A 72089-nucleotide genomic window follows, 5' to 3' on the forward strand; every position below is an offset into this window, starting at 1 on the left:
TATCCGGTATTCCTGACCTCACCCACTCACAAGACATGACTTCGTTCGCCTTTGAGCATCTCATCTCTTCCACTTCGACTCGAACAAGCCGAGGAAAACTCGCAAGCCATTTTGAGGATTTATATTTTCCTGACCCAGCGGAGAGACGACAACATAAGTGGTTTGCAGGAGGGCAGTATGTCCACGCCTCTTGCGAGGACCAGCATTCAATGCTGAGGCAGAACCTCTCTTTGGCAATGATTCTATTAATTTGAAAGCTGAAAATAGTGCGTGGTGCCATTCTATATCATTCGACGTCTCGGAATCTCAAACTTTCATGCCAAGTCTACAGACTTCTTAGTTGCTTTATTCTTAAGGAGAAGATCCCTTGTTAGTAAGTGAACGTTTGTATCAAGGCATGGCTATGGCCCAGTACAGTCCGCTTATGCATCTCCCAAGGAGATTTTGAATTCTGGAGCCAAGCTGCTCTATGTACATATTGCAACTTTTATAAAAATACAGAAATGTTTTTTTGAGAAAAATTTTCACTTGTATAAGTGATTGGTCCGACCCATTGATTATTAGGGTCGAGATGACCAGACAGATGCTTGATGACATGGAGCAGCAGATGTAGGCAATTCGTAAAGATATAAAAGGTGCCCAGGATAGACAGAAGTAGTAGGCAAATAAGAAGTGGACAAACAGAGAATTCGAAGAAGCAGATATGGTCTTCATTTGAGTATGCCCAAAAAGAAGTTCTCTATCTCTTGGGAAGTACAAGAAGTTATCCCCCAGATATTGTGGGCCATATCTGATTACAAAGAAAGTAGGTGACTTAGCCTACGAGCTTGTTCTGCCTCCTCATCTTAAAGTACATAATGTATTTCATGTCAGCCTTCTTGAAAAGTATATACCAAGCCCAAATCATGTGCTTGATGATGAAATCTTAACTTCTTCAACCCAAGGGCAGATGGAACTCCAACTTGAAGAAATCCTTGATGTTCATGAAAAGGTTCTCAGGAATAAAATTCTGAGAGAATTATTGGTTAAATGGAAGTTCTATCCTTTTGAAGATGCCACCTGGGAGAAGGAAGCCGAACAGTTGTGAGATTACCCCCAGTTTGCGAGATGAGGACATCTCGCATTTTTCAAGTGGGAGAGAATGTAAGATTCCTCCCCAACCTCTCAAGATGTCCAACATCTTCCCCCTGTAATCAAATCCCTCTTCAAAAATATAAAAGATCTTGTTTCTACCTATTTTGACCTAGAGAGAGAAAATATTATAGAGAGAGAATATTCAAATTTTGAATATTTTTGGATGGAAAAATATCTCTTCTTATTAAAATAAGTTCCCCTGAAACAGAAGTTCAAAAAGATTTTTAGAAGGTGTATTAGAAATCAAGTATAATCTGTTCAAAGTCCTTATCCTAGGAGGAGTCCAGATTTTACTCTCTAAACAGAAGGTCTTCTTTGGTGGCTCCATGCATACATAACAATTCTGAAAATCAAATAAAACAAGGATGTAAAGACCACGAATAGTGAGTGTTTAATTAAAAATAAAAAAACCTTATGAAAATAAATAATAGCGTTTATGCACTGTTACTCTACTCCTCCCAAGAGCCAAGAACTGTGAATTTCTTAATAATTCACTAGTTTTTGACCTTTCCCTCTTCCAAAGATTTTGGTGGCCACTCTTGTTTCAAACGAACCCTCAAACCATCAAGCCAAAGGAAAGCTTCCAGAATTTATGTAAGTTAGAAATTTTATATTTTTTTAATTCTTTTTATGCTTTTCTAATTTTCATGTTGTTTGAAATGATAAATGGACGCTATGCCTTGGTCGAAAGGCTTTTCTCGTCTCTCATTCTTAAAATCAGCCCTTCTTTATCCTAGTTAAGTGATAATAGTTGGAATTAAACTTTTTATATTATTTTCTCTTTTATAAGTGAATTTTGATTAGTCTAGATTACTTTAAACCAGTTAGAGTTAAACCAGCTAGAGTTAATTTTTAAGAAAAATTAAGTAGAAAAATTTTAAAAATGGTCAGCCATACAAAAGAGGTTATGGCGAAATTTTTCAAAAATTTGGAAAAAAGTATTATCTCTTATTGTTCTAAAAGAGTAATCCCTATCGTTTCTATATTCTAAAAGTGTCATTTTCATGCATAGAAGATGCATATTGATTATTATTTTTATGCATAAAAGAATAAATTTTTTATTATGAAAGTGTTACTTTCATCAAAATGGATTTTTATGCATAAAAGAATAATTTTTATTATTATGAAAGTGTTACTTTTATCAAAATGGATTTTTATGCAGAAAAGAATAAATTTTTTAAATTATGAAAGTGTTACTTTCATCAAAATGGATTTTTATGCATAAAAGAATAATTTTCTTATTATGAAAGTGTTCCTTTCATCAAAATGGATTTTTATGCATAAAAGAATAATTTTTTATTATTATGAAAGTGTTACTTTTATCAAAATGGAATTTTATGCATAAAAGAATAATTTTTTTATTTATGAAAGTGTTTTTTTTCCGAGAAAAGATCCTTTCATTAGTTATATAAAAAAGCCCGTAGGGCTACAAAAGATCCTCTCCTGCTCACAAGAAAAAAAACAGAACAGTGAACAAAGCAAGGCAGCCCGGGAGACTCTCCCTAGGTGCTGCAAAATACAAGCATCAGTACAAAGAACTAAGGGGCTAAATCATACAATAGGAGGGGGGAAAAGCCAAACAGGTGGCCTGTAATGCCAACGGGGGGATCTCGCATGTAGGGTGGTATAGAAGGGGCCGCTACGCCAGGTGGTGTGAAAGGCCTGGCACCGCAAGATCACCTCATCCGAGTCGGTCATACTGTCCTCACAGGGTGTGGATCAACTCCTGCCAAATCCCCCGTACAATCTCTGTTGGTGGCTCCAGTCTCCTCTCAAAGGCCCTGAAACACCGGGCCCTCCAGGTGAACCAAATGGTGAGGCTGCTGAGGAGCTCCCATCGTAAATCCCTCTCCTGTGTCCGGCTGGCGGACGAGAAATCCGCTGAACGGAACAAGGCAAGGCTGGCCCCTAATGAATCTGATGGCCTGACTATCCTGCTCCATCTCATAGCCCATATAGCAGGCCCTGACGAAGTCGACCAAGTAGCGGCACCCCACGTAAACATACCCTCTGGAGAGAGGGGGGCCAGAATACGCAGCGTCCGCAGCCAAATCTGCTGCGCCTGAGGGCAATCCCATAGGCAATGTCTCTGCGTCTCCATAGGGTGGCCGCATTGGACGCAGGCCGCTGGAAGACCGCTGAAAACAAGCCAGGTGCCAACTATTGAGCCCCTGTGGTGGGCGACCAGCCACCCACTGGAAAGTCGAGATCCTATGGGCCTGTCGACTAGCCCAGAGCCGCGGGCCAAAAAATCCTCCACGAACTCCTGTGAGAGTCCCTGTAGGAGGCCGCCAGTGCCCTGCTGTCTGCAGAGAGACCATCCTCCTCGCCGTCAAAATATGCCGCCCCAGTCGAACAGTATACTGGAAAAAGGTGATCTGTGTGTCCTCAAGGGATGCATAAGGATCATGCCACTCGTACTCCCCAGGGTCCCCCACTGTAGCCGGGCCAAGGGGCGCACTGCATATGCCCATATGCACCAATCTGGGAGCACATCTGCAGGGTCCAGGTCAATATGCCACTTCCGAGAAGCGGCAAACACTACCCGTATCCTCTGAAAGGTGCACTCTACAACTAAAGGCGACTCCACCTCCACTCTCTGAAGTCTGCCCTCATCCTGAATCTCATAGTAGAGGCATCTGCCATCCTCAGTGCAAGCTATGACAGCAATCAGGATCTCCAACTGTGTAAAGGCTCCCATCCACCGTGGGGCCACTAGCTCGATAGGCGTGAGTGCGTCCTGAATATCATCCCTCATAATCAACCCCCCTCTGAAGTGACTCGGCCTCTCCACCTGGATCTCCTCTCGGAGACTGCAGAAGGCCTGCCAGTCTCCAAAACTACGTGTTGGGCCTGTGGCCAAAGGTCCCCAGGCTAGACGAGGCCGAGAACCCAGCATATGACCCTGCTCCTGTGTGCGAACCGTTGGGCTCCAGATGAGCGGCGGTCTGGCCCGCTCCTCAACACAAGAAGGAGGTCGCTGAGAGAGCCCCGGTCTCAGCAGCTCCCAAGCTCTCAGGATGCTCAAAGCAAATCTGTCCTCCCATCCTCTACTGAGGCCTGTCCTCCTCATCTCTATGAAGATCCATCGAATCTCTGGTGCCCAAGTTCCCCCTGCTGGGGGAGCCCGAGCCTGCAGCAGCCGCTGTAAGAGAAGCTCTTTCCAAGGCTCAGCACCTGGAAGCAGCCCCCGAACAATAAGCTTCCCCAATAAGGCTCTACTCTGATTGACTGGATCTATAATGCCCAAGCCTCCTTGAGCCAGCGGAAGTGTAATGACTGCCCATGCAACCTTTTCCCGGGCTGGCTGACCGTCAGGCCCAGACTAAAGAAAGTTCCTGATCAGCCTCTGTACCTAGCGAATACAAGAGCTCGAGAAGATCCAGTAAGACGTAATGTACCACATGGTCGCTAACACCACCTGATTTGCCACCACCACCCTCCCAGCCAAGGATAGTCGAACTATACTCCGATACAAAAGCTTCTTCCGAATGCTCAGAAGAAGCGGGGCAATCTGCTGCTCAGGTGACAAATCTAGTCCAATCTGGCATCCCAAATACCGCACTGCTGTGCCAGGAGGAATCCATCTAAAATCGGGGTCCGAGCTCCATGCGGGAGTGGGAGCGCTGCTGATCCAAAAGGCCACTGTCTTGCACCAATTGATCAATGCTCCCGAAGCTGCACTAAAAACCTGGAACGACTGCTCTGCTGCCCGAAGAAGATTGGCCTCTTGGCCATGCAAAAATAAGCCTGTGTCTCAGCATCGAGCAGGTCCTCCCCCCTGACTGGGAGCTAGAGTCCTCTCAAACCAACCTCCTCTGCCATCAAATACATGCTCATAGCCTCCGCAAAGAAGAGAAAAAGAAAAGGGGCGAGGGGACACCCCCGAGCTATGGAGTACAGAGCCGCCACCCCTCTAATCCAACCTGACTCAAAGCCCAGGCGAAGCATAGTGCCCTCTAAGAAACCCCAATCAACTCTACCGTATGCCTTCTCAAAATCGAGAAGCATCACGACCAAGTCCTCACCAAGAAATCTAGCTCGGGCCGTCGCCTCCCAGAAGGTGAAAATGTTGTCAAGGATACTGCGCTCCTTGACGAATCCTATCTGGGTAGCATGAATCAACTCCCCCAGGAAGGGCTGGATCCTCAAACTCAAGGCCTTTGCTAAGACCTTGTAGACAGTATATTGAGGATCGTAATACGTCTCCAATGTCGAATATCATCTGATACTCCCTCCCCCTTGGGGATAAGAAAGATCAAGCCCTCTGAAAAGCTCTGTGGCATCACCCCAGTGTCCAAAACATACTGAAAGCCCCTGCGGAGGCCTGGCCCCAAAAGGTCCCAATAGCGCATAAAAAAGGTAGGCGTCAGTCCGTCCTCCCCCCTGGGCAACTATGTCGCACAGCAGGACCCTCAAGGCCTCTCAGCAAGCTCAACCTCTAAAAGAGGCGCACCAAGAACTGTACGCATACGATCTGTGACCCTCCTCTACACATTGGCCCACACAGTCTGGCTGTCTGCAAGCATCCCGATCCTCAGTGGCTGGCTCTGTTGAAAGCAGGTCTCTATAGAATCCAGTGGCAATGGCTCTGATCTCCCAAGGCTCAGTAGCTACCGATCCATCCGGCCTCCCAAGCTGACGGACTCCTGCTCGAGCATGGCGAGGTCGAGTAATCTCAAAAAACTCCCCAGTTACTCTATCACCAAGCTGCGTCCACTGAGACGCCTGGCGACGATAGTAAAACTCATGTCTCTACTCCTCTACCTCTCTAACCTCCTGGCATGCCTGGCTCAGCTGGGACGCCACCCACTCACATGCAGGCTGCTGCTCCTGAAGGCGCTAAAGCGAAGCAAGGCTGCGTCTCAGCCGATGCTCCCGCTCGCGAGTCTCCCCCAGCCGTGTCAAAGCTGCAGCGTGCAGAAAAGAGCTAAGCTTGAAGAGTCCCTGGGCACACTGGCCTGCTGCATCCTGGTCAGAGCACTGACTATCATGCCAGATCCTCTCAATGCCCTCAGCGAGACTAGGATCTTTAAGTACCCTCTCTGGGATCCTCAACTGCAAGAAGCTGGGCTCCCGTGTCCTCTCCTCAAATGTCAAAATAACTGGTGCATGATCTGAAAATGAGGTGCCAACGAGAATGCCGACGGAGCCCCCTCGCTCCCCTAACCAGTCGCCCACATAAAAGCAATCAATCCGTGATAGATTAGTCCCTCCCTGCCGGCGATCTGACTGAGAGAAACTAAGACTGTCCTGAGAGCGGGAGAAGGCCCCATGCTGCCATGCATGGGTGATCCTCAGTGACATGCAAAATCACTCCCAAGCTGCAAGCTCCGTGCCGTGCACTGTAACATGAATGCCTCCCACCCTATCGGCCGGGTCCTCAAGCATGTTGAAGTCTCCCCCGACACACCAATGTGCGGCCTCTAGCAATGCATCCGTAACCTGGGTCTAGAACTCCACTCTGGCACTAGCATGGTTGGGCGCATAGACGTTGAGCACGCCCAATAGCTCATCATGCATCCTCAGAATGGCATACTGTGCTCTACTAGGCACAATGATCCCTGGCCTGCCGCCATACATCTGCAATGACCATGCATACTCCTCCCTGTCCACCCAAAGGACCAAACCCTGCAGATCAAAAGGTGTCCCATCTACCAGGCATCACCGAACCATACCTCCGGATCCTGCTCTCACCCAAGTGGTGCTCCTGCATCATCAAAATATGAATGCTGCCACCAACTAGGCATCTCTGAAGCTCCTGCCTCAAGCAACCACGATAGCGTATAAAATGTGCTCCGCCGCCAAGGCCCTGTACATTCCATGAGATGATCCTCATGGATGACGTGCTGAGGTGGACGATGTCTCAGCCATACGGCGGGCCTTCGCAGGCGGCTTGGATGGAGAGTAGTCCCCATCCGAGCGGCTGCGAATCTGCCCACCCGGTGTACTGCAAGAATCACGGATCAGGCGCCAGTGGGGCTGTGACCCATGGCGACTGCCTCCCGCTCAGATAGAGCAACCTCGTGTATACATACATATCCTGGGTTGCGTGCTAAGTCTGCCACTATGCGAACGACCAAATGACGAATCCCTGAGGCATCCACACTCCCGAGATCCAAGAAAAAATGAGCCAACTCCCATAGTCAGCCTATCACATCTGTCACCTCCAGATCGCTCACATGGTGAGAAAACTCAATTGCCTAAGTCTTCAAGGTGCTAAGAGCAAGCTCCAGAGTCCACTCCCGGTCACATGGGCCACAAAGAGGGAACGAGAAGGCCACCGCTGAATCAAGTGCCTCCTCCCCGCGGGCCGGAGGTATCACTACACGAACTCGGATGGGTGCTGGCTCATGGGGGCCCTCTGCTCCAAAAAGCCATGTGAAGGAGTAATCAAAAGCCTCCGAGCGCTGTCTAGTGCCGAGGCGACTCAGTCGACTACGGATAGATGATATCCGTGAAGCCAGAATCGGCATGGTAAGTCGCCTCTGCACGGTGCTCAGAGCCCTCCTGACTGTATGTGAACGCCAGGGGATTGCCAGGGCCTCCCGAGAAGCTGAGGCGGGTGGGGGGGGAGGAGGAGTGGGCGAGGGAGGTGGAGAAGGAGCCGCTGCCAAAACCGGAGCGGCGAGGACGGGAGGCGACGAAGGTGGAAGCGAGGCGGTAGGGGGGGATGGGGGTGGGGGGTGAAGGAGGGGGTGCTGGCATCTCTTGGTCCTCAGTCGTTCACAGGGGTCTCCTCCTGGAGGGGAGCAAAGTTGTTCCTCACGGGAACCCAATGATGCTGAGACTGTGGTTGCTGCTCTGCAACAACGGTCTCTGGGTGTGCTGCTGTGGCTATATCCCTCGACGGCGCCCCTGTCTAAGCTGCCACTCCGAGGTCTCTGTGGCCTGAGCACGTGTCCCAGAGGCTGCCTGTCGAGCCGCATCTGTGGGCGGGCCACCAGGGGCCTGCTCTGCGGTGGGTAGGCCTTGGCCAGATGACCGACCTGCCTACAAATAAAGCACTGGTTCGGGAGCTCAGAGAACTCCACTCTCTGATCAATCCATTCCCCCCTATCCTAGGTAGCTGAATGACCTTCGGAAGGGAGGAGATGTGAGACACCAAAACTCTGGCCGAAGGTAGCCCAGCTGCTCTGGCCAGCTGCTCTGGCCAGCTGCTCTGGCCACCACTGAAGCTGCTGTGGGGCCAGTCTCTAGCACCCGAACCCACCAATGCTCCTAGCCTAGGAAGGAGCAGAAGGTACTCTCGGTGGAGTCCAGCGAAACAAACTGTAACATGGAAAAGGCGCTCTCCCTGCTCGGCCCGCTGCTGGGTCAAAGCCATGCTGCCAAGGTCTGAAGAAAGCCCGAGCACCCCTGACGTCAAGGGGACTCATGGCTAGGACCTTGACCATGCTCTGGGCTGTCTCGAACTCGATCTGGTAATGTCCACGGCCCAGTAGAAGCTGAACATCTAGGATCTTGCCCACATCTGCAAGAAGGCGGGCCTGGAGAAGATCCCGGATCTCCCCTCTGCTGGGGCGAGTGCCGACTATATGACAGATGGTGGAATGTGCCTGAAGGCGTTCCACCTCTGCGGCGAGGCTCGCTCCCTCTTTCGGTGAAAGAGAAAGCCTGATGGGTGTCCTCAGGGGGGGGCAGGCGAGGGGGCTGCGGATGAGTCCCTCTGAGGTGGGGCGGGAGGAAGCTGTGTCGAAGAAAGGTGGAGCGGATACGGAGAACCTGCAAGAACCGAGCTGCACACGAAGGAGGGGGAAGGCAAAAGGTAAAAATAATAATAACCCGTGGGGGCGGAGAAAACCAAAAAGAAGGGGAGGGGGGAGAGGCGGCGAAGACAGAACCTTGGGGGGGTCGAGGCAGCATGAAAAAAGGGGGGTGAGGGGGAAGCAAGATCTGGCAAAAAAGGGGGGGCGAGGCGCTGAAGAGGAGGGGGTGGGCACGAAGGCGAAGAGCTATAGGAGGGGGGGCGCGACGGCGAAGTGCAGGGGAGGGGGGCGCTTCAGCGCAGGAAAACCAGGCGGAGGGGGGGCGGCGCAAACCCGAGGGCATGCGGAGGGGGGAAGGCGCGAGGGCGGGCAGGGTGAGGGGTGTGCAGACAGAAGCGCGAGAGCAGGGGGGGAGAGCGGGAGCTTCAGCGCGACGAGCAATCAAACATACTCTTAATTATGAAAGTGTTACTTTCATCAAAATGGATTTTTATGCATAAAAGAATACTTTTTTTATTTTATGAAAGTGTTACTTTCATCAAAATAGATTTTTATGCGTAAAAGAATAATTTTTTTAATTATGAAAGTGTTACTTTCATTAAAATGGATTTTTATGCATAAAAGAATAATTTTTTTAATGAAAGTGTTACTTTCATCAAAATGGATTTTTATGCATAAAAGAATATTTTTTTTAAATTATGAAAGTGTTACTTTCATCAAAATAGATTTTTATGCGTAAAAGAATAATTTTTTTAATTATGAAAGTGTTACTTTCATTAAAATGGATTTTTATGCATAAAAGAATAATTTTTTTAATGAAAGTGTTACTTTCATCAAAATGGATTTTTATGCATAAAAGAATATTTTTTTTAAATTATGAAAGTGTTACTTTCATCAAAATAGATTTTTATGCATAAAAGAATTAATCTTTTTATTATGAAAGTGTTACTTTCATCAAAATGGATTTTTATGCATAAAAGAATAATTTTTTTATTATGAAAGTGTTACTTTCATCAAAATGGATTTTTATGCATAAAAGGATAATTTTTTTAATTATAAATGTGTTACTTTCATCATTATTGATTTTTATGCATAAAAGTATTCATGAAAAGAATATTTTTTTATTATAAAAGTGTTACTTCTATCATTATTGATTTTTATGCATAAAATAATGGATAAAAGAATTTTTTTTAATTATAAAAGTGTTACTTTCATCATTATTAATTTTTATGCATAAAATAATGCATAAAAGATTTTTTTTTAATTGTAAAAGGGTTACTTTCACTAATATCGATTTTTATGCATAAAAGGATGCATAAAAGAATGTTATTTTTATATCAAAATAACAGTTCTCTTTAATCCTATATCTAATTCCCATGAATATTGGTAAATGATTAAGTAAATACTCTGTGAAAGAAAATCCTACTGTTTCATATTCTATGAGACAATGATAAAATTCAGTGAAGCTATCGAAATCGGAATTTTAGATAAATGATTCCTCATAGGAATTCGCGGTTAGTTTAGTAAAGTAGTAATTAAAATATTTCCCTTTGATAAAAATAGTTCAAGAAGAACCTTTCTAGACTCAAAACCTAAATCAGACTATAACCACAACATAACTCCTTCGTCAGTTTCAAGAAATGACGATGTGACCAGTTCCATAATCTACACTCAAATCACCCAACCGAAAATTAAACTAAATTGAGACCTTTGATTTTGATCTGAGGATTAAGAATTCAGAATTCGAGGAATTTTGCTTGGAAATCCAGAGTGTGATCTAGAAGTCTTGGGATACGAAATTAAGATATACTCATTGTATTCAAAAGAAAATCAAAACTGAAAACTTGCATAGAAACCTTGTTTTCTTAAAAGACTGTCTTACGCTAGAATGCTGGAGGGAGCATTTGGTATATGTGCTTTCTAAGGGAAGTTCGGTTGCAACAGCAGTGGAGAGCTCACACGGCAAAGCCTGCCAGCCTCGGTATGGTTAAAATGGTGCGCTTCCGGTACGATGGACGAGGGCTGACGAAGCGGTCCATGAGTGAAGTGCCATGACACCTAAGGAGGATCCTGGAGGGTACTGACCAGGCGATGCACGAGCTCGCGGTGCCGAGGACACCCATGCGTATGCCGAGGAAGATATTGTATGATGGACCAATGTTTATTGTAAACTATTACTGAATCTCGTTGTTGACTCGCTGGTCTCAACGGAGAGTCCAAAGTGATGCTGTTTTGTGAGAAACAAAGACAATGGAAATTTTGAGTTATGACATGTGTAACCAGTAATTGTTTGTCAATGGATTGTTTTATAAGTTAAAGTTTAAAGAGGAGTGTGTGCGTATCTATATTCAAAAGCAAAAGTTAAGAAAGGCATTCAATTATGGATGGGTGAGTACTTGTCTAGTTCTACTATTCCAGTGGTTGGGCGGTGGCTAACCCATGGGCGGTTAGGCTGGAATCAGTAGAGTTTTAAAACAATAAAATTGATTAATAGGAATATGCTTAGAAATCAAGATTAGAATCCTAAAGACTTCTCTCAAGAATAAATCAACTGTTGTGCCTGATTCAATCAGGAAAAAAGCGTTGATTCCTTCAAGTTAAGTCTGTAATAGTTTCCCTTCTATTTGGTTTATTCAGATGAAGGTTAGTTCAGTATCTTGACCTCGTTAGAAAAATCCATTAAGAAAATAAAAATGGTGGAATCGTCCTCGCTTTCCGGGCATGGGAAATTTTCCCGGTTTCAGTTTTTGGAAGGACCACCAGCTTAGTCTCGTGCCCGGACATTCGAGGGCGAGGCCCCGAGTGAGAAACCCTTCCCCGCGCAAGAGGAAGGTACTTCTGCTACTACCATCTGGGATTTCGGTGTGCAGAGTGGGCAGTGGGATCTCACAATCTCCTTTTTTACTTGCTGTCCAGAAATTACAACAAGCGTCTCATCCACTTCCCGGGGGGTTCACCTAAAAGTATGTAAGTGTAGCACGTCAGTTCATCTAAGAGGGGTATTTAAATTCCAAAAAGTTACAGGTTTACATATACAGGAGGGGCTTTTTTATCCAATTTTGAAAAAAAGTTGTAAGTTTCTTAAGAAAGAGGGGTCATTTTATTAGCCTGTGACATGTAAGTAGAGGGGGTTTTTTATTACCTCTTGAACGCACGTGATATGCAACATTTTTTAAAGGTGAACCCCCCGAGATCCACTTTAACATGCACAATGTGTGCATAAAGACCCACATATTCATACTCTATGCAATGGCAAAATGTGATTGTGAATGGAAGTCCTTGTTTATCCTAGTAAAGCCAACCTCTTTCAAAATAGAGTGTATAATAGCTCTTCCATCCCCTATCAAAGTAAGAGATGAACCAAGAAATGGTACCAAGAATTCACATACTTTGATTGACCTTTTCTTGCCTTCACTAGTAGTTGCTCTACCATAGAATTTAACACATTGCTTTCCTCCATGCATGGCTTGTGAAGAAGAAGGCATTTGACCATTATTATGCTCAAACTCATCATCAAGGTCTTCCTCAACATGAGGTCTTGAAGCACCACCTCGATGAGTATTCCCCTTCAATGGGATATGAACATCACTCCTTGGGAATCTTGAGCCTTCATTTGGAAATGCATGACCCTTTCCTTTAGCTTCATTTGATATGTATGGAAGGGTGGTTGCAAGATGAGGTTATCTAGTTTCATGTAGTAGGCACCCTTGGCTTTAGCCTGAAAACAAGCATTTTTTCAAGAAGAATAGCCAATCTCTCCTAGTTAGCCAAGGAGTTTCACTTCAAGGTCTTCTAATGAAACATCATATGAAAAGTTGGGCACCCAAAACTATAATCTGATCGAATATCCAATAATTGCATATCCCCTTTTCTTTGGGAACCAAAATTGTATACAGGCCCTGTCGGAGATTTAGATAGGTACACTAAATGTGAGTAAATTGCTTATAAATTTTACATTATTACTCATGTAATGTTCCCACTTTTCATATCACAAATACAAATAACATAGAGCTTAACTTGATTTATCGGCGAGTAATTTTTTATATCACAAATACAAATAACATAGAGCTTAACATAGAGCTTAACATAGAGCTTAACTTGATTTATCGGCGAGTAATTTTTTATGTGTTCTACTATTTTCTATATTATTTAAAAGGCATTAGAATTGTTAAAAAACATACTATTTTGTCCTCCCACCACATCTACCATTTAAAGTGCTCAAATTGTATGGATCTAGTGATTATTAGATTGGGAAAGATTAGTAGAATGTGGGTATAAGGTAAAATTACAAATCTAACAGTTGGATTTTTGTAGATTTACTTTGAAAAATTTGTTATGATTGTCAAAGGCCCATTAAATCAATTGTAATTTAATTCTAGAAAATCAAATATTGAATCTTTTAATATAAAATCTCGAGGGGTCAATATGCTTGTTTCCATGAGTTTATTAATTTTTTTTTGCTTAATTTGAGTATGGGAAGGTCCATGTTCAATTCTCCCAAGTGAAAATTCCCATATTGTGTCCACTCTCCCCTTTTCAAGTCTAAAACCAATCCTAGTTAGGTTTGAAAATCTAGGCTTGGTAAACTTTAAAGCCTCGATATCATTCCATGTGTGAGGCTTGGGTAGGCACAAATCTTATATATGCATGCCACTTTATGTCCACATTAGCTTTGAGAGGATCCACATAAGCAGCTTGACACCTCACCTTATCATCTCCACCCTCCATGTCAACATGGTATACCTAGTTGACTCCCCACCCTCATCATCCTAGTCATCATTAATGCCACATCTTCTTGCCACCTTTATATGCCACCTCGCACTTGGTCACATGGCATGCCACATCATGGAATTGCCACCAGGGATTTAATATTCACATGATCACAAGATTTTTTGTGATAATAACACATGTGAACAAGTTATTCACATGTTCTCATGTTACCGTTCACAAAATAACAGGTCACTTGCCATTTGGGAACCCCTTAAAAGCTTGGCTACACATGGGAATAAGCTATTCATATGTTCTCATGTTACCATCTTCACATAATAGCAGGTCCGTGGCCACCTAAGAAGATTTTTTATGCACGACAAAGATAATTTTTTTAGACCCTTGTGAAAGCTTTGTGAATGTAACATGTGATCACAAGATTTTTTGTGTTATTAACATATGTTATTAACATGTTCACATGTTTTCGTTTACGTCAGTGAAATCCCTGATTGCCACATTAGCAATAATAGTGCCACATGTCAACAAGAGAGTGCGATGTGTCATGCGCGCATGAGACACGTGGCACCTCCTTCCCACCTCCCCATTTTTTTTTCAAAAATATATTTTTGAAAAAGTTAATTTAATAATTTAGAGAAAAATATATAATTTTAAATAATAAAATATATATACCTTATTATAAAATAATTTAAAATCATTAATTTTAAAGGATTATATTTTGAAATTAGATCAATAATATTATTTTTAAAGTCATGTTATTCAATTTTAAAAAATAAATTTTTAAATTTAATATTTCTTGAAAACATTTTGTGTAGGATAAACCTTTGAATAGAATTTGAAAAAAATATATTATAAAAGAAAATGTAGTTATATAATTATAAAATAAAAGATAAATTTAAAGATATATTTATATATCTAGAATTGATAAATATTTAGACTTGTTAATATATATTATTAATAATATTAATTTTTAAGTGGATAATAGTTTATCTTTAATTATCTTTATGTTTATCTTAATTATCCAATCAATCTTAGATAGGAAATCCAATGAGATTTGAAGTGGATAACCTATTTTTCATATATAATCAAACATCTCTAGTCTCTGAGCCACTAGACTCTCCATCAACATGAGAATGCCTTGCAGAAATGTCAGGCATACTAAGGGACTCAACCACTTTCTCTTTGCCTTTATGTGATGTACTAATCACATTTGCAAGACTGGTATATGACACAGCCTGCCATTTCATGGTCTATCACAACTGAACCACTAGATGAGGAATCTCTTGGTCCACTCAAAGACTATGATTGCTGACTTGCATTCTGTGCAACCACATTTCCACTCACATCAGCCCCAACAACAGCTTCTTTTTTAGCAGCATACCAGCAACTAATCATCTCATAAAAAACATCTTGCTTACCCTCAACTCACGTGTAGCAGGGTTATAACACCTGTATCCCTTTTGCTCAAGGGAATACCCAATAAACACACAGTTTTCAGCTTTTGGATCCAGCTTCGTTCTCAGCTCATCTGGCACATGCACATATGCAATGCATCTAAAGAATTTCGGATGAGACAAATCAGGTTTTCTACTAGTAAACCTCTTCTCTAGAGTTACATCATGTATGGCTGCAGAGTTGGAGTTCTGTTCATGATGTAAACTGCTGTAGAAACAGCCTCAGCCCAATAGCTATGCAAAATATTCTTCTCTCCCATCAATGCTCGCATAATCTCAGCAATGTGCCTGTTTTTCTACTCAGCAAGTCCATTTTGCTGCGGAGTGTATCTGCATGTAAACTGTCTTTGAATACTATTCTTCAAAAATTCAGAGAACTCATTGGAGAAGTACTCTCTCCCTCCATCTGACCTTAGGCACTTTACATGTTTTCCTGTTTTCTTTTCAACCATAACTCTGAAATTCTCAAAATGAGTGAACACCTCACTCTTCTCCTTCATGAAGTATACCCACCCTTTCCTTGTATGGTCGCATCAATAAATGTCACATAATACCTACAGCCTCCCATAGACATGGTCTTTGTTGTAGGACCCCATACATCTGAATGCATAACTGGACATGTGGGCAGATTGTTATAAGAAGCAAGCTGACATGCAAAATGGAAAATTGCAGCAAAACAACTATGCATCCTTGATGAGCAGCAACAATGAGGATAATGAAAGGTTGTTTGTTATGCAGCATGTCGTTAATGCCATGTCTGAAAATGTTGAAGTAGCACATAAAGATGATGTATGGTACGTTGATTCAGGTGCCTCGAACCACATGACAAGTCGTAGTGGGGAGTGGTTCAAGGAGATGAAAAACCTTGAAAGACCAGGTTTTGTGGAAACAGGGGATGACACTGCTCATCCAATTGCCCCTGTTGGAGATGTGCCATTGTCTATGCAGGATGGCAAAGTGAAGTACCTTGTAGATGTACTTCATGTTGCGAACATAACAAAGAATCTGGTTTCAGTTCGCCAGATGATTGAGCAGGGTTTGCAGGTTCGGTTTAACCCTGATGGTTGTTATGTTGTTGAAGACTTTAAAGACAAGTGCAGGTTAGTTACAAAAGGCAACAGAGTGGGCAGAATGTTTACATTGAATGTAAACATGCCTGTGATATTTGCAAATGGTTCAGGAATTGTTGCAGACACAGACATTTGGCATAAAAGAATTGGACATGTAAGATTCCTCCCCAGCCTCTCAAAATGTCCAGCATCTTCCCCTGTAATCAATCCCTCTTCAGAAATATAAAAGACTTGTTTCTAACTGTTTTAACCTAGAGAGAGAAAATATTCTAGAAAGAGAATATTCAGATTTTGAATATTTTTGGATAGAAAAATATCTCATCCTATTAAAATAAGTTTCCCTGAAACAGAAATTCAAAAAGAATTTTCCAATGTGCAATTGGAATTAATCGGAAATGTGTATAAAGGACCTTAGCCTAAGGGTCTAGATTTTCAGAAATTTTTGGATTATGGTCCAATTAAGGTTCCTATGGGCCAATAGCATCAATCCATGTGTAGAGAGGAGATAAATCCAATTTTGTAAAAGAAGATACCCAAAAATGAGTAAATGCTCACATAAGATGAAGAGTTGAAAATGTACAAGGTTTATTAGTAAAAAATTATGAGCAATATTAAAAGTATGACATATGTAAGGAAGGGGAGTTCTTTAAAGGAGGTGCATATTTCACATAAGATGAAGAGTTGAAAATGTACAAGGTTTATTAGTAAAAAATTATGAGCAATATTAAAAGTATGACATATGTAAGGAAGGGGAGTTCTTTAAAGGAGGTGCATATTTCACATAAGATGAAGAGTTGAAAATGTACAAGATTTATTAGTAAAAAAAACTATGAGCAATATTAAAAATATGAGATATTTTGGGTATAATGATTCCATTTTGACACATATGTAAGGAAGGGGAGTTCTTTAAAGGAGGTGCATATTTCACATGCTTGAATGAGTTTTAAACTCATAAAAATTGAGATATTTCATCTCTCCTCTCTCCTCATTTAAGTCTAGTTCCAAAAAGTTACCTTAACTGACCTAAAAATGGTCAAATATTGACCAAACTGATTTAGAAAATTCTAGAATCAGTTTGTTTGGTTAGGAGCTCAATTTTTCCTATAAATAGAAGCCTCCCCCTTGTTGAAAAATATATAGTGTTTATGCATCGTTACTCTACTCCACCTAAGCCAAGAACTGTGAATTCATTTAATAATTCACTAGTTTTTGGAGCTTCCCTCTTTCTTCAATCCCCATTAGTGGCTCCATCAACATACTTAACCAATTGATTGGTTGGGGGCCTCTACCGTGAACAAAGAATCAAGCAAGTTATAAGGTAATTAGTGAATATTGATCTTTCTATAATTTCTCAATGTTTCTCTCTTCTCAACCCCTCTCAAGCTTGAGAAGTTTAATTGGTATGGTTTTTTTTAAATGCTATTGAAGTTTGAATAGTAGTGAAGAGTTACATAATGCTATTGAAGTTAATTTTCATTTATGTTTAAATTCTAATGATTTTTATGTAAATTCTCTCTCTCACTCAAGAAATGGTCATACTCATGACCCATTCTCAATCCAAATCAAGCTTTTCATAAAGCTTTTCCTAAACCAAGATTAAGCTATGCTTGAGGCCAAATTAATGGCTTTTTTCTATGCTTTTAGTTTATGTATATTAATGATTCAATCCATTATGGATTAATAATCCAATTAGAGATTATTTTAATTATTTCTTTAATGATAAGCATTATCCCTTAGAAAAATTGAGATTTATCAGTCATAGCAGCGAAGCTATGGCAAAATTTTTATAAAAATTATGCATAAAATAATTTCATTCAAAGCATAAAAAGAGGACTTCCTACCATATTCTAGGAATTATCATCCTAGATTAATTGAAAGAATTTCATTATAATCATGGAGACATTGAATTTTAATATCATGCATAAAGGATAAATTTTTATATCAAAAGTGTTATTTTTATCAATTTTTATTTTCATGCATAGAAGTATGCATAAAGGATAATTTTTTATATCAAAAGTGTTATTTTTACCATTTTTATTTCATGCATAGAAGTATGCATAATGGTTAAATTTTTATATCAAAAGTGTTATTTTTATCATTTTTATTTTCATGCATAGAAGTATGCATAAAGGAAAATTTTTTTATATCAAAAGTGTTACTTTTATCATTTTTAATTTTCATGCATAGAAGTATGCATAAAGGAAAAAAAAAATTATATCAAAAGTGTTACTTCTATCATTTTTAATTTTCATGCATAGAAGTATGCATAAAGGAAATTTTTTTTATATCAAAAGTGTTACTTTTATCATTTTTAAATTTCATGCATAGAAGTATGCATAAAGGAAAATTTTTATATCAAAAGTGTTACTTTTATCATTTTTAATTTTCATGCATAAAAGTATGCATAAAAGAAAATTTTTATATCAAAAGTGTTACTTTTATCATTTTTAATTTTCATGCATAGAAGTATGCATAAAGGAAAATTTTTATATCAAAAGTGTTACTTTTATCATTTTTAATTTTCATGCATAGAAGTATGCATAAAGGAAAAATTTTTATATCAAAAGTGTTACTTTTATCATATTGGATTTCATGCATATAGGTATGCATAAAAGATATTCTTTTTATACTAAAAGTGTGATTTTCCTCATAAATGGATTTTATGCTTAACTTAGATGCATAAGAGAAATTCTTTTATTCTAAAAGTATAATTCCCTACCAAATTGAAATTATGCATAAGAAGATGCATAAAAGATTGATTTTAATTTCGAAAGTGTTAGTCTCCTTAAATGGAATTTATGTATAAATAAATGTGTAGAGAAATCTTATATCAAATATAAGAATTCTCTTTTTAAAAAAAAAAAGATATGAAATGTGATAAGATGTGATAAGAGGTGTATGAGATGTGATAAGAATTGATAAGATGCGTATGGAAAGTGATAGGATGTGATAAGAGGTGTATGAGATGTGATAAGAATTGATAAGATGCATATGGAAAGTGATAGGATGTGATAAGAGGTGTATGAGATGTGATAAGAATTGATAAGATGCGTATGGAAAGTGATAGGATGTGATAAGAGGTGTATGAGATGTAAAAAGATGTGATAAGATGTGTATGAGATGTGATAAGAATTGATAAGATGCGTATGGAAAGTGATAGGATGTGATAAGAGGTGTATGAGATGTAAAAAGATGTGATAAGATGTGTATGAGATGTGATAAGATTTGATAAGATGCGTATGGAAAGTGATAGGATGTGATAAGAGGTGTATGAGATGTAAAAAGATGTGATAAGATGTGTATGAGATGTGATAGAATGTGTTAAGATGAGTTAGGATGTGTTAAGATGTATATGGGATGTGTTAGGACGAGATTGGATGTAATATGGTTGTATGAATGTGATGTGGATGTATACATGTAGATGTATATGTATGAATGTGAATGTTGATGTGGATGTGGATGTATGGATGTAGATACGGATGTGTATGTATGTATGTAGATGTATATGTATGAATGTGAATGTTGATGTGGATGTGAATGTATGGATGTAGATACGGATGTGGATGTATGTATGTGAATGTGGATGTATGAATGAGGATGCGAAAATGGATGTATACATGTGAATGTGGATGTATGAATATGAATGTGGATGTGTGGATGTGGAAATGGAGGTATGGATGTATGAATGTAGATGTGGATGTATGCATGTAGATGCGTATGTATGAATGTGAAATTGGATGTATGATGTGGACGTACGAACATGGATATGTATGTAGAATAATGAATATGAAGATGTATGTGAGATAATGTAGTCTATATGAGTGAATGGATGAGAACGAGTACACACTGAATGGAATGTGGAATAAGTAATGTGGTCCGAGAGTGGATAATATGGAAAGACAAGAGTTCGATTTAGAAACTGTATTTTGTGACTGTTTGTAAATGACTGTTTTATGTCATGAATGCTGGGGAAGCATTTTGACCGTCTTGTGGAATTAAGGTCATGAAGACCTAACTGTTAAAGTTGCAACTGCTGACGGAGAGTCAATGGAGGACGTCTCGCGTAGCAAGGTCGATCGAGGTCTTGACCAGCCTCGACTCGATTTAAATGGTGAGCTTCCGGTACGGTGGATGAGGGACCAAGGAAGCGGCCTATGAGTGAAGCGCTAGGTCACCTGCGAAGGATCCTAGAGGGTGCTGACCATACGGTGCTCGGGCTCTGGGTCGCCGAAGATACCCACACGTGCGTCGTGGAAGATATTGGAATAAGGAGTAAGAGTTGTTTTCTGAAACCGGGCATGGATCTGGTTGATTGACCTTGCTGGTCCTCAACAGATGAGTCCATGGCTCTTTTATATGGATCTGTGGGTTGATCTTGCTGATCTTCCACGGAGACTCCATTCTATTATATGAATATATTGCCGGTTACTATGAGCTAGGAACCATGGAAAAGGCCCCTGAGAGAACAGGTGGTGAGTGTTTTGGTTGCCAATGATGCCATAAGTATACCGATGAAAGAATGACTGGAAATAAGGATTCAACCAGAGACTTTGAGGATTGTCATCAGTGACATAATGGTTTTATTAAAGGATTGTTTTAAAGCTAGTTGATGCTAAGAAAAAGGCAATTTCATATTGGGTGTGTAAGTGGTATGACTAGTTTTATGTTTGCATGAACTTCCGGCTAGGGGGCCTTGGAACTCTTTTCCTTGGTACCCGGGACAAAACCTAACCAAATTCCAAATTGGATCCCATCACTACAGTGGTTGGGCGGTTGGCTAACCCATGGGATCGGATGGGGTTAGGCTGGACTGATGGATCCGTAAATCGAGATTTAATTTCTATTATTACGATAGATAAAGTAAATCCCAGATAGAAATTGTTCTATGGATAGGAATCAACGGCTGTGCCTCTTGATGGGGAAAAAAGCGTTGATCCCAATGATCCAAGTGCAAGTTTTTCCTTGATTTGACCAAGTACCGTTAAAGGTGCAGTCAGATCAGTTTGATCAGTAATGATCTTGACTACGTTAGAGTAAAGAGTTATCCTGGTGGAATCGCCCGTGCTTTCCGGGTAAAGGAAGTTTTTCCGGTTTCGGTTTTGGACAAACCGACGGATTAGTCTCTTGTCCGGATATCCGTGGGCGAGGCCCCGAGTGTGGGACCCCTGTCCCGCGCGAGAAGTGCTACTTCCGCTGCTAGTACCCCGAATCCGTTGCTCGGTGGGAACAGGGATCTTACAGTTGGTATCAGAGCGAAATTGAAAGCTAATAAGGATAATTAAATTTTTATCTGAAATTGGTAATAAGAATTCAGAAACAACATTTTCATAATGTATTTTCATTCCGTAAGCTTCTTTAATGGAGAAATTTTAATCAAAGAAATTGTTTTTATAGATGGAAGTTCCACATTTATCTGGTATTTCCGACCTCACCCAGTCTCAAGATATGATTGCATTTGCCTTCGAGCATCTCATCTCTTCCGCTTCAACTCAAACAAGCCGAGCAAGACTCGCACGCCATTTCGCGGATTTATATTTTCCTACCCCAGCGGAGAGAATACAACATAAGTGGTTTGCAGGGCAATATGTCCACGCCCATTGCAACCGCCGTACAATGCTGTGGCAGAATCTCTCATTGACTATGATCCTGTTAAAGCTGAAAATGGTGCGTGGTGTCATTCTATATCATTCGACACCTCGAAATTTTAGACTTTCATGTCGAATTTATAGACTCCTTAGTCGATTTATCCCTAAGGAGAAAATAATAACTCCCTTCGCAGTTAGAGAACTTATGTAACTGGGCATGACTATGGCCCAGTACCGTCGTCTTATGCGTCTCTCGAAGAGATTTTGAATTTTGGAGCCGAGCCACTCTATGTAATTATTGCAACTTGTATATAAATATACAAATGTTTTTTTTACGGACGATCGGATAAAGAAAAATCTATTTATCAGACTTAAGTCATAAATCTCCAATAAGATCAACTGAGGAGCAAATTATGTCAAAAGTTTATCAAGACGCACAAAAAGGTTATAATTGTTTGATATAATTCATACAAATTGTTAATTCAAATTGAAATTCGTAAATTAGTAATTGGGTCTTCAATTGGAAGTACCGCAATTGTATGGAACCCTGACTTGCTTGAGACCTAGACATGATGGTATTTACCTTATAGTTTCGAGTATCATGACTATCCGTATATACCGAGGGTATAACTGCAGCTCTTTACCGACAGTATATACGAGTAAATCTAAGACTTGAAATTATAAGCGTTAATGCTATCCAGAGGATGATTTTGAATGTGGTTGATATGATTTTTAATTCTGTTTGAGAATTGATGAATTGATTTGGATTCTGATTGAAAAATGATGATCCCTGAAATTTGGTTGAAATGTAATAAGCTTCAATGAGGATGAATGGGATGAGTCCTTGTGATGATATTCATAACTGGAATGATGATAATGATTTCAGCAAATCACTATGAGATTAGTGGATTGTGCTGTCAGATTGCTACTATTAATACTTGACTTGGTGGATCAAGTTAAGGGATGACAAATTGAGAACTTGCTTGACTAAAATTCCTGTGGAGGAATGTTCAGAAGAAAATTTTTCGGTCTAATGGACCATTATCGTGTTAAAGATATGAATGATATGATTTGAATGAATTGTTATTGATGAATTCTATATAAGGGATATTTATCCCCATATTCTGTTGGGTTGACCGGAATATAAGGAACCCCAGAATAAATTGGATCTTAAGTAAAAAAAGTTGTCCTCTACTTGCGAGATGAGGACATCTTGCACCTTTTAAGTGGGGTAGAATGTAAGATTCCTCCCCCAACCTTAGAGGTATACAGGAGTAAGAATCTCCCTTTATGATCTTATAATTATTCTCTCTCTAAAATAATAGGAAGATTCTGTTTAAAAAAGGAAGAACCTTTTTCCTGAATACTTCTCAAGAGTCCCACCTTTTTTAAGGATTCAGAACAACGAGTTCAGAAGTGAGAATCGATGTTTTGGATATCAAGGTTTTGGTCTCGAGTACGGCCCAAAAGAAGTTCTTTATCTCTTGGGAAGTATAAGAAGTTATCTCCCAGATATTGTGGACCAAAGGAAGTAGGTGATTTAGCTTACGAACTTCTTTTATCTCCTCATCTCAAAGTTCTGAATGCCTTCTATAGAAAAATGTGCCAAACCCAAATCATGGAAAGACGGTAAAACTTCAGTGGCAAGTTACCGTTGGCTTCTAAGTTACGCTAACTCCTTCCTTTATATAAGTCGTAACTTTTACTTGTCGTTCACAGTAATCTTACTCCCATCGATCTCCTCTCTTTCTTAATCTCCTTCATGGCTTGGCAACAAGAACTAGTTTTATCCATAATGATTCCTCACCTTCAAGACGCAAGTGAGTCTGTGAAGAAGGATTTTATAGAACAGTATGAGCGCTCACTTTTTCCTCACCTAGGAACTTCTGTAGCGCAGACCAAATGGCGGACCTATCAAGACATAACTAGGGTAACACCCTGGGGTCAGCAACATTTTCGTAACAATGTCCGCTTAGCCATGGTTATTGAAGCTTTGGGTTTGGGTCCCCGATACTACTGCGTCATGAGATCAAGGCATCCTGGGTTTTCTGAGCGGGTCTTCTTACTGGCGTGTTTTCTTCCTCATGAGAAGATATGCCTTTACCCCGTTTTTGGCTTGCCTCTCAGAGGTCCTTTTGTTAGAACACCTCATACCACTGAGATAGGCGCAGCAATAACCCACAGAATCATTCCAATAGATGAGTTACCTTATACTTGTGCAGCTTGTGAGGACTGCTTTTGTGACCATATGATGGACGGGCTTATGGAGGTGTAAAGAGTTCCTCTATCTTTACTGTATAAGTTCCGAGAATGAATAAAGTTTAAATCTTGTTCGTATTTTGAATCTTGCTCTCTTTAAGACTTATCTTGGTGGTTAATCTTGATTAAAATTTTTCTCTAAGTCTCATATTCGTGAATCTTGCGAAATTATCACAAGTTGCGAGATGAGGACATCTCGCGTTTTTTAAGTGGGGTAGAATGTAAGATTCCTCCCCAGCCTCTCAAAATGTCCAGCATCTTCCCCTGTAATCAATCCCTCTTCAGAAATATAAAAGACTTGTTTCTAACTGTTTTAACCTAGAGAGAGAAAATATTCTAGAAAGAGAATATTCAGATTTTGAATATTTTTGGATAGAAAAATATCTCATCCTATTAAAATAAGTTCCCCTGAAACAGAAATTCAAAAAGAATTTTCCAATGTGCAATTGGAATTAATCGGAAATGTGTATAAAGGACCTTAGCCTAAGGGTCTAGATTTTCAGAAATTTTTGGATTATGGTCCAATTAAGGTTCCTATGGGCCAATAGCATCAATCCATGTGTAGAGAGGAGATAAATCCAATTTTGTAAAAGAAGATACCCAAAAATGAGTAAATGCTCACATAAGATGAAGAGTTGAAAATGTACAAGGTTTATTAGTAAAAAATTATGAGCAATATTAAAAGTATGACATATGTAAGGAAGGGGAGTTCTTTAAAGGAGGTGCATATTTCACATAAGATGAAGAGTTGAAAATGTACAAGGTTTATTAGTAAAAAATTATGAGCAATATTAAAAGTATGACATATGTAAGGAAGGGGAGTTCTTTAAAGGAGGTGCATATTTCACATAAGATGAAGAGTTGAAAATGTACAAGGTTTATTAGTAAAAAAACTATGAGCAATATTAAAAATATGAGATATTTTGGGTATAATGATTCCATTTTGACACATATGTAAGGAAGGGGAGTTCTTTAAAGGAGGTGCATATTTCACATGCTTGAATGAGTTTTAAACTCATAAAAATATTTCATCTCTCCTCTCTCCTCATTTAAGTCTAGTTCCAAAAAGTTACCTTAACTGACCTAAAAATGGTCAAATATTGACCAAACTGATTTAGAAAATTCTAGAATCAGTTTGTTTGGTTAGGAGCTCAATTTTTCCTATAAATAGAAGCCTCCCCCTTGTTGAAAAATATATAGTGTTTATGCATCGTTACTCTACTCCACCTAAGCCAAGAACTGTGAATTCATTTAATAATTCACTAGTTTTTGGAGCTTCCCTCTTTCTTCAATCCCCATTAGTGGCTCCATCAACATACTTAACCAATTGATTGGTTGGGGGCCTCTACCATGAACAAAGAATCAAGCAAGTTATAAGGTAATTAGTGAATATTGATCTTTCTATAATTTCTCAATGTTTCTCTCTTCTCAACCCCTCTCAAGCTTGAGAAGTTTAATTGGTATGGTTTTTTTTAAATGCTATTGAAGTTTGAATAGTAGTGAAGAGTTACATAATGCTATTGAAGTTAATTTTCATTTATGTTTAAATTCTAATGATTTTTATGTAAATTCTCTCTCTCACTCAAGAAATGGTCATACTCATGACCCATTCTCAATCCAAATCAAGCTTTTCATAAAGCTTTTCCTAAACCAAGATTAAGCTATGCTTGAGGCCAAATTAATGGCTTTTTTCTATGCTTTTAGTTTATGTATATTAATGATTCAATCCATTATGGATTAATAATCCAATTAGAGATTATTTTAATTATTTCTTTAATGATAAGCATTATCCCTTAGAAAAATTGAGATTTATCAGTCATAGCAGCGAAGCTATGGCAAAATTTTTATAAAAATTATGCATAAAATAATTTCATTCAAAGCATAAAAAGAGGACTTCCTACCATATTCTAGGAATTATCATCCTAGATTAATTGAAAGAATTTCATTATAATCATGGAGACATTGAATTTTAATATCATGCATAAAGGATAAATTTTTATATCAAAAGTGTTATTTTTATCAATTTTTATTTTCATGCATAGAAGTATGCATAAAGGATAATTTTTTATATCAAAAGTGTTATTTTTACCATTTTTATTTCATGCATAGAAGTATGCATAATGGTTAAATTTTTATATCAAAAGTGTTATTTTTATCATTTTTATTTTCATGCATAGAAGTATGCATAAAGGAAAATTTTTTTATATCAAAAGTGTTACTTTTATCATTTTTAATTTTCATGCATAGAAGTATGCATAAAGGAAAAAAAAATTTATATCAAAAGTGTTACTTCTATCATTTTTAATTTTCATGCATAGAAGTATGCATAAAGGAAATTTTTTTTATATCAAAAGTGTTACTTTTATCATTTTTAAATTTCATGCATAGAAGTATGCATAAAGGAAAATTTTTATATCAAAAGTGTTACTTTTATCATTTTTAATTTTCATGCATAAAAGTATGCATAAAAGAAAATTTTTATATCAAAAGTGTTACTTTTATCATTTTTAATTTTCATGCATAGAAGTATGCATAAAGGAAAATTTTTATATCAAAAGTGTTACTTTTATCATTTTTAATTTTCATGCATAGAAGTATGCATAAAGGAAAAATTTTTATATCAAAAGTGTTACTTTTATCATATTGGATTTCATGCATATAGGTATGCATAAAAGATATTCTTTTTATACTAAAAGTGTGATTTTCCTCATAAATGGATTTTATGCTTAACTTAGATGCATAAGAGAAATTCTTTTATTCTAAAAGTATAATTCCCTACCAAATTGAAATTATGCATAAGAAGATGCATAAAAGATTGATTTTAATTTCGAAAGTGTTAGTCTCCTTAAATGGAATTTATGTATAAATAAATGTGTAGAGAAATCTTATATCAAATATAAGAATTCTCTTTTTAAAAAAAAAAAGATATGAAATGTGATAAGATGTGATAAGAGGTGTATGAGATGTGATAAGAATTGATAAGATGCGTATGGAAAGTGATAGGATGTGATAAGAGGTGTATGAGATGTGATAAGAATTGATAAGATGCATATGGAAAGTGATAGGATGTGATAAGAGGTGTATGAGATGTGATAAGAATTGATAAGATGCGTATGGAAAGTGATAGGATGTGATAAGAGGTGTATGAGATGTAAAAAGATGTGATAAGATGTGTATGAGATGTGATAAGAATTGATAAGATGCGTATGGAAAGTGATAGGATGTGATAAGAGGTGTATGAGATGTAAAAAGATGTGATAAGATGTGTATGAGATGTGATAAGATTTGATAAGATGCGTATGGAAAGTGATAGGATGTGATAAGAGGTGTATGAGATGTAAAAAGATGTGATAAGATGTGTATGAGATGTGATAGAATGTGTTAAGATGAGTTAGGATGTGTTAAGATGTATATGGGATGTGTTAGGACGAGATTGGATGTAATATGGTTGTATGAATGTGATGTGGATGTATACATGTAGATGTATATGTATGAATGTGAATGTTGATGTGGATGTGGATGTATGGATGTAGATACGGATGTGTATGTATGTATGTAGATGTATATGTATGAATGTGAATGTTGATGTGGATGTGAATGTATGGATGTAGATACGGATGTGGATGTATGTATGTGAATGTGGATGTATGAATGAGGATGCGAAAATGGATGTATACATGTGAATGTGGATGTATGAATATGAATGTGGATGTGTGGATGTGGAAATGGAGGTATGGATGTATGAATGTAGATGTGGATGTATGCATGTAGATGCGTATGTATGAATGTGAAATTGGATGTATGATGTGGACGTACGAACATGGATATGTATGTAGAATAATGAATATGAAGATGTATGTGAGATAATGTAGTCTATATGAGTGAATGGATGAGAACGAGTACACACTGAATGGAATGTGGAATAAGTAATGTGGTCCGAGAGTGGATAATATGGAAAGACAAGAGTTCGATTTAGAAACTGTATTTTGTGACTGTTTGTAAATGACTGTTTTATGTCATGAATGCTGGGGAAGCATTTTGACCGTCTTGTGGAATTAAGGTCATGAAGACCTAACTGTTAAAGTTGCAACTGCTGACGGAGAGTCAATGGAGGACGTCTCGCGTAGCAAGGTCGATCGAGGTCTTGACCAGCCTCGACTCGATTTAAATGGTGAGCTTCCGGTACGGTGGATGAGGGACCAAGGAAGCGGCCTATGAGTGAAGCGCTAGGTCACCTGCGAAGGATCCTAGAGGGTGCTGACCATACGGTGCTCGAGCTCTGGGTCGCCGAAGATACCCACACGTGCGTCGTGGAAGATATTGGAATAAGGAGTAAGAGTTGTTTTCTGAAACCGGGCATGGATCTGGTTGATTGACCTTGCTGGTCCTCAACAGATGAGTCCATGGCTCTTTTATATGGATCTGTGGGTTGATCTTGCTGATCTTCCACGGAGACTCCATTCTATTATATGAATATATTGCCGGTTACTATGAGCTAGGAACCATGGAAAAGGCCCCTGAGAGAACAGGTGGTGAGTGTTTTGGTTGCCAATGATGCCATAAGTATACCGATGAAAGAATGACTGGAAATAAGGATTCAACCAGAGACTTTGAGGATTGTCATCAGTGACATAATGGTTTTATTAAAGGATTGTTTTAAAGCTAGTTGATGCTAAGAAAAAGGCAATTTCATATTGGGTGTGTAAGTGGTATGACTAGTTTTATGTTTGCATGAACTTCTGGCTAGGGGGCCTTGGAACTCTTTTCCTTGGTACCCGGGACAAAACCTAACCAAATTCCAAATTGGATCCCATCACTACAGTGGTTGGGCGGTTGGCTAACCCATGGGATCGGATGGGGTTAGGCTGGACTGATGGATCCGTAAATCGAGATTTAATTTCTATTATTACGATAGATAAAGTAAATCCCGGATAGAAATTGTTCTATGGATAGGAATCAACGGCTGTGCCTCTTGATGGGGAAAAAAAGCGTTGATCCCAATGATCCAAGTGCAAGTTTTTCCTTGATTTGACCAAGTACCGTTAAAGGTGCAGTCAGATCAGTTTGATCAGTAATGATCTTGACTACGTTAGAGTAGAGTTATCCTGGTGGAATCGCCCGTGCTTTCCGGGTAAAGGAAGTTTTTCCGGTTTCGGTTTTGGACAAACCGACGGATTAGTCTCTTGTCCGGATATCCGTGGGCGAGGCCCCGAGTGTGGGACCCCTGTCCCGCGCGAGAAGTGCTACTTCCGCTGCTAGTACCCCGAATCCGTTGCTCGGTGGGAACAGGGATCTTACAGGACATGTGAATGTGCAGCACAGAATGAAGTCTATGCAGAATAAAGGAATTGTAACAGGGCTGCCAAAGTTTAAAGTTGAAGGTATGTAGAAAATATGTGAAGTATGCCAATTTGGAAAGCAAACAAAGCATGTATTTCCACGTGACAGAAATGTGAGCATATATATATATATATATATATATATATATATATATATATATATATGTATATGTATACATATATATATATATATATATATATATACATACACACATATTATATATATATGTATGTATGTATATGTATATCTATATCTATATCTATATATGTATATCTATATGTATATGTATATATATATATGTATAAGTATATATATATATATATATATATGTATGTATGTATGTATGTGTGTGTATATATATATATATGTATGTATATATATATATATATATGTATATATATATATATATATGTATGTATGTATGTATATATGTGTGTGTGTATATAGTATACATATACATATATACATATAACCCAATGTAACCTGCCCCAACAAAGTAAAACCACCTCTGAGCCACCGTTGATGTAGGTAGATAGATGTATATGTGAGAACTTTAGTAAAGGTCACGGGCACTTGTAGTAAGCCTTGGACACATAGAGAGAGAGAGAGTGTCAAGGACTATGAGTTTAGAGACTTGAGGCACTGGTCGCGCGGGCTATCAAGTAAGAGAGAAACTTGGTAGAGGGTCCAGGTGTGCTAAGTTAACTTGAGGGGAGGTGTGCTAGAAACTGGTCGCGAACTATCAAGTAAGAGGGAAACTTGGTATAGGGTCCAGCATTCTTGACATAAAACAGTCATTTAAAAACAGGCCGCCGTGATTACAGTTTCTATAACGAACTCTCTTCTTTCCACATTAATCAACATTATTTAATCCACATTCATTTCATATAAATTCAATCATTTGAATGAGAAAAGTGGGATTTCTAGCTTAAATGAATTAATGGATATTTTTATGTAATTTTTAAGCTAATAAGGATCAACTGAGAAGCCAAAAATGTCAAAAATTTATGTAGTTAAAGGTTATAATTGTGTGAAAAAATTCATACGAATTGATATTCAAACTGAAATTTGTAAATTGGTAATTGGGTCTTCAGGTGATGGAAGTACCACAATTGTATGGAATCCGTGACTTGCTTGAGGCCTAGACATGATGGTATTTACCTTATAGTTCCAAGGACCATGACTACCCATATATACTGAGGGTATAACTACAGCTCTTTACTGGCAGTATATACGAGTAAATCTAAGACTTGAAATTATAAGCATTAATACTATTCAGATGATGAATTCGAATGTGGTTGATATGATTTTAAATTGTGGTTGAGAACTGATGAGTTGATTTGGATTCTGATTGAAAAATGAAGATTCCTTAATTTTGGAATTTATGGTAAACGAGGAATTCCATGATAATTGGATTGCACTCATTAAATGAGAAAAAGAGGGATTTTAAGTTTATTCAAAAAAATAGGTATTGGTGTTTAGTAAAAAGAAGAAATTTTATGATATTTAAGAAAAGAGGAATTTGAATTAAATCTTAGTGTCAAAAGATGAATTTTCACCATAATTCTACCTAATGAATTAAGGTCGAGAAGTTATGTGGCATAAAGAATATCTTTGGATATTTTTATTGGTAAAATCACTAAATTTATATTTACCCAAAACTAGATGTTTATCTGAAGGAAATCCTTGTAGAACTAAACCGATTGAATTTGGTTAGACTACGAGAGGGACGGACAGTAAACCTACTTATCCATCTCTCGATCTAAATCAAGTAAAAACTTCGTGAGACCAATTCTAGTTTCTAATCAAAGAATAGACTACCGGAACTAAACTAGTTTTTCCTATCCAAACTCACCAAGTATCTAGTTGGATAATCAGACTGAATGACGGGTAGATTACCCTGATGATTGAGAGATCAAGGATCCTCATTATGAAATTGGAGTTATGGAAAAAGGGTTGACATGGATATGGAAGCGTGGATTTGGCTATTGAACCAGTTTCAGGGTCTCTTTTGTGAACATTTTGTTGTAAGAGCTCTTTGATGTAAATATTATTCTCAAAGGCTATTTTAAGGAACATTGTGGAATATCTTTAATTAAATAACATGTTTTTATATGTTTCACAGTGTGGTAGGACCTAATTAGATAACAAAAATGATTGGGTGCATGGGTGGATGGATGCCTGATGGGGCGACATCCTATGGATGGGTGGATCTGATGAGTCGGGTAACTTTCCAACATATTTATTATTTACAATCCGTAATAGAATAGCATCCAAACAAGTTCCATTTTAGGAGCCAGTTCCTCTGCCTCATAAAGAAAAGAGAAAAAAGGAGTTGGCTTCCATGTACCAAGTGTAGACTTGTTCCATCCTTGATCACCAGGGATTTAATATTCACATGATCACAAGATTTTTTGTGATAATAACACATGTGAACAAGTTATTCACATGTTCTCATGTTACCGTTCACAAAATAACAGGTCACTTGCCATTTGGGAACCCCTTAAAAGCTTGGCTACACATGGGAATAAGCTATTCATATGTTCTCATGTTACCATCTTCACATAATAGCAGGTCCGTGGCCACCTAAGAAGATTTTTTATGCACGACAAAGATAATTTTTTTAGACCCTTGTGAAAGCTTTGTGAATGTAACATGTGATCACAAGATTTTTTGTGTTATTAACATATGTTATTAACATGTGAACAAGTTATTCACATGTTCTCATGTTACCGTTTACAAAATAACAGGTCACTTGCCATTTGGGAACCCCTTAAAAGCTTGGCTACACATGGGAATAAGCTATTCACATGTTCTCATGTTACCATCTTCACATAATAGTAGGTCAGTGGCCACCTAAGAAGATTTTTTATGCCCGACAAAGATAATTTTTAAAGGCCCTTGTGAAAGCTTTGTGAATATAACATGTGATCACAAGATTTTTTGTGTTATTAACATGTTCACATGTTTTTGTTTACGTTGTGAAGGGAGGCGGAGAGACACGGACTACCTCTATAGCAATGCCTTTCCACAGTTCGGAGTACACACCAACATCAAGAAAAAGGGGCACCAGTCAACTCAGTGAGCTGACACAACATTTAACATCTCAAGCATGAGACTTTGTCTCTACCCTCATTCAATTTTTCAAGCAACTGGGGGAAGCCTACACACATTTGATCAAGACATGCAAGGGGAGATGGGCACATCAACATCTACCACCCTTTACTCAATTGATACATAAGCATATAGGTGTGCACCCTTATTATGAAATAGGCTCACAGCCCCATAAGCAAAATGATCACCACAGAGAAATGGTGAGAGAACCACTTGTCATTAACACGGTTACATTCCATCAAGTATGAGCTTTCTGCACCACTTCAGTTCCCCAAGAAAAGACAACATTAGTAAGGAACTTCAATTCTCCCAACCTGGCAAGCAGTGTGTGACTAGGAGGCACAATCACTTTATGGTCTTCAGTTAGTCTGTTGAAGAAACGTACCACCATACATACATATTTTCTCAAGCAACCATAGGGCTGTCTTTCTCATACACATGAGCTTTCCACAAAATCAGAGAACTGGTTACCATATACATGGGTTTTCCAAAGCCACAAATTGGTGATTCCTCATATATATATGAGTTATTTCACAAAAAAGAGAACAAAAAACTGGCCAGCCATCACTTACATTGCATGGGTTGTCATCGTGACAGAGAACCGCTTTCTTTATGCGTGGCACCTTCTCTTCATTCATACAAGTGGCGTTGCAGCTTCTCCTCCCCTCCCAAACTGGAATGCCGTGGGCTCTTCTGAGGGTACTTCTCTTCAAGGAAAACGAGCTTATCTCCTTTCTCTCTTAAACACAGAGAGTAGCTTCTCACATACAAGGAAAAAAACACACGGGCTCTCACACTTTGGAGACTGCGCCTTCTCACACAATTTGGCTGCGCTTAGAGCATTAAAGATGCGAGCTCTCCCTACCACTGGAGACTACCGCTATGCTTTCTCCCTTCTACACAATGGGCTGCACACATGTATTGCGCAGCTCTCTGAGAATCTTGGATCAGCTGAGCCCTCCCACACACTCTTTAAACACTATAGCCACGCAGCTCTCCCACCCATTGGCCACGTAGTTCATTCAGAGTATTAGAACTGCGGGTACCATCTCAACACACATCAGCTGTGTAGCGTTTCTGAGCATTTAAGAGGTGAGCTCTCCACACACTGGAAACTACGCTGCGCCTTCTCATTTCTACACACCTGGGCTTAGAGCATTAGAATGGCAAGATTTTCCTACTACAACTCCCCTTGTACACATCAGCTGTGCCTCTCTCTGAGAGCTACAGAACGCAATCTCATACTGACACATGAACTGCGCAGCTACACACCTTCTCTGTATACATACTCTGCGCAGCTCTCTGTGACTACAGCTATGCAGCTCTCCCTAGCACCTCTTACACTACAGCTTCGCTCCTCCACGCACATGGGCTGCGCTTAGAGCTTTTAAGCTACGAATACCATCTCCTATTCTTTTCAGCTGTGCTCCCCTCCTCTTCTTATACACCAACGTGCGCTGCCCGTTCAACCAAAGAACCTTTTATTATTCATAAAATTCCAAGGCATGTCAGAGAGCTCCCCCACCTCCACATGGCGCCCTTTTGAAATTGAGGCAAATTGAAGAATTTTTTAAGGCAATCCAAGGCCACCTTCTATTCTTAGCAAGCCTTGTATTAAATCCCAAGGTGACTCTTTCATTCAAGGAAGACTTTGCACCACACATACCTTTGTTTCCCATGAAATGCCAAGGATCGGTACTGTAGCTGACCTCCTCTAACGGGTCCCTATCTAGTTTTTAAAAAAATAATGCTTTGCATGCTCACATTATTTGTCAACAACCTTGTCCATACATGATAGTGCTAAAACCTGTCTTGTGGAACTGATTCTCATCTCTCACTTCTTCCATTTATTATTTATCCAGGTAAACCAATAACTAACTGTACACATTGCATATTTTTGTTAGATCCGTTCACATGTGGCCTTATACCCCCTTTGGCCCCTGGAGATGGACATCCTTTATTTGTAAATGCCATGCATGAGTGTGTACATATGCCAAGAAAATATTACCAAAAAATACCTAACATAGTTTGCCCATCCCCTAGCCTGCTAGATCATTCATGGTCAGCAGAAAACAGTGTCGTGAGACTCAATGTATCTGATATTGCCATGTTCTCAAAGACATTGTTTTTCACTTCTTCAATTATTTCATCCTTGTCTACCATCATCAGTCGTGCATGATATAACTTGAGACGTAAACCATTCACCCTTGATACATGTGGGGTCCCATCAAGGTCAGCCAATTGATATATGCCATTAGCAAAGCAATTCATTACTCTGAAGGGCCCCTCCCATTTCACTTGGAACTTCTTTTGAAAGGTTTTATCCAGCTTACTGTTATAGCGTAGCACCAAATCACCTTCCTCAATACCCTTCTTCTTAATCTTCTCATTTATCTTTGTCAATGCCCTATTTTGCATCTTCTCATAATGTTCCAAGGCACTCATCCTGTCCAGCTAAACCTCTTGTAACTGTAAAAGTCTCTCTTTAAATGTGTTGCTAGATGGCCCTAGCAGCTTTTCTAACATTTTAACTGCAGGCAATTCAACTTCCACAGGTAACAAAGCTTCTTTGCCATACACTAAGTGAAAAGGTGTAAAACCTGTGCTTGTCTTCACCGATGTACGATAAGCCCATAAAGCACTGAACAGCTCCAGATCCCAATTCTTGCCCTGATGTTCTGTTACCTTTGCAAGAATGTGTACAAGTTCACCATTGAATCTTTCATTCAAACCGTTGCACTGTGGGTAATAAGGAGTAGAAAAATTATGCTTAATCCGCATTTTGGCACACAAGTATTCTAGCAAGTCAGCTCTAAAACCAGGCCCTTGATCAGAAAGAAGCTCCAAGGGCACCCCAAATTTACAGCAGATGTCTTCATAAACAAACTTTGCAACATCTCTTGCAGTAATTTGCTTCACTGCTCTAGCTTCTGCCCACCTGGAAAGATAATCCACCGCTATCAAAATATAACTCTTCCCCCTGCTGGTAATGGGTAAGGGTCCTACTGCATCAATTCCCCACTTCTCAAAAATGTCAAAGGCCAAGATTATCTTGCGCAACTCTGGTTTTAAAACTCGTTTCCCAAATTCCTGGCACCTTTTGCATGAGCTACACCAGTGATGCACATCTTTTTGTATACTTGGCCATATGTAACCTTCCTGTAAGATTTTGTGCAATGTGATTTTAAATGCAAAGTGGCCACCGCATGCTCCTTCATGATTCTCCTCAAGCACTCTGTACAGCTCTTCCTTCCATGGTACACGCCTTAACACCAAGTCAGCCCCTTGCATGTATAGGTGTCACTAATGAGCTTGTATTTGCAAGCTTTGCGTACAAACCCATATTTCTTTGCCTTCTCAATGTCCTTGGGAATGACTCCTGTCAACGGAAACTCTTCTTCCAGTGTCAGACTTTCACGACCCCGATAAAGTGGAAGATCTGCTTTTAACACATATAGCTCGCCAATCATTCCCTGTGCTGCTTCATGTGCTTCTGTATTAAGAGAACGCTCCACATGCCGAATGCCCCATGCTTCAAACTCCTTCAACAAGCTCTTGATCTTGAAACATTTGTTCCTCAATGCAGGGTTTTTGCTCTTCCATACTCCTAGTATTTGCTTTACCACCAGTAGAGAATCACCTCTTATGCATAGTCTCTTTACACCATGCTTAATGCAAATGTTTAGCCCTACTTCCAATGTAGAATACTCTGCTTCATTGTTAACATTAGCATCAACTTTGAATCCCTTTTTACAAATCAGCTTACCTTGCTGGTCATAAAGAGCTATACCACCAGAAGCTGCATCATGGCTCTTCCTGTATGAACCATCAAAGAACAAAACATGAGCATTGCTTACTTCTGCCACATTTTCTACCTTTCTAATACTTTCTTCTTTGACAAGCAGAGGGTTTTCCTTATAAGTTAACAAGTCTGCCAAAGTAGCTCTGTTACTTTCTTCCACCAAGAAAGAGAACTCAAACTCCTGCAATTCAATCACCCACTTTTTCACTGCCTTAGACATGTTTACACCATTGATAAGCTGAGGCAAGAATGTGTAGCTAGTTAGGAATACAAATGGCTTTGTCAAAAGATATTGGCGAAACCGTCGGCAAGCAAACACCACACTTACCATTACCAACTCTATTTCTGACAGTCCCCTCTCTGCTATTGACTTTACCTACTACCACAATAGAGAGGGTGCATATATTGGCTCCCCTTCCCTTTTTGCAGTAACATAGCACCAATAGCATCCTCTCCTACTGAAGGATTCACATAAAAAGCATGTTCCCAATTTGGAGCCTGCACCGCGGTCATCTCCCCTAAGACTTCTTTGACTCTCCGAAACTCCTCTTCACATTTGTCATCCCACTGCAAAGGATCGTGCTTTGCCACCTGTTGTAATGGATATAAAAGCTGTGAGGACAATGAAATGAATCTTGCCATGTATTTTACCTTCTGAATGAATGTTGCCAACTGTTTTGTAGACTCTGGAGAAGGAAGAAGCATGATTGCCTTGACCTTGTCTGGATCAGCCTCAATGCCATTTTCTGACACCATATGACCCAACAATTTAACCCTTGGTTTTGCAAAGAAACACTTCTTGGGATTGAGTTGGCCACCACAATCATTATATCGTTCCAGCACCATTTCCAGCTTTTCACAGTGATCCATTCGTGTGCTATAGACACAAAAATCATCAATAAAATCCTGTACACATTTTCCAATGAATGGCAGAAGCGCCCAATTTGCTCTCTTTTGATAGTGAGCTGGACCATTTGTTAGCCCAAATGGTAGCACTGTATAGCAAAAGCAGCCCCATGGTGTAATGAAAGTAGTCTTCTTCTGATCCTCTGGAGCAATCTTCAACTAGAAATAGCCTGAAAACCCATCACACACACTGTATCTTTCATGACCCGCCACTGAATCCAGGATTTGATCAATGAAAGGTAGTGGGTATGGATCCTTCTTTGTGGCTGCATTCAAAGGTTTGAAATCCACACAAACCCTCCATTTTCTGTCCTTTTTTGGAGTGACCACCACGACTGGGCTCACCCACTCTGTTGTCTCCACAGGGCATATAAAACCAGCCTTTAGTAGTTTGTCCACCTCTTCTCGCAAAGCCTTCATCTGTTCTGGACCCATTCTCCTTAATCTTTGACGTACTGGCTTGGCTCCTTCCTTTAGCTCTATGTGCAAATCTTCCCCTTTGAAGCCCCGAACTTCTTCATACGATGTGATGAATAAATCTGGATATGTTGACAACATCTTTAAATACTTCTCCTTCTCCATGACTGAGAGATCTGTGCTAATCATCCTGGCCATCAATTCGTGTTTCTCGTGTGGCTTCACCTGGGGTTGCATTAGCTCTTCAATCACCTCATATGGGCCCTTGGACTCATCTTCAATCCCTTTCATGGATGCGACTATGCTGGTCTATTCAAGGATCCTGTCCACCATCAGAAATGCCACATTTACCTCTCCCTCACTACTAGTGGTGGTGCTACTGTCCCCCCATCTGACACAGTGGAAGACTCTTCACTACTTGAATTCTCCCCCTCTTCATAATCTTCATCTAGTGGCTTCCTGCTACTCATGTCAAATAATCTTTTGCCCCCTGTCTCCCCATATAAGCTGATTGTATCGTGTCTCCAATCTTGAACGGCCCGCACTGCGTGTAGCCATGGTCTTCCAAGGATGATAGGATAAGCCCCTAATCCTGCTGGCATTACATGAAAATCCACTACCATTTTAACTGCATAGGCTTCGATTTCCAAGCTCTTCACTACCCCTAAACACTTGATCTTTTGATGGTTTGCCAGTCGTATGCGGAATCCTGAGACTCCTTCTACTGTCAGGCCCATCTTTTCTACACATGTTTGAGTGATTACACAAATTTGTGCACCACCATCCACGTATCCCTACCCAAGATTCTTCCTCTTGTGCCAAACATCTACTATGGGACAAATGTCTGAAGACTCATCAATGGCCAACACTCTCACTGACCCTCTGTTGGGTTCCTTCCCCAGCGGGCTGACTAGTTTCTTCCATTGGCGCTTCAGTTTCGGTATCATTTCCACTAGTTGTCCAAAGGTCACGTCTGCCTTCCTACTGCTCAGGTCCTGTTTCAAGTCATAGCTATCCTGCCCTTCCCCTTTCCTTTTCCTTTTAGCTTTCACATCTTCACCCTCATGACTCTTCCCTTTCTTCCTACTGGGACCTGCTTCATTTCTTCCTTCTTTATCCTCTGTAGTTCTCTTCCCAATAGGCATTACTAATGTATCTTCCAACATTGCTGCCTTCTCCAAGGTGACCACACTTAACACTTTTGTCTTTCCCTTGTCCTCCTTGGTCAATCCACTAGGTCCTGCCTCACCCTTAATCTCTATGCCATAATCATTTGACCGGTTCGGCAACTGTGCAGGCAATGGATACATATCTCCACCCATTCTTGGTGGTTTATCACATTGTGGGCTGATGTGACCAAGCTCTCCACAGTTATAGCATGTGGGCAACTGCCTCCAACCCCTGCCGTTATTCTGTCCACCCAAACCATTCTTTGGTTGTCCTTCACCTCCTTGCTGATTTGCAAGCCTCATACGACCTCGATTATTTCCCACATTGCTTAACATATTTAGACTAGGATTCTTCATCAAATCAACCACTTGCCTCAAGTCCTGCCTCAGTTCATCATCTTGTGCTGCAGTAGTGACCATTGCTGGTGCAACTTGAGTAGTTACTGAAGTCGCATCTGCCGGATGAACCTCCTCTGGAACCCGACTTTGCATGGAATCCATTTGCTTCATCTCTGACACCATAGGCAGTGAGCTTACTCCCAATTGAGTTAGTCTATTCAACTTTCACTCTTTGTTCCTTGCCACCTCCAATGCATCCTCGTATGTTCTTGGCTTCTTCAATTCTACCCTCCAATGCAGGTTTTCCTTGAGGCCAACCAAGAACCGATCCTTTTTCATCATATCTGGTGGGGGCACTTGTGGCTGCAAGGCTTGACACAAGCTCTCCCATAATATGGAAAACTTCTTGATGTAATCATCAATGGGCTCCGCTTTTCTTTGTCTCAATTCCTGTATTTCATGCCAAACTTTGTCTGGATCTTTCACCTTCACAAACTGTGCTGTTAAAGCCTGTCGGACATTATCCCATGTCAATGGCATAGGTGGATCAGCCCTCTGTAACTCCTCCTCATAACCCTTACACCAGCTCCGTGCATCACCCTTCAAACAGATTTGCAAAAGGCGTAACATTTGAGCGGGTATCTGGATATGGTTGCTTATACATGCAACTTCCATGTTTTCTAAGAACTCTTCCACATTCTCATCACTTTTTCCATGAAACTCTGGATACGGGAAAGCCATTGCTACCCAAAAAAACCCTTTTGACACAGATGCAAAAACAAAACCCTCTATTAAATCAATTCTCAGAAAAAACTTCAAAACACTTCCGGTTTAGAAGAGGATGAACACATGCACATCAAACAAATTTGCATAATTAATCATTGGAATTACCACCGGCAAAGGAGACTCCAATATTTCCCTCAGTTTTTCTGGCCCAAACATATATGCCATACGCTATTGAAAGAAAATTTTTCTATCCACATGAACATTTATCTGAATTCTTTGGGTAAAATGGAAAGGAGTAAATTGAGGTCCATTGTGATTATCCATTGAGAGTGGCCATCCAACTCCCAAGAGGCACGACTGGCTAATTTCCCAATTCTACCAGACTCTTTAGGCAATACATCAACCGTGAAACGGCACCAATCCCAAGAATTTCAGCATGCAAACCATACTTCAGTTGGCTGTCAAATCAAGCTAATATAGCACAATTTTAGAAGGCATCTGTCACACAACTGTCCTGGCATAGCAGTCATTCACTGAGATTAATCACATGCACATGTTTTCAGTCTTGTAAATTGAAAGTTCTTGGAATGCTCCTCAGTGGGGGCACCAAAAACTGTGAAGGGAGGCGGAGAGACACGGACTACCTCTATAGCAATGCCTTTCCACAGTTCGGAGTACACACCAAGATCAAGAAAAAGGGGCACCAGTCAACTACTCAGTGAGCTGACACAACATTTAACATCTCAAGCATGAGACTTTGTCTCTACCCTCATTCAATTTTTCAAGCAACTGGGGGAAGCCTACACACATTTGATCAAGACATGCAAGGGGAGATGGGCACATCAACATCTACCACCCTTTACTCAATTGATACATAAGCATATAGGTGTGCACCCTTATTATGAAATAGGCTCACAGCCATAAGCAAAATGATCACCACAGAGAAATGGTGAGAGAACCACTTGTCATTAACACGGTTACATTCCATCAAGTATGAGCTTTCTGCACCACTTCAGTTCCCCAAGAAAAGACAACATCAGTAAGGAACTTCAATTCTCCCAACCTGGCAAGCAGTGTGTGACTAGGAGGCACAATCACTTTATGGTCTTCAGTTAGTCTGTTGAAGAAACGTACCACCATACATACATATTTTCTCAAGCAACCAGAGGGCTGTCTTTCTCATACACATGAGCTTTCCACAAAATCAGAGAACTGGTTACCATATACATGGGTTTTCCAAAGCCACAAATTGGTGATTCCTCATATATATATGAGTTATTTCACAAAAAAGAGAACAAAAAACTGGCCAGCCGTCACTTACATTGCATGGGTTGTCATCGTGACAGAGAACCGCTTTCTTTATGCGTGGCACCTTCTCTTCATTCATACAAGTGGCGTTGTAGCTTCTCCTCCCCTCCCAAACTGGAATGCCGTGGGCTGTTCTAGGGGTACTTTTCTTCAAGGAAAACGAGCTTATCTCCTTTCTCTCTTAAACACAGAGAGCAGCTTCTCACATACAAGGAAAAAAACACACGGGCTCTCACACTTTGGAGACTGCGCCTTCTCACACAATTTGGCTGCGCTTAGAGCATTAAAGATGCGAGCTCTCCCTACCACTGGAGACTACCGCTATGCTTTCTCCCTTCTACACAATGGGCTGCACACATGTATTGCGCAGCTCTCTGAGAATCTTGGAGCTGAGCCCTCCCACACACTCTTTAAACACTATAGCCACGCAGCTCTCCCACCCATTGGCCACGTAGTTCATTCAGAGTATTAGAACTGCGGGTACCATCTCAACACACATTAGCTGTGCAGCGTTTCTGAGCATTTAAGAGGTGAGCTCTCCACACACTGGAAACTACGCTGCGCCTTCTCATTTCTACACACCTGGGCTTAGAGCATTAGAATGGCAAGATTTTCCTACTACAGCTCCCCTTGTACACATCAGCTGCGCCTCTCTCTGAGAGCTACAGAACGCAAGCTTTCTCTCATACATGGGCTACGCCGCTTCCCTACACACCTTCTGGAGACTACAGTTAAGAGCATTAGAGAAACGAGTCTTCCTTATTTCTCATACTGACACATGAACTGCGCAGCTACACACCTTCTCTGTATACATACTCTGCGCAGCTCTCTGCGACTACAGCTACGCAGCTCTCCCTAACACCTCTTACACTACAGCTTCGCTCCTCCACGCACATGGGCTGCGCTTAGAGCTTTTAAGCTGCGAATACCATCTCCTATTCTTTTCAGCTGCGCTCCCCTCCTCTTATTATACACCAACGTGCGCTGCCCGTTCAACCAAAGAACCTTTTATTATTCATAAAATTCCAAGGCATGTCAGAGAGCTCCCCCACCTCCACACGGCGCCCTTTTGAAATTGAGGCAAATTGAAGAATTTTTTAAGGCAATCCAAGGCCACCTTCAATTCTTAACAAGCCTTGTATTAAATCCCAAGGTGACTCTTTCATTCAAGGAAGACTTTGCACCACACATACCTTTGTTTCCCATGAAATGCCAAGGACCGGTACTGTAGCTGACCTCCTCTAACGGGTCCCTATCCAGTTTTTTAAAAAATAATGCTTTGCATGCTCACATTATTTGTCAACAACCTTGTCCATACATGATAGTGCTAAAACCTGTCTTGTGGAACTGATTCTCATCTCTCACTTCTTCCATTTATTATTTATCCAGGTAAACCAATAACTAACTGTACACATTGCATATTTTTGTTAGATCCGTTCACATGTGGCCTTATACCCCCTTTGGCCCCTGGAGATGGACATCCTTTATTTGTAAATGCCATGCATGAGTGTGTACATATGCCAAGAAAATATTACCAAAAAATACCTAACAACGTCAGTGAAATCCCTGTTGATCACGCACATTGAGTGTCGTTTGATTGGAGGAATAGATTCCTATTAGAATAATTACATTTCCTCTATGAGATAGAGTTGGGTCCCTAAGTTTGCTCGTATCCTCATATTTCCAAGAGATCAAGGTGTTGTCAATTGAAGACAAACTTAGCTACCTATCAAAAGGAAGCCCCTTGACGCAGCTAGGGCAGGGACCTTAAAGAGACCTAGAACTTTTCGCTGTGTTGAAAGATCTTCTTGATGTGAAACTTCACATTGAGTTACCACCATTCACATAGACATGCATAAGCCACATCCTTCATATAGGAGTGTGCCAAAGCCTCAAGTGGATAATGACCATACTAAATCTGTAGTCAAAATTCCATTGAACAAAATTGTGAAAATACTTTAAGAGTGATGAGGCTAATGCAACCCTTTCCATCACTATCAAAGGAAACCCAATAATGGTAGTCCTAGATGGTGGCATAGGAGTCAGTCTAATAATGAGAAAGCATTGTGAAAAGATGGGTGAACTCAGCTTGAAGTCTCTGACATTGTTGTAAAGATGGCATATGGAATAGTTACCAAGTCTATTTGGGATCCTATGAGATCATAAGATCAAAGTGTCAAAACATTGAGTGAAGCATACCTTCATTTTGTGATGGATTTTTCCAAATAACCCAAGTGAACTCCTATGAGATGATCTTAGGATGATCTTTTATGCATGAAGCTAAGATAGTCCATGACTGGTGAGGAACCATGTCTACTTGCAGTTTGATAAACTGAATCCTTAGAGTAGATCTGGTGACTAGCCATGTATATCCTATGGGTAGTAAGTGGTTGAATTTTTGTAAATCAATCTAAGACCACAATCCATTCTGTTCCATTACAATATTTATTTTCTTGAAAAAATGATACTAACACAAGCCTAACAAAGGATTTAACCTACAAGCCACATGCAATATCATGTGTAGTTTTTTCCTTAGCTAGTTTCTTATCATGTGCAACTCACAAGGCTTATTCAGTGAGAGTCCAATAGTACTTTTTGAATTTACTCCCATTAAGAAAACCTATTATTTCAACTCTAGCTAGAGTTTTAACATGCATGGTACCTTGGGGCATTATTTCACAAACTCTAAATGGTTCTTTCCTTGTATATTTGATTTTGTTTTTCTTGCGCACTGTGGACTCCATATATAAGTAAAAGATCTCCAATTTTAATTTCTTTATTTTTTAGATTATTATCAAACCAATGTTTTTGGCGATACTTTTTCACTTAGCATGTTTTGCATAGTACCTATCTTTCTTCCTCAAGTTTTTCAAGAATGAACAAACATGTTACCTTCAAGTCTCTCAGCTATTGTTGTACCTTAATCTAGGTATCATGATTTTCCAATGCATTACTTTCTTAACCCCATATACCATCTTAAAATGTGTGCAACCAATTACAACTTTGTAAGAGGTGTAAATAGTTCATAAAGCTATGCGGTGAGCTTAAATTTCCAATAATTGCATTGAGCCTCAATAGTTTTAGTTAGTATAAAAATAAGAACTTTGTTGGTGCTCTCAGGATGATCATTTTCTTGTGGGTAGTATGGTGTGGATTTGTGATATTCAATCATAAACATTTGTGGTAAGCTTTTTAATTAGATCATTTATAAAAGTGCATTCCTTGGTCACTTACCATTTCAAAAGGACAACCAAAATGGGTAATAATGTTCTCATAAAGAAACTTAGTTGTGGACACAACATCTATTATCCTTTAAGCTCTTGCTTTAGCCCATTTTTTTATTTGTGCAATCATAAACATTGACAATATGGTAAGATTTTTAATTACATAATTTATAAAATTGCATTCCTTGGTCACTTACCATTTCAAAAGGACAACCAAAATGGGTAATAATGTTCTCATAAAGAAACTTAGTTGTGGACACAACATCTATTATCCTTGAAGCTATTTCTTCAGCCCATTTTGTGACATAGTCTAGAGCTATTAAAATATATTCTTTTTTGGTGCTACATATGGCTAGGTTGATGTCCCATAACATCACTGCGCCCTATTTCATAAAGGGTTCTAAAACTTTGACAGGGTGGAAATACATCATATCATTTTTTTGTGGTTTGGCAAATCATTTTTGGCACTCATCACACATCCTCTAACAAATAATGCACAATCCTTAAAAAGCATGGGCCACCAATACCTAGAGTGAAGTATTTTTCTTGTAGTAATTCCCACTTGAAAAGTTTCCACTCTGAAAATATTGAGGGAGGAGAGAGAGCTTGAGCTCTTACAAGAACACACACTCTCACAACAATGGATAAGACACACATACACACTCTTGAAAAGTTTCTTGCAGTAATTCCCACTTGAAAAGTTTCCACTCTGAAAATATTGAGGGAGGAGAGAGAGCTTGAGCTCTTACAAGAACACACACTCTCACAACAATGGATAAGACACACATACACACTCTCACAACAATTGATAAGACATAACAAAAGATGGAAGGCTGAAATCTTCTTCTTGTTGTTGTTTCTCTCAAAAGAGGTCTACAAAAGATAAGTGGAAAGCAACATAAGTACTAGAGTATTATGTACAAGCAATCCATAATGTGAACACACTAAGTAGGTGAGCTAGCAAAATAAATATGGTTATAGTAGGCAGGTGTAGTCCAACCATATAATCACTGGCAAAGATCCATCATGTGATCTACCAAATGTGCCAATGGTGCAGAGATGAAATAGTCACCCAAGCACATCATGAGTGTCAACTTGTGTTGATGAGCTTGACATCTTAACACTCCCCCTCAAGCTCCATCCATATCCAAGCATAGTGCAGAATCTGCAAAGCTTCTTTGCTTCCAAGTGCTTGGTGAAAATGTGAGATACCTACTCCTTTGTATGCTAACGTACATGAGATCAACATCTCCTACCATAATGGACCTCTATGTGTTTGGTCTACATACGAAATATTGGGTTCGTGGCCAATTGCGTATGCTACTAAGGTTGTCTCGCAACAGATGACAACTTGTCTATCTACATCCAACCCCAAATCTCCAAGTAGCTTACATAACCAAGCTACCTCACATGCTATCATTGCAACACCCTACACTCTACATTTGTACTCGAAAAGGTAGCTATTAGCTTCTCCATGTAATAGCCCAACTTCCAAAGGAGAATATAAACCTGCTAGTAGATCTTTTATCCAAGATGCTTCTATCCCAATCTACATTAGTCTATCCATACACCTACATCAATGTACTAGCCTTGTACTCTACCTTTATACTCAGTAAGGTACCACTCCCAAAGGAAAACATAAATCCATACACCTACATCAATGTACTAGCCTTGTACTCTACCTTTATACTCAGTAAGGTACCACTCCCAAAGGAAAACATAAATCCACTCTAGTAGATATTATGTCTAAGATGCTCCATGTAATAGCACCACTCCCAAAGGAAAACAAAAACTCACTAGTAGATCTTCTGTCCAAGACGCTACCAGCCTAATCTACATGAGTGTATTCATACACCTTCATCAATGTACCAGCCTCATAGAAGAGGCCAAAATCAATTGTGGACCTCATGTAGCATACTATATGTGACTCAAGGAGCCTGCATAAGCTGTCTCTCCAACTAATTGTATAGTTCATGTCTACCTTGGTGATTAGCACGTAGATCAAATTGCCTACTATCTTCCTTTACAGAGTGGCATTCTCTGAAATCTCATCTCTTTTTCTACTCATCTTTCCATTCTAATCCATTGGTATAGAAATGGGCTTATAGCCATCTATATCATACTTGGACAACATGTCCAATGCATATTGATGTTGTTGTTGATAGAAATATGCCCTCAGGTGTCTTGATGACCTCAATGCTAAGAAAGTATCACAAGCTTCATCTCGGCCAAATCCTTCAAGCTTCTTCTTGAGGAGACCCTTTACATTCTCAAATTCCTCTTTAATGTCACCTCCAAGAATCAAGGCATCCACATAGATGGGGATGACAACAATCCCATTTTCTCTCTTTTGGCATAGAGATTGAATGATCAGCATATGCCATATGAAATCCAATGGTGACAAGATACTATTTAATCTTATGATGCCATGCTCTCGATGTTGCCTACTTCAAGCTATAGCCTTTGCACACATAATCTAGGTGACTCAAATCCCTTTATCTAGGTGGATATTCCAAATATACTTCTTCTTACAACTCATCATGTAAGAACACATTCTTTACATCTGTCATGTGATATAAAAGCAACCTTTTGATGCAGTGCACTACAATAACAACTCTCACCATTGCCATCTTAGAAAATCATGAGACATTTAAACTCATTGCCATCTTGGGTGACATAGCTAAATGTCCTCTCATAATCAATTGCCATCTTGGGTGACATAGCTAAATGTCCTCTCATAATCAATTTTGTAGGTCTAATAATGCTTCCATCTGAGTTGTGCTTCTCTTTGTAGACCCGCTTACATTGAATAGACTTTTTTCCCCTCAGCAAGCACAAAGGCACCATTCCCATGTCTTATTTACATTCACCAATGAATCCATTTCGTAATCCATGGTTTTCTCCCAATTTATATCCCTAATAGCATCCTCAAAACATGTCGGTTCAACCTCTTACAAAACCTTTGCGATATATGCATAATGATGAGCTACATAACCATCATACATCAATCTTTGAATAGGGTTTTTGACACTACCTAACCTGCATAGTCGTGGATCCATCCTTAGTGTCCTTGTTATGACTGCCTTAGACTTCTTCGCATTAGTTTTTTTTATATTTGGAATCCAAAAATCCTCATCAAGTCTCTGCTCTCAGCCACTAGACTCTCCATTCACGTATGAGTGCCCTGTTAAGATGTTAGGAATACCAAGAGACTCATCAACCTTCTCTTTAACTTTATGTTAGGAATACCAAGAGACTCATCAACCTTCTCTTTAACTTTATGCGTGATACACTTACTAAACCTACAAGATTGATTTTCTAACGATGAAGTAGCCGGCCACTCTATATGGTCTATAACAGACCCACTACTACTATAGAGGACTCTCTTGGTAGTAGTAGCATATGAAAGACAACATTCCTACTCATCAAAGACAACATCCCTACTCATCTGATCAAAGACAACATCCCTGCTCACCCTAATCTCATGTTGATGTGTGGGGGAGACCTACCGCTACTATAGCTTGTCTGAAACACACCACCGTGAGGAGGGAACTACCACCTAGCACCACAACAACAATAAACAACACCAAATAAAGGCACCAAGACACTAAGGTGATGTCCCATCATCTCAGGCTGACAAAGGTGGCGGACACTTGAGCTCAGTCCAAGCCCTTCTAAATAACCAAGCTGACTACCCCAATGGTCATCCCCCCAGGTCAGCTCTGACTTACCAATGGCCCTCAATATCCATCAAAATATCTCAATTAACATCCCATTGACCAAAAGCTCTCTCATCAGAGATAGATCAGATTCGGATTGTATACCTGCTTACGAATGTTTATGCTAACCTCAGTCCTCCTCCTCAAGGATCCTTTTTTGTCCTCCAACATTAGCTAACCTTACAACCATGATCCAAGGAGCTTTCCAAACTCTTACACTAAGCTGTCTTCCTCTACTATCCTGAAATAAACTTTAGGAACTCTAGCCTCCAAGTTCACAATGAATTTTGATCTAGAGTAACTCTCTTAATTATAGTAGCCCTCACTCAATCTTCTAGGGGTCGCCAGCCACACTTGCAAAACACACCCAAAGAGTCCCTGAAATCTCCCCCCAATTCCCCTTCTTGAATTCGTTGCCACCTCAATTCCTTCCAAAAAATATCACTGCTGGGCTCTTTAGCTCGCCGATGCTCTTTCTATTTCCATTACACACTTGCGCTTATCCACTTGACCATCATGCAACGGTCATCGATTCCAAGGTTTCAAACATACTCAATGGGCTATTTCATTTTCTAGGATTGGGGATAGGCACATCATTTTCTAGGATTGGGGATAGGCACATCATTTGGGCATATTCCTTAGGCATGAAAAAATCTATCATAGTTTGCAGAACCCCCCCTAGTTAGAGAATTCATGCTCAACCATTTATTTGGAAAAACCTTATGGAAACCCTACAGCTAGCTTAAGTTCCTTCTGATTAATCCTCCACCTGGATCCAATGGGTACATCATCATCTTCCAAAGACAACTAGTTGAATTGATCAACCCACCTAGATCAATAGCTTGCAAAGCATTTGCATACCACCTTTTAGCCTTGCCTCTATTAAAAGGTTGCATGTAACATGTCCATCTTCATTAATAAAGAAATGTCCTTGTAATAGATGAATTTACAAGTTTTTATGGTATAAAGTTCAATGATTTTATTAAGCAAGATATTTTCGCTTAGAATCTTCAAATTTCGAGTCCAAATTTAAAATATGCGCGTAGTTTTATCCTAATATAATATTTTACAGCATTCAAAACTAACACCGGATTAAGCTTATACGCGAATATTAGTTATTTTTAATTTTTAGTTTAAAAAATGACGACCTTTAAACCTTAGTTATTTTTAGTTTAAAAAATGACAACCTTTAAACCTTAATAAATGCACAACGGGGCGTCCAATTGACAGACGGTCTGCACCCCAATGATGAGGGGAACATCCCTGACATTTTTGACGAAAAAACATTTTTGCCACCCCGCGGTCCCGCATGCAAATCAAGGCCGACATCCCAAATTTGGGGACCCCGCCCCAAAAAAGACCGTATACACCCACCAGGGCACCCGTATAATGGTTGCGTAAGGACCAAATGCAAACCACCCACTATATGGTCTATACGTACCACCACGTGGACATCCATGCTGCACCAAAAGGGTACATGCGTACCACACCTTTACCTATGCACCACCACCGTACCTTTCTCAAGGCCCATGCAAATCACTGATCGGTACACTTTGATAGTACACCATCCTTTTAACCGTACTTTTCTCATCAGTACCTGCGCCCATACCGTACAGCCTCCATGGCCAGCACCCCTGTGCGTAGGGTACACCCTGCACAAGGTCGTACTGCCCTTCTACACCTACATACTATACTTGCTGCAGTACCTACAGTCATCCCTTGCAGCCTTCCTCTTAGCACCCCCTAATCAGCCTACTCTCAGATAAGCCCATTCTCAATCACCCCACCCTTATGAGAGGAGAGGGTGTCCTCAACTCTTTCCCCCCCGCCCCTGTGTGAAGAGACTTACAGTCCTCACTCCTTTAGCAAAACGTTTTTGCCTTTAGGACATCTCACAATCCCCCCCCATTTGCGTAGACTTTGGCAAGAGGGTTTTAAGCCTAGAGGAGGTTCACATGCCACATTTTTTTGCTCATAGAGAGTGAGCAAACGATCTCGGAATCAAGATCTAGCTGAAGCACTATGGACACGGCATCGAGCACTAGAAGGTGGTGATAAAGATGGCCCCATCTTGAAAACGCCAAAATGTCACCTCGAGAGAAGCACACAACAATACGATTAGAGAAGATGCTCCTAATGCGGCTCCACCAACCCTCCCATTGCAAGCTCCACAAGGGAACGCTCATCAGGTTAGCTTGGTTATCATTTAAAAAGAATTTTTCTTTAATATTAATGTCAATAAATCAAGAAATAAGATGCATATCTTTTCCTTTGAAAAAATGTTAGAAATTCTATGAAGCTACTATTTGAAGTGATGTTGTATTTTGTAATCACTGGTTTGTATTGAAATTGCTATCTTTAAGAGAAAGAGTACAGGTTTTTTTTTCTCCTGGCTTCGATGCTAACCTCGTTTCTGTGCTTGTGTAGCGTGGCAGCGTTGTTAGCAAAGCCCGAGATCAACCCATGCTACCTATCCCTCATACCATTGGGAGAATGAGGTTTGCCGATCGAGGCGAGTGATTGTGATGCTATCTAGTTCTGAGGGCCCAGGCTAGTGTGGTGAATAAGCCCACACCCTAGTGCATAGACATCCCTTTGAGGGGCGGGAGGATCGAGCGACAAATCGTGAGGGGGTGACAGGCTGCGGCTTGAGTCCTCCAAGTGATCGATGACGAGGTATAGGGTTTTTCCCAGCATGTAGAGGCTAGAAGGCCAAATTCTAGATCATCGGCAGTATAAAGGAAAATAATAAGAGATCCAATTTGTCTTGTATGGAATTGATTCTTGTATAAATCTTTTTTTATAAATCTTATCTTTGGCATTATTGTACTATGGAAAAAGGTTGTTTTAACGAACCTTGTGAAAAGGACCTTAATTAAGGAACATGTTTATTTATGTCAAACAGTGTGGTAGGATTCATTAGAAAACAAATTTATGCATGAGTAGGGTGGAAAGTGGGAGGATGGAATGCCCCGACGGCACCATCCTACGGACGGGTAGACTCAATTAGTCGGGTAGCTTTCCAACATATTAATTGAAAGCCCTACACTAGATAATAGGTTCTCGGGCAACTCTATTCTAGAAGACCAGGCTGGCGGATGTGCCTTGCATGGATGAGGAAAAAAGCATTGTCTCTAGGAATTAAGATTAGTAGTTGCCCAAATTATGATCAATTACCCTATGGGTAATTTGACTTTTAGAAGACCACGCTCCTCCTATGGGATAGGACTAGGTCTTACCTACAAATCGTATCCTTGAATCTTTACATGGTCAAGGTGTCGACGAGTAGGAAAAGTTTCTCCAAGCTAAGACTTAGTAGACTATCTTAAGTGTTTCCCCTATTTTGGAAGGTGGGAACCTTACACTGCATCATCCAAGCATATTTTCTATCCAGCTTCCTTTCAATCCTTTCACTTCTACCAACTTCTAGCAAGCCTTCATTCCATTCCTCAAAATCATCTATATTTACAAGAAAAATATTCTTCTCTTATCCAAACACATCCTTGTCATCACAAAAAAACTTCCCAACAACCAGACCACCTCCATAAACATCCACATGAACAAGATGATCATCTCCCAAATTGGAGCCACAAGACTTCTCACAGCTTTCTTTTCTCTGCAAAATAGAGTCTACACAGAGACCATCATTTTGCCCACTCTTTATAGCATCCACACCTCCAACAGTCAGAACCTTGCATATAGCCACGCTCATCCAACTCACCACGGTCACCACATAGTTTACATCAACAGGCTCAAGAACATATGCAACAATACTCCCATCATCCACTTCGAGATAGACATCAATATTGTTATCCAAAGAGGCATCACTCATCTACAATAGAAGGAGAAGAATCTAATCAAGGGATACTCCACTCATGAAGGAGAAGAATCTAATCAAGGGATACTCCACTCATGAAGGAGACCTCTACTTCATGCTATGTATCCCTAAGGATCTTGCTTTAAAAAGAAACTAATCCTCCATGAAGCTCATGATAGTCCTGCTACAAGGCACCCAGGCTATGCAAAAACATTAAATGCCATAAGGAGGAGCTTTCATGGGCACACCCAAAAAATGATATCCTTTGGTACTTGAAGCAATGTCTCTCATGCCAAAGGATCAAAGCTGAAACGATCAAGATGCCTGGGAAACTTCAGACCTTAGATATTCCCCAAATGAAGTGGGAGTGCATTATATGGATTTTGTCACAAGTCTCCCCACTGTACAAGGAGGATATGACTCCATTTTGGTAGCAGTGGACTTGCTTACCAAAGTAACTCATCTTATACCAGTAAAGAAGACCTTAAAAGCTGCTAATGTTGCTCGATTATTCATCAAGGAAATCTTCAAACTTCATGGTCTCCCAAAGAGGATAATAAGTGACCAGGATTCTGACTTCACTTCAAAGTCTTGGCAGTCCTTATTTCAAGCCTTGGGCACTCAACTTTGCTTTAGCACAACTTATCATCCAGAGACTGATGGGGACAGACTGAGAGAGTCAATCGGGTAATTGAAGACATTCTCAGAGCATACTGTGGACAGGAACCAAGAAGATGGATTCAATACCTTCCTCTAGTAGAATTTGCCTACAATACAAGGCTTATTATCAGAGCATAGTAATGTCACCATTCAAAGCACTCTATGGGGCTTCTCTATGCCCAATGCCTTCGTGAAGATGTTAGCCACGTGATCCTCTGTGCTGACATATACTAGATCTACATCTCCTGCTAGAACCTTCTTCCTCACAAAGTGATAATGCACCTCAACGTGCTTCGTTCTAGCATGATATACTGGGTTACTGGCCAACTGTATGCTGCTCATGTTGTCACAATATATAACAATTGCCCTATCCACGGCCTCTCCCATGTCACCAAGTCGCTTAGGAAACCAAGCTACCTCATAAGCTGCCATAGCAGCACCCCTGTACTTTGCCTCTATACTCAACAAGGCAATTGTTCGCTGCTTCTTACTACTCCAACTCACATTAGCACTCTCAAATGAGAACATAAAACCACTGGTAGATAGATATCTTGTCTGTAATACTACCAGCCCAATCAGCATCTATGTACCCTTGCAACTGTATCTCTGACCAGCCTCATAGAAAAGTCCATAATCAATTGTGGACTTTATGTACCTGAGGATATGTCTAGCCGCATCCAAGTGTGGCTTCCTAGGGGCCTGCATAAACTGACTCACAAGTCCAACAACATAGCTCAAGTCTAGCCTTGTAATGGTCATGTAAATCAAACTACCCACTATGCGCTTGTATGTAGTGGGGTTCTCCAAAAGCTCACATGTATCTGCGGAAAGCTTTGTGTTCTGCTCCAATGGCACTGAAATAGGATTATAGCCTGTCATACCATACTTGGATAACATGTTTAAGCTGTACTGGCTCTACAATAGTAAATTGCCGCGTAATGTGGTCTCAACACCTCTATGCCCAAGAAATACCCTAACTTACCCAAATCCTTCATCTCAAACTTCTGCTTCAAAAGCATCCTGACATCATGTATGTTTGCATCACTATCACCACTGATAATCAAGTCATCCACATAGATGACTAATAGCATGATCCCTCTATTTGTCTTTTTTACATATAGTGAAAAATCTACATTGGATATCTGAAATCTAATGGAAACAAGATACTCCCCGATCTTGTTTGACCATGCTGCTCTGGGTGCTTGCTTCAAGCTATAACAAGGCTTTGCGTAACTGCACACAAAATCTGGATGTGCATCACTCTCATAACCTCGTGGCTGCATCATGTACACTTCTTCTTGCAAATCACCATGCAAGAAGTTATTCTTTACATCCATTTGATGTAAATACCAACCCTTTGCACAGCCATAGCAATGACAGCTCTCAAGATTGCCATTCTTGAAACCTGCTTGAATGTCTTCTCATAGTCTATGCTATAAGTCTGTGCATAGCCCTTAGCAATCAATATTGCCTTGCATCCAATGCTGCCATCTCCTCATTCATGGGGCAACTTCCCATTTCTTATTTCCAATTGCCTGCTCAAAGCAAGTGGGCTCAACCTACTGTATTGCTTTTACGATGTAAGCATAATGATGGGCTGTATATCCATCATATCTCAACTTGTCAATAGGATATCTAACTCTCGTAGACCTGCGTATACCTAGATCATTGTCAGGTGTCCTCAAAATAGCCCTGTTTCTCGTTACACCAAGAGTAACCAGAGACAGAATTCCAGATCCTCATCAAGGCTCTACCCAGAGCCACTAGAGTCACCATCCACATATGAGTGACTTGTTGACAGATCAGGCACAAAAGGTTGATCTACCTTTTCCTTCCCTTTTCGTGATACATGTGTACCTGCATCATTCCTCAACCTACCTAACCATGGGCTAACGTTGGATCCACTGCTCGAGGACTCCCCAGGTTCACTCAGCACCTAATATGATTGCTACCCTACCCAGAGCCACTAGAGTCACCATCCACATGAGTGACTTGTTGACATATTAGGCACAAAAGGTTGATCTACCTTTTCCTTCCCTTTTCGTGATACATGTGTACCTGCATCATTCCTCAACCTGCCTGACCATGGGCTAACATTGGATCCATTGCTTGAGGACTCCCCAGGTCCACACAGCACCTGTGATTTCTACTCTACATGTGGTGCAACATCAGCACTTCTTACATATGCATCTTCTGTTTCCTTCACTACTCGTGCATACCAGCTACTCATCTCATCGAAGACATCTCTGCTTACTCGCATCTCATGAGTGGTAGGGTTATAGCATCTATAAACTTTTTACTCCATAGCATAACCAATGAAGATGCGTTTCTCTGCCTTTGGATCCAACTTTGTTCTCACTTCATCACACAAACATGTACATATGCAATACACCCAAACACTTTCAAGTGAGACACATCCGGTCTCATGGTTGTAAACTTCTGTTCAAGAGTCATACCATGAAGAGCTGTGGTGGGTGTCCTGTTCATAATGTACACAACAGTTGCTATTGCTTCTGCCCAAAAGTAATGTGGGATATTCTTTTTAGCCATCATGGCATGTCTTCCACAAAAACATCCTTAAGGATTAAACCTCACTTGCAGACCCTGCTCAACCATCTATACAGAAACCAATTCTTTGTAATATTCGAAACATGAAGTACATTAACCAAGTACTTCATTTTTCCATCCTACATAGACAACGGCACTTTACCAACATGTGCAATGGGATGCACAGTATCATCACATGTTTCTACATAACCTGGTTTTTCCATTTTCTACATATCTCTAAACCACTCAGCATGACTAGTCATGTGGTTAGAGATGCCAGAATCCACATACCATATATCTTGAGATCCCGACACATCCCCTGTTATGGAACTAAGCATGTGCTGCATCACAAATAGCTGCTCACCTCTGTCATCACCTCCATGTTTGCTAGATGATGCATAGTTGCCTTGCTGCAACTTCCCACTTTTAATGTCATTCTACTTTTTGTAGTAGTCCTTTGCCATGTGTCCTGGTTTACCATAGTAATAGCACTCTATGCTATTTGCATTTTGATTTCTTTGCTTACCACCTTGGCCTCTTTGGCTCCCCTTGCCTCTAGACTAGCTGCTTCCACCTGTGTATGATTGCTGCTACTATGAATCATTAGAGCACCATTTTTATTTTCGTAACGAATTTCTCTAATGAGGTCAAGATATTGAACTAACCTTCATCTAATTAAATCACATAGAAGGGAAACTATTACAAACTTAACTTGAAGGAATCAACGCTTTTTTCCTAATTGAATCAGGGCACAGCCGTTGATCTATTCATCAGAAAAGTCTTCAGACTTTTAATTAACTACTCGAGTTCTAAACGTATTCCTATTGATCAATTTTATTATTAAAACTCTACTGATTTGAGCCTCATCCGGCCCATGGGTTACCAACCACTGGAATTGGTAGAACCAGATAAGTACTCACCCACGCATAATTGAATGCCTTTCTTAACTTTTGCTTTAGAATACAGATACGCACACACACCTCTTTAAACTTTAACTTTTAAAACAATCCATTGACAAACAATTATTGGTTACAGATGTCATAACTCAAAATTTCCATTCAATCCTTGTTTCTCACAAAACAATATCACTCTAGACTCTCCGTTGAGACCAGCAGGTCAGCAATCCAGTAATAGATTACAATAATTTTCTTGTCATCATACATATATATATATTCCACGACATATGCATGGGTGTCCTAAGCACCGCGAGCCCGTGCATCGCGCCTGGTCAAAACCCTCCAGGATCCTTCTTAGGTGTCCTGGCACTTCACTCAGGGACCGCTTTGTCGGTCCTCGCTCCCATCGTATCAGAAGCACACCATTTTTCACCATACCCAGGCTGGTCAAGACCTAGGCAGGTTTTTGTCGCATGAGCCATCCTTTGAACACTCCCGCCATAGTTGTTGCAACTGAACTTCCCTTAGAAAAACACATATACCAAATGCTCCCTCCAGCATTCTGGCGTAAGATAGTCCTTTAAGAAAACTAAGTTTCTATGCAAGTTTTCAGTTTTGATTTTCTTTTGAATACAATGAGTATATCTTAATTTCGTATCCCAAGACTTCTAGATCACAGGTCTGGATTCCCAAGCAGAATTCCTCAAATTCCTTAATCTTGATCCTCCTGAGATCAAAATCAAAGGTCTCAATTTAATTTCAGATTCTGTGGGTGATTTGATTGAATTTTCCTGAACTGGTCACATCATCTTTTCTTCTTGAAACTGATGCAGGAAATTAAGTCGTGGTCATGGTCTGATTCAGGGTTCGAGCGTAAAAAGGTTCTCCCTGAACTATCTTTCTCTCAAAGGGTAATATTTCAATTACTACTTTACTGAATTTCATACATTGAGTATTTTGCTTAACTGAATTCAAAACTAAACACGTATTCCTATGAGGAATAAATTAATCATTTATCTAAAATTTTGACTTCGATAGATCTTCTGAATTTTCTCATTACCATCCTAGAGAATATGAAACAATAGAATTTTCCTTCATAGAGTATTTACTTATTCATTTACCAATATTCATGGGATTTAATCAATGACTAAAGAGAACTCTAATTTTTTTTTGTATTTATGCATAAAATCCAACTTCTATGGAAATAACACTTTTATATAAAAGAAAATCCTTTTATGCATAAAAATCAATTTTGATGAAACTAACACTTTTATAATAAAAAAACTCTTTTATGCATCTATGTATGCATAAAAATCCATTTTGATGAAAGTAACATTTTTATATTATTTATGCATAAAAATCAATATTGATGAAAGTAACACTTTTATAATTAAAAAAATTCTTTTATGCATCTATTTATGCATAAAAATCAATATTGATGAAAGTAACACTTTTATAATAATAAAAAATCTTTTATGCATCTATTTATGCATAAAAATTAATATTGATGATAGTAATACTTTTACAATTAAAAAATTTATTTTATGCATCTATTTATGCATAAAAATCAATATTGGTGAAAGTAACACTTTTATAATTAAAAAAAATTCTTTTATACATCTATTTATGCATAAAAATCAATATTGGTGAAAGTAACACTTTTATAATAAAAAAGATTCTTTTATGCATCTATTTATGCATAAAAATTAATATTGGTGAAAGTAACATTTTTATAATTAAAAAAAATCTTTTATGCATCTATTTATGCATAAAAATCAAAATTGATGAAAGTAACACTTTTTTAATAAAAAATTTCTTTTATGCATCTATTTATGCATAAAAATCAATGTTGATGAAAGTAACACTTTTATAATAAAAAAAAAATCCAATATGCATCTTTCTATGCATATAATTTAAATCTAATGAAAATCACTCTTTTATAATAAAAAAATAACCAATATGCAACTTTCTACGCATAGAGTTTAAATCTAATAAAAATCACTCTTTTATAATAAAAAAATAACCAATATGCATCTTTCTATGCATAGAATTTAAATCTAATAAAAATCACTCTTTTATAATAATAAAAAATAACCAATATGCATCTGTCTATGCATAGAATTGAATTTTAATAAAAATAACACTTTTATAATAAAAAATTTTCTACTATGAATTTTTCTATGCCTAGAATGAAAATAACACTTTTAGAATACACAAACAGTTTGAATTACTCTTTTTGAATAATAAAAGATAAAACTTATTTCACAAAATTTAAGAAAATTTTGCCATAACCTCCTTTGTATGGTTTACCATTCTTCAAATTTTCCTATCCTTAAGTCACTTAAAAATTATCCCCAAATGATTTAAAGCATTCTAAACTAATCAAATTCCACTTTTAAAAGAGAAACAATGTGAAAAGTTTGATTCCAACAATTAGATTACTTATCTAGGATAAAGAAAGGCTGAATTTAAGAATGAGAGAGGGGGAAAGCCTTTCCAACAAGGCAAAGCATCATTTTACATTTCAAGAAAACAAAAATTAGAAAACCATTAAAAAAGAATAAAGAAAAAGTAGGATTTGTAGCTTACATGAATTTCTGAGAGCTTTCCTTTGGCTTGATGGTTTGAGGGATCTACTCTTATTTGCAACAAGAGTGGCCACCAATTCTTTAGAAGAGGGAATGGTTAAAAACTAATGAATTATAAGAAATTCACAGTTTTTGGCTCTAGGGGAGGAGTAGAGTAACAGTGCATAAAACACTATTAAGTTTCTACAGAGGGGGAGGCTTCTATTTATAGAAAAAAGTGAGCTTCTAACCAAGCAAACCGATTCTAGAATTTTCCAGATCAGTTTGGTCAAATTTTTTACCATTTTTGGGTTAGTTTAGCTTACTTTTTGGAACTAGACTTGAATTAAGAGAGAGGAGAGATGAAATATCTCAATATTTGAGAGTTTAAAACTCCACCACACATGTGAAACAGGTGCCTCCTTCATGAGGGGGAATCCCCACTCAGAGGTGTCAAAAATTTAATTTTTTAGTATTTCCTTTGGTCCTTAGTCCACTCTTCATCTTATGTCAGTATTTACTCATTTTTGGGGAGATTTTCTTTATTTCTTCTATTTATCTCCTCCCTACATTTGGATGAATTTGATTGGCCTCTCAGATCCTTAATTTAAAATTTTTCAAAAATCTGGACCTATACAATAAAGCCTTTTGAATAGATTATAATTGATTTCTAATGCACCTTCTGAAAATCTTTTTGAACTTGTGTTTCGGGGGAATTTATTTTAATAAGAAGAGATATTTTTCCATCCAAAAATATCTAAAATTTGAATAACCTCTCTCTATAATATTTTCTCTCTCTAGGTAAAAACAGGTAGAAACAAGATCTTTTATATTTCTGAAGAGGGATTTGATTACATGGGAAGATACTTGACATCTTGAGGGGCTGGGGAGGAATCTTACAACCTAGAAACATTTGTAATTATGTATAAAAAATTATTTTGATTTTTCCTTTGATTGCAGAGGGTGGTTGAAATTGGCGCATTTGTTGGGAGAGGCGGCGGCAGAAGCAGAGACCAAGCCAAGGTCCATGCACATGATGCTGCATTGGCGCACTATCTTGGTTGACTTCCTGTGGATGGCATTGCCATTATCCACACAGGGACTACACCCCTCAATCTTCCTTCACTCTCTTCTTTTTGAAAGCCCTCTCTAAGGTGCTCTGTGTAGCCTCTATGGCACAGAGCACCAAATGTATAGTCCTGATTAAAAAATCCCTTGCCTTCGATGTTTTTGGTTCTAGATTTAGGGATAAGCTTTATTCTCGTATAGGTATAGCCAAAAGCATAGGCATAGAGGATCCTCAAGAAATAGCCCAATCACTCCTTGAGCACACTCTGCCCAATAACAAGAGAAGGAAGCTCAATATTGTAAGAAAGCTTTTGTAAGATGATGTATCACTTCTTATTATGAATACAATACAATTTTGGAAACTTGTTTTCATCAAGTATATCATTGTTTTTGCCATCACTATTTTTGTGAATGCATCAGAAATGACCCTAGGAGCCTGGGGGAGTAGTGCCAGAATAGTGCGAATTTTGAGCCGCACCGCTATTGTAGAGCCCAAATTCGCACTTTTTTAGCAGAGCTTCCCTAGCCCTTAAGGAGAAATTTTGATGCATTGGATGACAAACAATGTAATTTTACACATGATTAAAGCTGTTTTTATCTTGTAAACTATTGTTTCTCACAATTAGTGTACTCAACTTCATTATAAATGTATCAGAATTGCTCGTAGAGGACTGGGGAAGCTATGCCAGAACAGTGCAAATTTTGAGCCTGCACCGCCGTTGTAGAGCCTAAATTCGCACTGTTCTGGCATAGCTTCCCCACTCCTCTAGGAGCAATTCTAATGCATTGGATGATAAACACTATATTTTTACACATGATTAAAAGTGTTTTTATCTTATAAACTACTGATTCTCACCATTAGTGTGCTCAACTTCATTATAAATGCATCAAAAATGATCTTGAGTGGCTGGGGGAGCAGTGCCAGAACAGTGCAAATTTTGAGCCTCCACCACCGTTGCAGAGCCTAAATTTGCAACTGTTCTAGCATAGCTTCTCTTCCTCCAGGAGCAATTCTGATGCATTGGATGACAAACAATGTAATTTTACACATGATTGAAGCTGTTTTTATCTTATAAACTATTGTTTCTCACAATTAGTGTACTCAACTTCATTATAAATGTATCAAAAATGATCCTGAGTGACTGGGGGAGCAGTGCCTGAACAGAGCAAATTTTGAGCCTGCACCGTCGTTGCAGAGTCTAAATTTGCACTGTTCTGGCATAGCTTCCCTAGTCCTCTAGGAGCAATTCTTATGCATTGGATGATAAACACTATATCTTTACACATGATTAAAGGTGTTTTTATCTTATGAACTACTGTTTCTCACAATTAGTATACTCAACTTCATTATAAATGCATCAGAAATGATCCTGAGTGGCTGGGGGAGCAGTGCCAGAACAGTGCGAATTTTGAGCCTGCACTGCCATTAGAGAGCCTAAATTCGCACTGTTCTGGTATAGCTTCCCCAGTCTCCAAGAGCAATTCTGATGCATTGGATGATAAACAATGTAATTAGTGTACTCAACTTTATTAAATGCATCTTTCTACGCTTGCGCGCACTTGCAAGAACCTCCTCTTGGTCTCTCTCATAGTCTGAATCCTCCTCCTCCTGCTGTGGTACCTGTGTATCAAATTCCTCTCAGGAAAGTAGGGGACCCTGTCTTAGTAGTAGGGTCTTGCCACCTATGGTGCTGCACAATGTAGCAATGTTTTCACCAACCCAGTCGAACTGCTCATCATCGGCCTCTCTGTCTTGATCTCTGGGGTGGCTGCATTGTGGGGTCTTCTTCACACGCTTGCTCCCACTAGAAGGGCCTGCACGTGTGTGCACTGGTGTTGCTGTGGGAGGAGGGTTGGACTTTGGTGATCCCATTGGGTGTGTCCTAGAATCCAAGGGGTCACTCTCTTCCGTGGTTTCGCCAGTATGTGGTCGTTGGGTGCCTTGCACTATGTTTTGTGAAGGCATGGTAACACATGCGGTGTTCTTGGTGCGTGCCATATCCATGTATGACTATGCTAACGTGGTGATGTGCTGGTGTCCTTACGTGGGTGTCTACGTAGATCTTGAGCTCAAGCTCTCTAAAAAAGTGATGAAAATGAAGTGAGAGAAGGAACTATTAATAGTTTTTTTAAAGGGTAAAAAAAAACCTAACTAAACTTATTTTCTTAGCCTTATTACATCTAGATTTATGCTGGTGCATGCACAACCCAACGTCTCCCTTGTCCCCCCATTTGTGCATGCCAAGCTCCATGCTTATGGGGAGCATTGGTCTGCAACCATTAAAGCCGAGCATGACTTTTTGCATCCTTGCGTGCCTCTTGCGTAAGCTTAGATTGTTGGGCCCGTTCCCTAACCAATACCCTTCCAACATCTCTTGTAGTTTGTACGTGTTCCTCCTGTAGAAGCTCCACCTCCATGTCTTGTATTTTTGAAATAAACCCCTCTTGCTTTATAATGTGATTTCTCCATCCCTTGGGTACTCCACATGGAGAATATGGGTTTGCCAAGCTTCACTTATAGTCAATCTTTTGCAATATCCTAAACAAGCCAAGATCTCCTTCACAAACAAATTGCATAAAAGATAATAAATTACGGAAAGGAGGGTTTGCTCTTAATGGAGAGTCAACTGGATAGAGATGCCCATCAACCCAAAGATCTACATTTTTCTCCTTAGCTATCCTACGAGCTTGTACAGATTGTGCATCAGTAGGATGGGTTTTTTTAGAGCTGCCATACTCTTCAGGAATACGAATGTGTAAATCAACCTTCCGTTTTTTAGCTTCACAAGGGGCTACACACACAGCTTGCAAAGGCTCCATAGCTAAGTAGAGAAAGAAGCTAAAGCAGAGAGATCCTTAGAGAGAGAGAGAGAGAGAGAGAGAGAGAGAGAGGGGGAGGGAGTGAGAGAGACTATTAAAACTTTGCTGTTGTAGGTTTAACACAAATCCGTTTTTCTAAGTAGAAAATGATATTTTTGATATACAAATACACTAGCATCTCATCAATAAATTACATTTATAAGAAAAATTAAAAAATAATAATTTTTGGAGTCCCCACAATTTCGAGATCTCATGGATGTAGTGGTTCCTGACAGTTAGTTATTTTTATGGGGTTGTGGGGACCTGACAGTTAGTTATGGATGTACTAGCTCCTGACAGGCTTCTAACGTGACCCTTGAATTACAAGCTTTTTGGAAGGAAAAATTTATTTTCATCATACATATTGGTTGGGTGGTGTTTTTTCCACCTCAAAATATAAAAAAATAAAAAATAAAAAATTTTCACTTTTTGGGACCCACCTAAATACAAGAATGTTTTGCTGATGTGGAAGGGATATATGGTGGGAGTTAATCTCGGGGGGGTCACTTAGCAAAATTGCCTATATCACGTGCGTTCATGGCCTATTTTATAAATCCCTATGTAACCTACACTGGCCATTTTTTTAACCCTTTCTGTAACTTTTGATAAAATATATAATTCCCTTTCTATCAATAAAAATTTTTTTATAGAATAATTTTAAAATCCCTTGTGTAAGAGATATGTAATTCATTTTAAGTCACTCTAGAAGTATTGTGGGGGGTTTTGAAAGTGACAAATGCAACTGTTTTGAACTATGAAAGTCGCTACATTGTAAGCTCTTCATTTGTGACATTTTGAACAAGCTACTAAGAGTATAAGTCATAGCTCTAATGTCCACGAATGAGAGTACAACCCACAGTATCTAGCTCCATGATACCAAATTGCATAGCAAGAGAGTAGCTCTATGCATATCAATAGATCAACTAACCATGAGTTGTTTAGAACCACAAGTCAAATCCCATGACCTGTCTTGCATAAACTCTCAATGCATATTCTCAATCAACTAGCTCAATCTAGAGCTCTCCCAGTGGATCCAAAAGTATCCACTAAGTACTTTCCCAATGCCGCATCCCACAAGGAGGGCTCCTCTCTCAAGAACATACAAGTCTTCATTGACAATGTACTAGGAGGGCTACCCTAACCCAACCCTAACCTTCAATTTGAAGGCCATTAAAACTAGGTTGATCTTGAAAAAAAAATATGTTTATGTCTAAAGTTTAGAGAAATTTTCAAGCTTTCTGTGGTTGCAACCCTATGTTGTAAGAGGCTTTCTGAAGGGCTCTGAAGCCCTCTGAAGGGCTTCAAATCCCTCTGGTCCCAGCACTACAGTAGTGTCTTTCATCTCTGAAAGAGAGCCACATGCTTGCAGGGCAGTTATAAGTGTTTGCCGGTCAGAAGTCACACCTTCCTCTTGCATTTGTCTGTACAATTGCAAAGCCCTCTGTCCATGACCCTGCTCAACATATGCTGCAAGCATTGCATTCCATGATACAGTGTCCCGCTGGGACAACCCAATAAACACCGTCACTGCTTCCACAATGGTTCCATACTTCCCATATATACTCACAAGAGTGGTACCAACAAGGTATCTGAAGTGAAGCCCTTCCTCAGAACCTCAGAATGTACGGCTTGAACAATTTCCAGAAGCATGAGTTTGGAGCATTGCCTCTCCATGACAATACAGTCCTCTACGAGACTACCACATGCTTGAAGGGAAACCACGAATGTCTTCTGATTCGGGTTCATGCCTGCCTCTTGCATTTGTATATAGGAAAGAAGAGCTTTCTTTCCTTGACCGCGCTCAACATATGCTGAGAGCAGTGCATTCCACGGCACAATATTGCTCTGTGATAGCCCATTGAACACATGCTCTGCTTCCACAGTGGTCCCACACTTGCCATACATACTCACAAGGGTGGTACCAACAAAGACATTTGAACTGAAGCCCTTCCTTTGGGCCTCAGCATGTAATGCCTGGCCAATTTCCAAGGCCATTACTATGGTTAATTCGCCCTCCACAGTGCTTTCTTCCTCTGCGAGTATACCACATGCTTGAAGGGCAGCCACAAATGTATGTTGGTTTGCACTTACACCTTCCTCTTGCATTTGTCGATAAGCCTGTAAAGCCTTCTCTCCTTCACCCTGCTCAACATATGTTGACAGCATTGCGTTCCATGGGATGGCATCCATGTTGTGCTGTGACAGCTCACTGAATGCATTCTCTGCTTCCACAATCACCCCGCATTTGCCATACATGCTCACAAGGGTAGTACTACAGACAAAGACGTTGGTAGTGAAGCCTTTCCTCCGGGCCTCATCATGCAACTTCTTACCCTCATCAAGGTCCGGTCTTGATGTATGGCAGGCCTAGATTTTAGAATTTATATTGTTTATTTCATTTATTTTCCAAACAGAGAATCAAATTCTATTGGGATGTAATCTTTTTGGTCTCATAGGTCATTTTGGCCTTCTAAAGACATTTAATACAACATTTCATTTCATTTCATTTCTCTCTCTCTCTCTCTCTCTCTCTCTCTCTCTCATATTAGAAGAGCTTATCCAACCTGCTTGCTTCATTCAAAATGCAGTGCAAGATATCTTCCCCAGCTTCATAAGGTTGGAATGCCAAGTTGGATTTGGCAAGCATCAATGCGTGGTTCTGCAAAGGCACCTTGGAAAGGTCAAAACACCTCGGAAGATTGGCAGAAATCAAGCAGAGAGAGAGAGAGAGAGAGAGAGAGAGAGAGAGAGCATAAGCCGTACAGACCTGCTGCTCCTCGCTAGCTCCTCAGCTAGTGTCATGTAGTTCTGACAACACTGCCTTCGATGCCTGCCAACGGCCGCCTTCTTTGGCCTGTTGTGACCCCGTCGATAGCTCCTAATCAACCACACAACAAGCACCTCATCTAACCATCAAACTGCGCAGTGCTCATGGTGGGCCGCATCACCTACGTGCCTGGCCATTTTTTTAAAGAAAAAGAGAAGGTTTGATCATTAAAATCAAACCTGAGTTTACTTGTGCTTGAGAGAGAGAGAGAGAGAGAGAGAGAGTGAGAGAGAGAGAGAGAGAGAGAGCTACGTACCTGAGTTTTCTTGTGCTTGAGAGAGAGAGAAGAGAGAGAGAGAGAGAGAGAGCTGCGTACCTGAGTTTGGGACCCGTCTGCCAACACTACCCGCCTGTTTTGAATGCGCACCTATAAATCGTGTGTAGTAAAAGCAAATTCAAATATTATCAAATGTCTTTTTATTTCAGAATCATCACGTTGCAACCCAAATAAAAATCAAATTTTATATCCAGGAAAAAATCTTCCCAAGATTTGAACCTGGATCCATTGTGTGGAAAATTATGCTCTTGCAGCTTAAACCACTACACCTATACCTTTCTTATCTTTACAACCTTTAGTCAAATTTATCAATAAAAAAGTACCTTCTGTAAATACATACATATGCTCTGAAATAAATCCTTCTGTGAATAAATATCTGTAAGTCAATTTTTTTTTTAATTCCTTCTGTTGAACGCACGTGATATTCATTTTTTATACTAAGTGACCCCCCCCGAGGAGTTAATGAGAAAGGAGATTTCAAACTGACAAGAAAGATTCAATTTGTAGAGAATGAAGATAAAAAATTCAAAAAGGAAGAGAGAAAGTATGAGAAAAGTCAAAAAGTAAGAGAGAGAGTATGAGAATATTCCCTTTAAAAAGTGAAACTAGGGGGTATGGCTGATGTGGCAAGGCAAAAAATAGGGGTCATCATAGCCTTTGTCTCCCTTAAGCCCAACTTTTTAAGCTCTAATCCCTTAAAATTCGGAATCCTTAGGAGGCCCTTTTTGGGTCCAAATAATTCCTAATGAAATTGTGCAAGAAGACGGGGTGTAGGGAGCTCAACTTGTGCTCCCACTTGCAAGGGTGGTGCTTGCCCTAGTTTCATCCATTCCGTGTCTTCAACCTCCTACTATTCTTGTTCTGGTTGAGGGTATCCCGTAGTTGTTGTTTCCTGCTGCTCTTCTAGTCCCTATGTAAGTATTGACTTGCCGATGTTAGCATGCCGATGTTAGCAAAGCCCTAATTTAGCTCCTTGCTGCTTTTCTCCTCCATTGTCTTTTCCTTCTTGTCCTTCTTCTTTTCTCTAAAATCAAATATTCTTTTCTTTCTGGTTATTGTCTGTCCGAATCTCCCCTCTTGCTAGGACTTTGCCTCTGTCTCCTCCCTTTGTTCTGTGTCTTTCTTGATGCTTGTTTCTTCCTTCTGGATCTCCTCCTCCTCTCTAGTTGTGCTTTGAAGAGAGCTATTAAGTAGGGGCCAGTCATTGTCTTAGTGTTTGGGCAGGTGACCTTCTCAAAGTAGAAGAGATCAGATTACAGATTATGCAAAGTTTATTATACTGAAATCAAATCTTGATGCATAACATAACAGTAAGTGATTTTTGATCAAATCTTTCAAATCTTATCACTTTCTTGCAAAGAAGTTGGACAAAGATTATAAATCTATGTAGTAGTAAAAATCTACACAGATTAGTATAAATCTTGATGTATTACAAGTAAAGGCAGCAAGATAAGTGTTGAGAAGACACTGTTTGCAACTTGGGGGTTCACTATATGTAAACTCTCTATATCACGTGCGTTCGAGGTCAAATTAAATAACCCCTTATTTATAAAATTTTTATGAATAAAACACACCTTTTTTCTATTCAATTTGTAAATAGGCCTTTAAATGGTACCCTTCAATATGTAAAAAATGTGTAAAAAAGAGATTAAAAAAATCTCTTCTATTAAACCCAAGTGCTATACTTACATATTTATGAGTGACCCTTTCTAATTGGCAACATTAGTTAGATGACGTGTTAGACTGTTAGACAGTGATTCGTTGCATTAGTCATCACAACGGTTACACCCCCAGAAAAAAAAACACGACATTTGTAGGCATCGCCCTGGTCTGACACCAACCCGATGCAGAGGAGAGCACGAGTGCATCATAGCTTTACATTCACTCAGCTGTGGCTTTGCAACAGCGAGTGGGAAGCTCTCAGCTATTCTTGTTTTTGCAGGCAGCAGAGGCGAGTACTCCTTCGTCCTCCAGTTTAGCGTCAATCGTGCTTTCTTTCAATCCATGCAGCCTCACAGTGCTTATAAAGCGTAGTGCAGAGCATCAACTCTGCTGGTTGTAAAAGCTGCATCATTATAGTGCTTACAAAGCGCATCGACTCTTCTGGTTGCAAAAGCTCATCGACTCTTCTGGTTGCAATGCTCAGCTGGTTGTAAAAGCTGCATCGTTAAAATGCTTATAAAGCGCAGCATAGAGTATCGGCTCTTGTGGTTGTAAAGCTGCATTGCGAGCAGATTCTAACTACATAATCAACGCCACATAGTGAGCATCTCTCGACATCGGCGAGCAGATGTGGTATCACAGTTGACGCTTTGAGCTTGTAGCAAACAAGCAGCGAAAACAAGTACGCAAGTGATTAGTGAAATAGTGAATAGATTCTAACTACACCATCAGCGCACAATGCAGCTCCCATATGTGCGCAAGTAGCCAGAGATTTAGGAAGAAAAAGCGCACACTGCTCGTAGCATCATCGCCTGCCGATCAGAGACACAAGTGGCTACGTGTTTGTTGCTACAATGTTTTTTTTTACAGTGTCACGTTTCTTGGGACGTCTCTGTGTGTTCGTCAACATTTACAACATCGGACGTCCGTTTCATCTAGTTGAGTGGTGACGACGCGTGATGGCCTTATCTACTGATTGAATGTTGAGTGGTAGCAAGCAATTCCTGCATTCATGCATTCTCGTAGTTGAGAATTCTCAAAGCAAAAAAAGGCCTTGACGTGCTCCTTACGGACGAGTGCATCATTACTTTTTTTAAAAAGGCTCAGGTAGCGTGTGCAGCAAGAAGGCAGGCAAAGTGACAGGAAAACAAAATGTGTCTGTGTGAGGAAAAAGAAAGAAGGTAATCCAAGTGCCCTTTATTTTCACATTATCTCATCTTGCACACCATCCATCCACACTTGGTCCAATAGATAGGGTCTTTTAACATCTAAGTTTTCTTTCTTTTCACATTATCTCACCTTCACACCATCCATCCACACTTGGTCCAACCTTACCTATTCATGTATATTTGGGCCTTAGGGAACATTTACATGCTTTTGAAGTTGTTTGGGCATGTTCACATGTATTCGGGGCTTGCTCACATGCTTTACGCTTCGTGGAGGTGGTTCGTGTGTGCCATGTGGCTGATTTGGTGCATTTTCAGTTTTCATGCGCACACTTTTGGCCATTTGGTGTATTTTGGACATTCACACGCACGTTTTAGGCCACTTTGGTGCATTTGAGGGTGTTCAATCGTGAGCCCTACCTTTTGGATTGATTTTTTACACTATTTTAGACATTTGGTGGTGATTTGCATTCAGTTTTGGCTCTTGTTCACATGCGGGCGGTCATTCTGAGCATTTTGGCCTTTGCTCACGTGCGGGTGGCCATTTGCTCACGTGCGGGTGGCCATTTGAGCATATTGGTGTTTGTTTTCCACACACAGTGTGGCATTCTTGAGCACATTTGGGGGCGTGTTTCCTAACTCTCGGGCATTGGCGGATGACATGGGGATTCATTACTACCTCTATCCCGTCTACGATTGCCGTGCTACCCACCATCATTGTTGTTGACATAACTACTACTCCATCCCAAACGCTGATCGTGCGGCATCCGCTCGTATCCTATCACTTTGGCTCCATGCCCATCATCTTGATCCACCATTTCGGGTGTGGAGATGCATATCATTTGCCCAGTTTATACATACATTTGGTACATCATGGCATCGACCTCTAGACCCTTCTTCATTGACATCATGCTATGATGACACATCATATTCATGTTTGAGCTTGAGATGTTGTTGCCTAGCCAGTTTAGACACTTATTTAATGAGGAGGATGCTGCCAGATGGTCTAGAGATGTTCCACACATGGTGATTTTGTTGAGGATCTATATGGTTAAGCGTTTATTTGTTCTTTTGAAAGCTCTTCTCTCACCCTTTCTTCTATTGATTGCATCCTTGTATCTCCCAATCCACGTTTTCGTGATGGGACTATTTAGAATGCAGAATGTATTCACCTTGTGGCGTAATGCTTCATCCAGCCTTGGTTGCCTTCCTTTTCTCCCTGAGGCACATTAGTGATTAGTCGGTAATCCTTCTCATTGCTCCACAACTGTGGCATGGAAGGATCTATGTGAGATAGATGTTTTGAGATATACATAAGAGACTCTTGCATCAACCATCCCTTTTCCATGCTTGCTTCTAGCCTTGCTCTTTGTCTCAAACATTCCTTTAAGGTTTTCATGAACCTTTCAAGGAAAAACATCCATCGAACATGAACAACACCACTTCATCAACCAGATGCGCCAGAAGATACAATTGGCTACTACTGAGATTTATTCTAGGAAAGTTGCCCTCGATTATACAGTGTCTCAATCTCAATGGATGTAGGATCTATCTCCTTTAAGGATATGTACCTACATACATATCAATTATGTGTACTATTTACCAATACATAGCTTATGAGCACATGAAAATTCCAAATAAGCAATATAACTTACTGAATTGAAGAGAATATTCATACCTCACCAAGCTTTCCATTTTGTAAATAGCCTCTCTCACCTTCTTGTCTCCACAACCAGCTATAGCAATTGGAAGACTAAACTATGCATAGAAAAAAATGGAAGTTAGTATATGAGCTTGCAAATTATGTACCACAAAAAAGAAAATCAATAAGTGAATATTTGTACACTTGTAATATCTTGTGCCAATCATGTGTCTTGAGGCCATATAATTATTCCTCTCCTTTATTTTTGGTCTTTGTGAAGGCACCCTTCAATGAATGTTTTACTCTTGTTGGTTTACGAAAAGAGGCAGTCACACTTTTCACCTTAGCTCCCTCTTGGTTAATACCCATGGTGCCTTTGGTAGGACTATTTTGCCACTATTTTGTCACTCTCACTTTCAATTGGCCATGCACTTTGAAGGCATACAATGTTTTGTAAGTCATCCTTTGCACCCTTTGTATCTATTTTACCAATTAAATGGTCCCAAATACTTGTTACCACATTATTGAAGATATACATGGGATCTAAGAGATAATTGATCTTCACGTCACACCTATATGGAAGTCGAAAGAAGATTGAGTGTCTAGATATCCCATTTGGTTTTGGATTGGGAGTGCTTCTCCATGCCTCAAACCAATAATATCTACCTCTCATCACAAGTGGTGAGACATCATGTGGCATATACTTGGGATGTGAAGGAGGGAGAAATTGATAATGTTTGTCATACACCACCTTTTTAAGTATAGAGGGTCTTTTCGAAATAAGTGATGGTCCATAAATCAGATATGCATGATGCCTGAAGGTTGCCAAACCTATTTTAAAATTGAGTTTAAAGGCTAAAGCCTTATGCATATAAGGTTCAAGTAGGTACCTGAGCACTTCAAGAACCCTAGATAGTCATGCATCGTCCAAAGCAAAACTCCTTTCACCTTTGCCTCACGCCTATTTATTGGCCTTGAAATGTCATGTACTTTGATACCTTGCCATAGTGTCTCAAGCTCCTCAATCAAAGCCTCGAGGTACACATCCATGTTTGCCACCTTATACTTGCTTGATACAAGGAGAGCAAGTATGATATGACCTTTCTTAATTGCCACCTATGAAGGGAGGTTGTAATTCACCAACACAATAGGCCAAGTAGACCATGATGTGGACTTGAAAGCCAAATGGGTTGACACCATCCATGCCCAAGCCAAGGCATAAGTGATGAGTCTCATCTTCAAACTCTAGGTATTGATGCTCTACATGTTGCCATGTCAGTGAATCAGCTACTACGATCCTCATGATGCCATCCGAGCGATGAGTAGCATGCCTTGTATCATGAGTTATATAATCCCCTTACATTTAAACATGTGTTGGATGCAAGGAATGATCGGGAAGTGTCTCAAAAACTTTTCTCCTTTGCAAATCATCCCTATAGTTCCTCTCCCCACATTGTAGACATTGTTTTTCATCTTTATTAACCCCTCTAAATAGCATGCAATCATTGGAACAACATGCATGTATTTTTGTGTAATCCATCATACCTAGCATAGAGAGCATTTTACGACACCCATCTCGTGAGTTTGGCAATAGATTTTGAGGGGGAATAATCTTGTTGAGAAGAAGTTCATAAGAAATAATATGTCAAAATATTAACAGGGAGAGTATATAGAATATGAAATATTTTCTATTTGAGAGAATAGAATGAGGCAGTCTTACTAAAGAAGACTTGTGACACTTGTATCACTCCATCCTTAAGTTGTTTACAAGTTCAATAGCTCCAAGTTTGCTCACAGTGTGGAGTACGAACATCCCTCATATAAAGAGATGCTTGCCTCTCTATGCAAGGTTTACTCCTCTTGTGACATTAGTGCCTTCTCACTATCATCTATGACCTCAAGAAGTCATTCACCATGTTGTACATGTGATGAGATTATCTTCCTCCTCATGTGGCAATGGTGGAGGCACCTCGTTCATTGGTTAGAGAAGATAAGTCTCAGCCATGCTTTCCATATGAAGCTTTGCCACCCTCCGCATTCTACCAGATGTCACCGTTTGGTGTGGCATGTTACCTAACACTCTCTTATGGTTCTCCTCCAT

Source organism: Cibotium barometz, chromosome 66 (genome assembly GCF_041138505.1).
Source record: "Cibotium barometz isolate CiBa-2024 chromosome 66, ASM4113850v1, whole genome shotgun sequence".
NCBI classification, from domain to species: domain Eukaryota; kingdom Viridiplantae; phylum Streptophyta; class Polypodiopsida; order Cyatheales; family Cibotiaceae; genus Cibotium; species Cibotium barometz.